This window comes from Momordica charantia, assembly GCF_013281855.1.
Source record: "Momordica charantia cultivar OHB3-1 chromosome 3 unlocalized genomic scaffold, Mcharantia_2.0 BLBB01000003.1, whole genome shotgun sequence".
Classification (NCBI taxonomy): domain Eukaryota; kingdom Viridiplantae; phylum Streptophyta; class Magnoliopsida; order Cucurbitales; family Cucurbitaceae; genus Momordica; species Momordica charantia.
This window is the reverse complement of record NW_028275161.1, coordinates 14,669,648-14,741,736: the sequence shown is the minus strand read 5'-3', so window position 1 is coordinate 14,741,736 and position 72,089 is coordinate 14,669,648. Positions and strand designations below refer to the sequence as shown.

General features: G+C 36.1%; 2 protein-coding genes across 6 annotated transcripts; both read right to left on the bottom strand.

The window, feature by feature from the left end:
- Positions 1–33,075: 33,075 nt before the first annotated feature.
- LOC111020455 (phosphatidate cytidylyltransferase family protein) lies at positions 33,076–42,620 on the bottom strand. 5 transcript variants are annotated; one of them, XR_015789792.1, is made up of 15 exons: positions 41,944–42,619; positions 40,898–41,010; positions 40,546–40,749; positions 40,270–40,374; positions 39,721–39,791; positions 39,562–39,642; positions 39,259–39,470; positions 38,914–39,103; positions 38,724–38,789; positions 36,732–36,820; positions 36,518–36,632; positions 35,679–35,730; positions 35,495–35,595; positions 34,599–34,772; positions 33,076–33,470 (listed from the first exon to the last, which is right to left on the bottom strand). XR_015789792.1 is itself a non-coding variant. In XM_088121819.1 (14 exons), exons 1-14 carry the CDS (start codon positions 42,132–42,134, stop codon positions 34,738–34,740), a joined length of 1,551 nt encoding a protein of 516 aa, XP_087977945.1. In that variant the 5' UTR covers positions 42,135–42,620; the 3' UTR covers positions 34,181–34,737. The 5 variants fall into 5 exon arrangements, 3 of the variants coding, with proteins under 3 accessions (XP_087977945.1, XP_022152833.1, XP_022152834.1); XR_002602669.2 differs by having other exon boundaries at positions 33,076–33,465; XM_088121819.1 differs by lacking the exon at positions 33,076–33,470 and having other exon boundaries at positions 34,181–34,772; positions 35,569–35,595; positions 41,944–42,620.
- Positions 42,621–49,093: 6,473 nt separating this feature from the next.
- ABCG3 (ABC-2 type transporter family protein) lies at positions 49,094–57,895 on the bottom strand. Its single transcript, XM_022297144.2, has 12 exons — positions 57,653–57,895; positions 56,171–56,823; positions 55,991–56,070; positions 55,423–55,709; positions 54,156–54,327; positions 53,741–53,854; positions 52,772–52,900; positions 51,709–51,900; positions 51,332–51,418; positions 50,328–50,600; positions 50,136–50,243; positions 49,094–49,482 (listed from the first exon to the last, which is right to left on the bottom strand). The coding sequence occupies exons 2-12, from the start codon at positions 56,640–56,642 to the stop codon at positions 49,231–49,233; spliced, it is 2,166 nt and encodes a 721-aa protein (XP_022152836.1). The 5' UTR covers positions 56,643–56,823; positions 57,653–57,895; the 3' UTR covers positions 49,094–49,230.
- Between the last annotated feature and the right edge of the window lie 14,194 nt (positions 57,896–72,089).

Genomic DNA, 72,089 nt, shown 5'->3' with positions numbered 1-72,089 from the left:
AAACTTATAATGCATATGCAATAATTTCAGATTTTTAGTCAAAGCGAGCGTAGCTCAGCGGTAATTCGAATTCCTCCCTTCCTCAACATGTTGTACTCATAAAAAAAAAAATTTCAGATTTCTATATATATATATATTTTTTTCACGGAGTCTTTGATCTTCGAATAATTGACCTTGACCATAATAATTCCCCTAGCTACGAACTAAAAAATGAGGTCAAAATGGGGATTAAACTTAGTTCCGAAATTAGACGGGCAATCTTCGACATCGCACACTTTGTCACTACCATCTCTAATTCATATTTATTTTGACGAGTAATATAATTAAAGATAGTGCTATTGAAATTTAAAAATGTGTAAACTATCGTATTAGTTTGCACTCATGAAATTAAATAAATTTCTTATACGTACTTTTTTTTCTTACTATGCAATCAAATTAAACAAACACAAAATCAAATAAAACTATTGATGCATAATGCATATCTACAACTAGAAAAAAAATGCACAAACTTCCAAATTCTTATTTATACTTATGTTCTCATATAAACTTACATACAAACTCCCTTAAAAAAAAGTCACAAAGTTGGGTCTTATACAATCAAATTTTTGCAACACTAACAAAGTAGACTGTAGTTGAAATCCACTTTTCTGCTCCACTTTGTAGTAGATTTTTTTTAGTACCGACAAACTCCACATCATTTTTAATACAATGTTAATGTGGTAAGAAGTGAATAGAAGGACTATAATAATCTGGTATTCATGTTTGTGCAACAGATTTGGTCAAGGTTGGTTTGTCAGATGCTCACCTTATAAATAGAGGGTCTCATTTCAATATCAGGTATTGCATTCTAACTCGGTCGTTTCTCTAAAGTTGAAATCTTGCTTCTTTTTGTGCAGGTCTTTCACATAAACGCGTATAGTACCAGAAACTTAAGTTTTCTCTCTTGTGTGTATATACATTAATATACCAAGTGATGTTGAAATAGGCACGAGCATGAATTGTTGAGTAGAAGGTGCATGAATATAAATTGTTGTTTGAAGAGTCTTCTTGCCTACGAGGTCATTGAGCAGTTAAAGGTGAAATTATCCTTAATTTCCTAATAGAATATTTTTCGAAAAATCTTATGCTATTATTATTTGTACTTGTGGTTGAGCTCTATCAAACAAATATACAGTGTACATAAAGAGGAAAAGGGATAAGAAAAGAAAAATGCAATTATTTTAAGAAGAATACATTTAATTTTAAGAGTAATTATCACACAAGTTTTAAAATTCAATGTTTTCCTTAATCTCCCTACATAAATAAAATTAAAAATTTTCACAATATTTTCAGGAAAAAGATAGAAAAATGTTGTTCTTCTACGTGCCAGATATTTTTTTTCCCTGAATTATGTCACTTTATTTTGTCCAACAGCTAACTTTTTTTTAATCATATGTTTATTAAATCATGCTAAATCAGCTAACGTATTAGTAGTGATTACTAGAGCACAAATCATGTTATTGAGGATATTGAAACGAACTACACACATAATCATACTCCAAAAAGAAAAAAAGTAAAAAAAAAAAAAACTACACATAATCACATTCCAAACTCTTTAAAAATTGGACGGATTAAACATAGACTTTATTAGAAAATAATATATAATTATTTATTCGCTCTCATAAATTTTTGTTAGCATCTTCCCAAGTACATTTGTTAGTATTTTTTTGAGATTCTTTTATTACAAAGTAAAGTAATTTGAACCTACGACTTTTCCGTTAAAATATGTTCAAATTGGTCTTAACAATTTCTTTCCTTAAAGAAGTTAACCACCAAAATAACTAACTACAATTTTTTATATCTTTTTTTAAGTGATTTAAATCTTATTGGGGCCTATATACTTCCACCCAAATAACTCATTTACAATGTCTTAAATCCTTTTTTTAAGTGATTTAAATCTTATTCCAGCCTATATACTACCCACTTATGTTTAATTTAGTCACTTCTCGTAAGTTTGTTTTATTTTTTCTACTTTCAATTTATGTTTAAAAAGTTGTCGTTTTTTTGTCACTATTTATAAAATTATAACACACAATACTATAACAAATAAAATAGACAAAAGATAACACCCGTCACTTAGAGTAGACATTTTAAAAGTATAGTAGACGTGAATGAGAGGTAAACTATTTATAATTTACCCTAACTTCATAATACTTTTTATCTCAATTTTCTACTAAATTTACAGTTACTCTCTTATTGAAATTATTTATTACGAATTTATAAGCTAATATAACATCTCTAAAACCTTGACCCAATGTGCCGTTGAAAAAGCAGGTCAGAACCTGTTTCCAGACCCGCTTTGGAAGACGCCAGTACTTTCCAGATTTTACGTTGAAAAAATTAGTGTGGCTCGGGATTTCTCTCGATTACCACGTGGCAATTCCTCCGCCGCCCATTACCTCTGGCCTCATTTTTTTTTTTTTTTAACTTTGCCCCACTTGAAAATACAACACTATATGCAATTGCATTAATATTACATGATGTACAAATATGCAGACAAAGGACAAGATATAACAGATGAGAACTATATATTATATTATTTATTATATTTATATTTATATATGTTGGTTGGAAGAGTAAGAAAACTTGATCATATATTGCCCGGTGCTGTTGCTGCTTTTCATTTTTTTCCCTCATTTAATATGCCCTTCCCATAGAGTCATTTATAACCCTACTTTCAACATTCCAGTCTGTCAATGTTCAGTCTTTTTAATTCAACAACGTATAGGAGTTAGAAATTTCGTTCTCTGATTGTTAGTTGATAATCTATGTCTTAATCAAAGACGACTCGAAATGATATGGGACCTTAGAGTACAAAATTTTGATACAAAGATTTATCAATATTACTATTTTCTTCTTACATTTTTCATATCTAGATTAATATTTCCTTGTGGACATTAATATTTTGATACTAAGATATTAATGTATCGAACAATAGGAAATGAATTTTGTATAAAAGTACAAGAAATGAAACGAAAAAAAACCAGCAACTTTTTTTACGCTGCTAGACTAATTTTAGCAAATAACAAACTTGAAACTTTGATGTCTACTCTAGCAATTGATAATGATAAGTTGGGAGACCCATAAAAATAAAATGTTGAAGGGGACGGAAGGATGAAGTTTTTTTTTTTTGATACAACATGTGGGAGTGGGGGTTTGAACTCATGACCTCTTAGTCAAAGATAGATGTCTTAACCAATTGAGTTATACTCGGTTTGACAAATTAAGTTAAAATTAGTCTAACTTACCGTTGTATTTATTGTAGAGTTTTCAAAGTGAATTTGAATGGTTTTATTATTATTATTATTATTATTTTTTTTTGCAAAAGGAATTTGAATGGTTTTAACTGTGAAAAAAGATAAATAAATAAAATAAAAATAATATATGGAAGGTCTACCCACGTAAAATTGAGATCGAGAGAGTTTCTATTAATGATGGAGTTTTTAAGGAAATTTGAAATGTTTTAATTGTGGAAGAAAAGATGAATGTAAACCATTTTCTTTTTAAATTGAGAAGAATTTATGTGGTAAATTAATTATGAGTTTCCTAAAAAGATTTATATTTAGCTGAAGGGTTTTTTTCCCCAAAGAATTATATATATATTATTAGTTTATATTTTCAATATTATAAGAAAAAAATGATGAAAAACATATTATTTTAAATTCTAAATTCTAAATTCTAAATAATAGTTATATTCAATAATTAACTAAATTAAATAGATATGAACACTATAATATATATTATATATTTTATGAAAACATATGAGACCTTCTAGAGTTGGGGGCTCCAGGTGTCACTGGCTTATACCTTAACTAAGGTAGCTGGTCCTAACCAATTGAACTAGGTTCAGATGGAATATTATTTAATCTTCTCCTAGTCCCTATCAAAATACTATAAAATAATAGTAAAGATCTAATCCTCAAGCCAGTTAGTGAACTCTATTTTGAGGTAATTTTTTAAAATGTGTGGTGTGGAGATTTGAACTTCCAACTTTAAGAGGAGGAAGAATATACGTCTTTATTTTTGAGTTATGTTCATATTGTCAAATGAATAATTTAGCTGTTAATACATGTGTATTAATGTATTATATGTGAGCATGTACTAAGAACAAGACAGATAATTGGTTGGCAAAAAGTAGCAATTAGTGACCAAAATATAGACATTGTGAAAGTGCGAGCTCAAAATCAAATCATTATAGATTTTGATACGAATAGAGACATGCATGCAAAAGTTTTGTTGACTAGTGATGTTATTGGATAAGTCCAAGACGTTGCATGAGTAGAAATCGAGCAAAAGCCAAGTGTATCGAGCTCTATTCCGAGTGCACTGTATGGGGGATAGTCTACGTAAGCATATGCTAACAACGACATAGATTGGTTGGCCAAAAGTAGCAATTAGTGATAAAAAAAATTTTGATTTTTAAACGTTTAGGTTAGTCATTTTGAAAGAGAGCAAAATCAAATTAAATCAGTATAGATTTAGATACGAATAAAGACACGTGAAAGTTTCGTTGACGAGAAAAAAGTGCGTCTTGAAACATTAGAAGTATTTCCTTCTTCCTAGAGAAAAACATACGTGCAAGGTTCTAAACATGAAGTTGCATACACCAATATAGATTCATTAACTGTATATTATTGACTAGGGTTTTCCTATTTAAGGTAAGTTGGGTTTGTTAAGTCTAAATCAATAGGGAAAAAGGACCACTTCTTTTTTTTCTTGCTGATTATTAGTGGCATTGGCTTAAGGCCTTTTGAAAAAATGAAAATCATTGACTCCTATCTTAATAATCTCCTTCACAAGACATCCAAGTGGGTTAACACCTCTTGTTGGACAAATATCTCATTGGACTACAACATGAGAGTGAGAGGGAAAAAAAAAAGTTATTAGCCATGCAACAAATGAAAGCCATAAAATAGTCTACTTAGGACAAGCGCTTAGATTATGATATTTTCAATTTATTCGATCATATATTAAAAGTAATGATGAATTTATCAATTCATACTAAATAATTAAAATTTTTGTAAGTGTTAAATTAAGGAATTTTAATCATATACATACCATGCTAAAACATAAATAGTAACGAAATTAATATAAAATTTATTCTTTTAAAGTAACTCCAAAAGATATATATATATGATGGATTCGTACGTGTGTTCGAAACTTTAGAAAAATGGACTTGATGGGAAAAAGAACACTAAAATTTTATAGAAAAAAGTAGAAGAGAGAGAGTCCTTACATGGGTGTAGAAGTTAAATGAATGTTCTAAAACTACCAAAATCTGAAAACTTTTAAAATTCTATTAGTGGTTATAATTAAAGTTGAAGTCATGTATTTTATAATAAATTATTAGAAATAATTTAACCAATCGAGTAGTTTGGCTGATTGGCCCAATTCGACTCTAGATTCAATTATTGTCTGAAGAATACTCCAAGCTCAACGACTCCAAAAGAAAAAGGTTACGTCGATTTCCTTTAGTGCGATTTTTGGTAATTCTTCTCAACATATAATATCAGAGAAAGTCACTACTATGACTTCTACCCAAATGCCTGATTAATCGAAAGATCAACCCCTGGGTGAACAGCTACAAAAAAATCAAATCAAATGGAATGACTCGTTAATTTCGAAAAACTAGACCCACTACGAGAGTCTTATTACTTCAAGATAGAGATTGACTTCCAACGTCACGACCTTCACTTCAATCAACATAGTGAGAGATACTGTTATGAGTAAAATAAAAAAAATTAAAAAGCTGCCAGAAGGCCAATCAAAATCAACAAGCCAGAAGGTCAATCAAGACCGATAAGGAATAATGACCAATAATGGCCCACAGAGAATGACCGATCCAAGAATAGTCGTAGTAAAAGATAATTTACCAATATATTAATTAACAACAATTATTTATTTATGTGTGTATTTTGATTTTGCTATTTTTTTAAATACACTTTTGGTCCCTCAAGTTTGGGGTAAGTGTCAATTTAGTCCTTAAAGTTTCAATCAACACTTTTGGTCCTTGAAGTTTAGAGTAGGCGTTTATTTGGTCCCTAAAGTTTCAAAATAAACATTTTTGGTCCCTAAAATTTGAAATTTTGTTCTAAATGGTCCTTAAGCATTCTTTGATCGTGAGTTGATTTAACAAGAAAAATTAGGTGGCAACTAACAGGTGACTAGATATTTCTAAATTGTTTTTTAAAGGATTTGTAAAAAGATATTAATTTTTAAGTAATTTTGTTATATGACGTGTCATTTTTTTGTTCATTTTCTTCTTTTGGTCTCTTCATCTTCTTGCTATCGTCACTACTATCCACCATCGTTGTCGTCCACTGCTCTACCGTTGTTTGTCGTTGCTGTTATTGTTGCCCACAAGAGAGAGAGAAAGCTCCTCCCTCTCTACCCCGTTCCAGATCTAGAAAGAAGAAGAGAGGGAGAGCTTTTCCCTCTCTACCATGTTCCAGATCTGGAACCAAGAAGAGAGGGAAGAGCTCTCCCTCTCTCCCCTATTCCAGGTCTGGAACGCAACCTCCCTCTCTGCTTCATTCTAGATCTAGTACAGGATAGAGGGAAAGCTCTTTCCTCTCTTAGTGGATAGTGACGGCGGGCGACGATGGTCGAGGATAATGACAGGCGATGGTCATTGACGGCAACGACAGTGGATGACAACAAGAAGATGAAGAGATCAAAAGAAGAAATAAGGAATAAAAAATGCCACGTCAAATAACAAAATTGTTAATTTTTTTTTCCACAACTCATTTAAAACAAGCAAATTAGAAAAGTTGTCACATGTTAATTGTCATGTCATTTTTTGGTAAGTGAACTCACGATCAAAGAAGGCTTGGTGACCATTTAGAACAAATTTTCAAACTATAAGGATCCAGGGTATTTATTTTGAAACTTATGGAGCAAATTGAACACCTACTATAAATCTCAAAAGACCAATAGTATTTATTTTGAAATTTTAAAGACCAAATTCACACCTACTTCAAACCTGATGGATAAAAAATGTATTTTTTTTTAAATAATGTATTAGGTACTATTTTGTAAGAATTTATTTAAATCATAGCCGCCTAGATTTGCAACTATCCAGTACATTTATTTAACTCGATGTTTTCAAATTTCGATTTGTACTCTTAAAAAGGAAAAAAAAATCTATTTTTTATGCTGAAAAGTAAGATCCTTTTAAGTGAAACAGTAACTGCTCATATATATGTCTCATAAAATAAAAATAGAAATAGAAATAATTGCTCATGTGCATTACACGTGCTTAATGATTTACTTAATTTATTATATTATTTAAACTTTTTTTTTCAAAGTTTTGTTAGTTCAAGAACAAGCGAGGATATGAATTCAAACAACCAACTTCTTGGATATATATTTTAACCAATATTTTAACCAATTAGATTGAGGTATTTTCAAATTGGGTTTTATCAAGGAAATTAATTTTAGAATTTTAAAATTATAATTCTAATACATTTAGATATTTTCCTTACAAAAGAGAAAAATTGTAAACTTCAATTATTATAGTAAGCTCTTTAATTTTTGATAAAATAAGTATAATATATACTGGTAGTTTAAAGACTAGTTAACACTCACATATTATTTTTCAAAGCTGAAAAATGAATTCAAACTCATCACTGGAGATAAATATCTTCACTAATTACGCTAAGGTAGGTTAGACAATTTAAATGAAACTATTGATGGTAAAACTTTAAAAAATTAAATGGGTAAGATAAATTTTAAATAAAGCATCCCGGGTAAAAAAAAAAAATCAAAAGGATAAAATATATTTTAAATAATAATTATGTACTATAAATAATAATAATTTATTTCTATGATAAAAACAAATATTCGTTATTAAAATAAAAACTAAATTTGTAATTAGCTAAAAGCTCATTTACTCAGTGCCTCAAAATATGCATGTCTTGTTGCCTGCACCTTAATCTCAAATCTCCATGTGTCTAATCGTTATCTATTTTTAGTTTCTAATTTCTCATGTTTGTCCAATTACCTATAAAAAACGACAATTTGTAGTTCATTAATTAATTTACACAATCTGTGAAGAAAAAAATCCAAGAGAAAAGAAAAGAGAAAAACTAATTGAAAATTTATTTTGTATTTTTATATTTTGTCCAATTTTATTTTTCTCTTGTTATGCCTCGCCTTGTTTTCTTCCTCAATTATAACACTACTGTATTTATTTTTTAAAAGACCTTTAAAGTTTGTAGTAAATAAGAAGATCAAAAGTTTTTCTTTTTTTTTTTATTAGGATATTTACTTCTAATTTATAATTAAGTATTATTTAAAATTAATGTTAAAATACAGTTGCAAGGGTTTGGAAGACTTTCCGTTCTGATACCATTAAGGATGAATAAACCACACTTCTCAACCCAAAACTTAAATTTTGGGTAAATTTAGTTCATTTATCAACACTAATATTTTTCTAAACAAATTTAAATAAGGGTATAAAAAACTACAACAATTTAAGATTTTAGTTGACTCAGCCGGCAAAATTCAGTGTTTTAATTGATCAAATTATTAGTTTAGAGTTTTAATTTACTCAACATATTAAGTTCAGGAGTATTAAATTTATTTGTTTTCCAAAATTTAACATAATTATAAGCAAGATGAATGTATTTTAAAAAGATAGGGTAAATTGTGTGGGTGAAATTTCTCCGATTATAGTCTCATTCATATATATTATTGATATAAGAGGAATTATGGTTGTACGAAATAGAGGGAAAAAAAAGTAAGAAGAGTTGGGGCCTTAGAGATGACCGAATGACAAAATCACTTTGGTCATTTTTTAACGTTACTTCATGTGTATTCATTATTAAACATTAGGAAATTGTAGAACTGACAGCTCATTCAAGTCTTCTATCGAACACCAGGGTGATATGATTGTTTTGGCATAGTCTTCACATCGTATTTGCCTATGGGGTACAAATCTGGAGTGGATCTGTTATATTAGTAGAGCCGTAGAGGTTGGTCACCTAGATGCAGATTATGGAAGCTTACTTAGCCTGTATATATCTATATCTCATATTTGGAGAGAATGTAATTCCAAAATCCATTGGGGTATCTATTGCTCGGCTTCTGTTAATTACATCTTGTCCAGGGTGAGGTTTTATATTCGTCCTTTCACTTGTCATGATAGTCTTCATTCTAGAGGTCAATCTTTACGTAGTCTGCTTGGGAGTGAAAAGGTTATATTTGTTGGCATTATTTTTGGATTTCTTTCATAATTTACTTAAGTATTAATTATTCATTTTTGGTAATTTTGTCTAATAGATTTATTTGAAATTTGTGATAAGGGATTGATTGTTTTCCTTATCTCATTGCCTTTAATTTGGCTAGTTTAATTTTGATTGATAAATTGAATATCTTCCATAATATAGTGAGTGGTTTTATTCTTTAAATATTGAAAGGTGATTTAATTTACACAAAGACATCGATACATCAGTATTTTTCTTATTGATTGATCCAATTGTGTCTTTCTTACTGCTTGATCATTTGTTGGTGAAAACCGAAAACAAATTATTTGTTCTCTTTTAGTTATATATATTGAGAACGTACTTCGATTGAAGACGACGAGCATCATAAACGGTTGTTGAACACACTGAATCTGATACAAGGGGAGCTTGTGAATGTAGATCATCAAAGAGATTAGAACAAGGGATTGCGGCATAAAAATAAAGAAGGGAGTTCTTTTAAATTTATGCATAAGACAATATGTATTGTATATACTAATCTTTTGATAATCTATTTTAAATCTCTGGACGTGCCCTAGTGGAGTAGGTTGTGAAACCGAACCACGTTAAAAACATCGTGTGTTCATCTACCTTTTTAGCTTTGCATATTTTTATCATTTTTACAAGTCAAATTAATTTTTATTTATACAATAGAAAAATAAATTTTACATTCATCATTATCATCCATCAAGTCATTAAATAACTTGGATAATTAGGTCGTTTCAATTGGTATCTGAGCAGTGTCGCTATTTTTTTTAGTGAGATTTTGAGACATTATTGACCTATAATTCTTGTGTTTAATATTTATGTCTATTTCATAGGGCTTTTCAATCGCTAGACCTCCATTGTTGAATGGGAGCAATTATCCATATTGGAAAATTCGGATGAGGGCGTTTATTAAAGCGATGGATGAAAAAGCTTGGAAATCCATTCTTGTTGGCTAGACATATCCCACTAAAGAAGATGGAAAAAATACTGTTATGAAATCTTAGATGGAATGGACTGCTGAGGAAGATAAGTTATCAAATTCAAATAGTAAAGCTCTTAACGCTATTTTTAGTGGTGCAGATACTGATAAAATCAAATTGATTTCAACGTGCGAATCAGCAAAGGAAGCTTGAGATATTCTTCAGAAAACCTATGAAGCTACTGGTGATGTAAAACGAACCAAACTTATTATGTTAACCTCTAAATTTGAAAATCTTACAATGTTGGAGGATGAATCTTTATTTGAATTTTATGCTAAGTTGTGTGACATAGCTAATGAAATCTTTTGCTTTAGGAGAAAAAATGTCTGGATCTAAATTGGTAAGAAAAATAGTTAGATCTTTACCTGACTGATTTTCTCCTAAGATAACTGCTATAGAAGAAAGTAAAGATTTAGACAACATGAAAGTTATGAGTTAATGAGTTCTCTTAGGACTTTTGAACTTAATCTAAAGCAGAGAAAACAAAAGTCTATTGCTTTGTAATCTTCTTTTTGTGACAATGACAGGTGTGAAAGAGAATGTGACGAAGATGCACTTACGCTACTTACAAAAAATTTTGGAAAGTTCATGAGAAAAGTAAGGGAATACAATGTCGTGAGTGTGGAGGTTTTGGGCACATACAAGCTGAATGTGCAAACACCTGAAGAAAAAGAAAGCTATGTCTATCACATGGAGTGACGAAGAATCAAAAAATGAAATAGAAGAGAATATAGTAAGTAATGTTGCTCTAAATGCTTCTATATCTAACAAAACTATACATGAAACAATTAAGCAAAAGGAAGAACTTGATAATGTAGAAGGTTATGCAAGCGATGAATCTCACCTTGATGAGGAAGTGCTTAAAGCATCATATCAGAATATGTATTCATAATGGCTAAAGGTTTGCGAAATTAACAAAACTCTAGCAAGTCAAAATAATGATCTGGTTAAGTTTAAAAAGGAGCTTCAAGATGAGATCGAAAAATTAAATAAATTACTTATTGAAAAAAATTTAGAAATTGAGAAAATTAAAGCTGACCTGGGTATCTCCAAATTAGACTATATTTTGAGTACAGGAAAGTCTCCAAGCAATAAGAAAGGTTTGGGTTATGGAGGAGAAAATGCGAAGAGACCTACTTATAAAAGCACAAAATACAGCTGCAACTCTAAAAGATCCATCAACTTCAAATTTCAGTGCTACAAAGGTAAAAAACATGTAAATGTACAAAGTGAACCAAGTAAGTTTATTCCGATATGCTATTTCTATGGTATGCATGGTCATATACGTCCAGAATGTTTTAAACTAAAAAATCTTACTAAGAAATTTTTTTTCAAGTTTATGCCCAGAAATAAACATCTCCATACTCATAAATGGGTTGCGAAAAAAAATAAAATTAATAGTCTTGTATCTAATTTGACTTGTATGTCATAGTGAGTACGACAGTTATTCTAAGACACCTATTGTTTGGTTATCATATGCATTTTTTTTACTGATAGTTTTTCTCAACCTCACTGCTTATATTTTATTCCTTTTGACATTTGACATCTAAAATTCTCTCTATTCATGTCCTCCGAGCCTCCAATTTTTTTCGTCTTTCTATGCTTAATAAATATTTTTTCTCTTTGGCCTTGTTTTTATCAAAATCAGGGGGAGATATGTGTTTAGCGGAAGATTTTTTAATTGTTTTGATGTTACTTGTTCATGGGGAGATTTTGTAGATTTTTTTAGTTAAGTGTTTTTGCCAAAAAAAAAAATGCCAAAGTGAGAGATTGATATATTTGGTTGAGAGATTTGAGGGATTGATTGTTTTCCTTATCTCATTCCTTTGATTTAGCTAGTCTCAATTTTGATTGATAAATTGAATATCTTCGGTAGAGTGGTTTTATTCTTTAACTATTGAAGGGTGGTTTACGCAAAGACATCGATACGGCTGCTTGATTCTTTGTTGGTGAAAACTCAAAACGGATTATTTGTTCTCTTTTAGTTATATATATTGAGAACGTACTTTGATTGAAGATGACGAGCGTCATAAACGGAACACACTGAATCTGACATAAGGGGAGCTTGTAAATATAGATCTTCAAAGAGATTAGAGCAAGGGATTGCGACATAAAAATAAAGAAAGGAGTTCTTTTAAATTTATGCATAAGACAATATGTATTAAGATAATCTATTTTAAATCTCTCGGCGTAGCCTCGTGGAGTAGGTTGTGAAACCGAACCACCTTTGTAGCTTTGCATATTTTTCGTCTTTTTACAAGTTAAATTAATTTCTATTTAATACTATAGAAAACTAAATTTTACATTCATGGAGTTATTTTTCTTATTTTCTAAGTTTGTAGTATGTTGCTTTTGTTTGTATTTTTGGTTTTGTTCTTGGTTTTTTTGTAGGTGGTTTTCTTCTTCGGTTTCCTGCTGTTTTTTAGCAGGTCCTTTTGTTCTTATTGTGGCTTAATCTATGGTCGTGAGATCTTTCTTTTTTTTCCTTGCAATATACATAACCTTTGTAAAAAGAAGGAAAAACTGTTGGAAAAATTAAATAAACCCTAACTCATGATTATGGGCAATACTCTCTGTTTGATGGGGAACAGGAGGCTCAAGAAGCATATGTATTGGAGACCATAACCATATATTTATAGGTTAATCCTAGGGTTTCCCATAATCCGGGGATTATTGGGTGGTTTCTACTCAACAAGCCACACCACTAAATGGGAAGTCATGGGCCATAATTAAGATCACTGGCCATTAAATAGCCTGCTCTTTGATTTGTTACCCACATATGAATTAATTATTAAATCAATTCCAACAAAAACGAGCCAATCATACCACGTAACCAAGATGATCAATCAGAGAACCTACCACACTGGAAAACATGGTCGGTGGCCCAACAGTACTTTCTATCAATTAATTTTCACATCTATAAATCTTGTAGTGTACTCTCGAATCATTAAGAAAAAGGAACCATTTTTGTATTACTGTATCATCTATTGAGTTACCTTCCAGTCCATTTAGTGCGGCCGTGCCAAACCCTTCAATTCCATTCATGAACTTGACCTTAATTATCATCCTTCAGTGCAACTCAGCCAAACCCTTCGTGTCCCGATTCCATCTTCCACTTCGATATATGGCAAACATATCTGGGGGCAAACTCTCTGTGTGGGGACATCTCCTAGACCGAATAAATCCTCATGAAGAAGGGACAACTTTCATAGAAACATAGATAGAGTTGACAACGAAACGAACAACGAATACGACAGTTTTTTCATACACGTTCACTTGCATCACATTCTTCATGTTCATGTGCAGCAAATCTCAAAATCAATTAGTAAACACCACACGGTCAAAAGTTTCTAATTTTTAGAAACATATAGGTGTTTGGTAATTGTGTTCTTTTTTATTATTTCTTATTTTTAAGAAATATTTTAAAGATTACGTAGAAGAAAACAATGAATCTTGTTTGTTGTTCATATGTTTTCAATTCTTTAAAAGACATAGATAAAAACATTATTTTATCATTTTTGACCTATTAAATGCAGGACAAATATCAGGAATAAATATAACATTAAAATTTTAAATATTTAATTTAAAAATTATTTTTCATATAAAACTTTTACTTTTTCAAAAAACAAGAAATGAAATAGTTATTAAAAAAAATTATACTACCTGATTCTAAACTTAGAAATGATTTTATTACTATATTTATATTTGATTGCAACAAAATCTTTCCTAATTTCGTTGAGTTATCCAACTCTTTTTTCTTTTCTTCATTTTAGATCGAAAACCAGTTTCCATTTTTTCTTCAATCATAGAGGACAAAAAGTTCAATACTATAAAAGTATCGTACTCCTTTCTATTTACACAATAAATAGAATGAAAAGTCCTCACATCATTTTTACACGACGATAACGTAACAAGCAGTAAATGGAAGAAAATATGATACTCGGATACGTAGTACAATAAATTTTTTCGTCGTGGAGGTCCCACGTAAGATGCCTTTTTCCAAGTAGGACTCTTCAGTCCCACCCACCAAAAAGGGCAAAGAAAAAGTGGAAAAAAGCAGTAACCAAAGGTCCACGTAATACCAAAAAAGAACCAAAAAGTTCATAATGTTACCCCTTCACGTAGGGTGGTGTACCCTCTAATTCAGATCCAGCTGTAATGTCACACTTTGTGTATATATATATTTGTAATCAAATCAAATTCAGCATTTTATTTGTCCACTTGGGAGTTGATATAACGTTATTATGAGGCCTACCTAGATATTGGACTACTGTTTTAAATATCTGCTGTCTTGTCTCACATTTATTTGGGAAGAAATTTCTCCCTCTATGAAAAACATGTGTATTTTATTGGTTATAGATATTTCAAGATATAAAAATCGTTATCTTGATCAATTTTTATCTTAAAGTCATCGGGGTCGGAAGTGGTTGGATTACTTTGATCTGGTGTTAACTCTTTCGAACTTTTAATCTTTTAGTCGAGATCATAGATTTTCCAATTAGTCATGTTCCAGTTGGTATAATAATTTGACCTCTTATCTTTGGGCTGGGACCTTTTAGTCTAATATATTATGAGATATTACCGCGATGTAATATAATAAATATGTAGTTTTAAATTAGCTAAACTTTTAAATTTTATAGATATTACATCATCAAGATCAAATTCAAACTCAGATGTAAAGTAATGGAAGAAGAAAAGTCAAGTTTATGTCATATTTAGAAAAAATACAAATTATACAAATTAAAATTATGCTATGGGGTGAAATTTTTCGACACACATCTTAAGTTATTTTGTTGCCTTCTATTTGATTGCTAAGTGCCCTTTAGTTGAGGCACCTCTTTTTCTTGGTTGGAGAAAATTCTGTACCTTCAATATTGTTTGTTTGTTAGCTCTTTGAGTTTTAATGAAATTTCATTTTCATCAAAAATAAAATAATAATAATAATAATTGAGGGAGTGAAAAGAAAACTTAATTATTATTTATAGTTCTATAGCTTTTTGCTAGATTTAAAATTTCATCTCCACGATTTTTTAAGTTTTAATTAATCTGGTATATGTTAAAGTTTCTTCTCCTCTCTCCCACTAAAATTTGTGGTTTCCTTCCTCCCTTCTCCGACGAGAGCAAGCATCGGTGCAACACCCACAAATCCATCCAAATCTGTGACTACCTCGACATACGAATAGTTTCGACGTATAATGTCACACGAAATACACAATGACCTCGAGAAACAAGTCAAAAATATAAAAATATTATCATCGGCAATCAAAATCTTATGAACTTTTTGGTCTCATCAAACTAGTCAAATTTATCGATCGTTACTACCGCTAAAGTTGGAACAACTACTACTAATATCACAATGGCTGCAATGTCTGAACCCCCATCACCGCTGGCCAAACTATCTGGAGATGGAGATAACGCTAGCTTAGAAGATGAGTTTGGGAGTCAATGTAGGTCGTGCATCGTGAGATATTCAAAGGCATGAGGCATTTGAACATACAAGGGCACAAAAACCATGACGCACAAACGATGTCACCCAAACAATGATGTCCAAACAATGACGTATATACAATGACGAGTCTGGCCCATCATTAGAGGCATCCGTCATTAAAAAGAAATAATGACACTCGAATCCATGTCTGACACCTGACTGACATTGTTTCTCTTTAATGATGGGCTTGTCCATCATTAAAAGGTAAATTTGTTGTAGTCAAATCATCAATCTTAGGATGTTAAGTGCCTTGTCTATTTAGCTAAATTGGGATGGATAAATAATCTTAGAATAGAATGGTTGATTATAATAAATGGGTTGTATTAGAGTTTGAGTCGGATAAAATATAGATGAAGTGATTGGTTGCATTAATTGAAACCTTAACACATTAAGCCTAATATTGCAATTAACCAGTTTAATAATATTCACAAATACCTTATGCTAGTAATTAGAACATTTTTTTTCTTTATTGCAAAAGTTTTGTATACTGCAAGAAAAAAAAATCTCACAACACCTAAGATTAAGGCATAAAGGAACCAAATAGACCAACAAAAAATGCTTGAATACAACCAACAATAAAGAAAATAAACAATACAAGAAACATACTGCTCACCTTCTGAGCAATAAGAAAAATAAAAAATTATTCTTGAAAAGTAAATCCCAAGCCAACCTTATCAACTCTCAGGCACTAAAAGAAAGCTATCTTTTTGAGAAGTAACATGAACATACACATCATTCTGAACAGGACGTAAAATAATTCTAATCGAATAATGAGCATTCTCAAGGATCTAGAATTATATTCTCTCCAAATATAAGAAATAGAGACAGTTCAAGCAATACTTCATACTCTACATCTAAGCAAACAATCTCTAATACGACAAATACATTGCATTTATGTATCATATAGGCTAATACGGTGCGAGGCACTCACCTACTCAATCATATCATCCCATACAGATATACTAAACATATACTCAAATAAAATGTGGTTCCTAGTCTTAATCACATCAGAGTAAAGAACTAAAGAGATGGGATTGAAAGGAATCCAGGATTATCGATTACGAGTCAACAGACGATCATGAATAGCCAACCAACTAAAAGAAAATGCTTACAGATATGCAACTAGAAAACCAAATCACATGATGCTACGACACTTCTCAAACATTCGAGATAGAGAACAACTCACATATGCAAAATTCTAGATGATACTATCCTTCCTTTCTCATACGAGGGCTAATAGCTATGAATGAAGTTTGCACCTTCACCTCTAAAATATCGATGGAAATATATGATCACTACCACAAACTAACTAGTGCTATTGCAAAAAGAGAGCTAATAGCATCATGAATAATCCTCTCCTCGTATCTCTATAAACTCGAGTTTGGAGCGGAAAGCAATAACACAATAGCAATTCTTTGTTGTTTTTGGATTCCCTCTTCTACTCAAAAAGAGAATTCCAACCGATGATTGCCTTCATACACAGTTGATTCATTATAAATTCGATGTCAAAAGGCAAAATCTCGAACAGTAGCAATTTGTGCAATAGATAAGGGTGACTTCCCTCCACTTTCTTCAAATTTGCTCTCTCTTTTACCTCTTTTAATAGAGGAGGGTCTATTATAAGTTCAAATTCTCACCTCCAAAATTTGTGATGGGATCTTGTAAGAAAATAGAGATATTATAAGATAATTAACCAAATTATAGAGACTAAATTGAACTTTTAATTAAGCAGAAACGGTTGGGATGTGGAGTGAAAACAAAATTGAAAAATAAGAAAAGAATTAAAAAATAAAATGTTGCAGTTTTTGGGCCAAATAAAAAAAAAGGCCCAAAACTAATTTTTGCCTTCACCAAGTTTGTTTTTTAGAAGGATATATAGCCGTAAGTGAAGGAAAAAAAAAAGAGAATTTAGTTGTGTTGTTGCACGGGGCGGCAGTGGTGCTTTTGGCAGAGAAAAAAAAGGAGAACAAAGGTTTTGTAAACCTTGAGGTTAGTGAGGTTTTTGATTATGTATTCTTAAGTAGTTATTATCGTAATGCAAAGAAGCTAGATGGTCATTATTGTAGCCCCTAGAGAGAACTTTGTGGAGGGTTTGTGAGACTCATTGTATTTATCTCAATATCATAGTAGAACATGTTGTGATGGAAGACTAGACGTAGCCCATAGTTAGGTGAACCAGTATAAATTTGCTTGTGTCGTTTCTGTGCTTTCCCTATTTTTCTTATTATTGTGTGTGACTTAGTTTTCACTGACGAACTGTGGAAGGGGAAAATATTATTGGTAAGTAAATTTTTCCAACAAGTGGTATCAGAGCGTAGGTTACAGAATCATGTGAGACAAATATCAAGTACACCATTACTATGATGGGGTCCTAAAGTTCAGTGGAGATCATTTTAATTTTTGGAAGATGCAATTAAAGGATCTTCTTACGCGCAAGAAGATACACAAGACTTTGGGGGAGAGACCAGCAGATATGACAAGACAAGGCTTGGAATGAGATGGATGAGCAGGTCGTTGCAAACATCAGAATGACACTATCAATAGGGGTATACAGTCTGGTGCCGAAAGAGACTACAGCGAAAGAATTGTTGCAGGCCTTGCAAGATAGGTATGAAAAACCTTCTGCCAATACAAAAATACTTCTGTGGACGAAGTATTTTAATATCCACATGGAGGAGGGAACCTCGGTGAATTCACACATTAATGAGCTCACCGATATCTTGAACAAATTAGAAGGGATGAGTGTCAAGATTGAGGAAGAGATGAAGGCTATGAGGCTGTTGACATCTTTGCCTGACAGTTAGGAGACGATGATGATCGCGGTGTCGAATTCGCTAGGAGAAAATAGCTTGAAATTTTCAACTATTTGTGATGCCGCCTTATCTGAAGAAGCCCGGAGAAAATTAGGGAAAATGTCTGCATCTACTTTAAGAGCAGAGCACAGAGTTGAATAAACTTTGGTAGCTTAGAACAAAGGGAAGGCAAAGATGAATTACAATGGGAAGCAGCAGCAAAGATATAGCAGGGTAGTGAGAGTTCCAGTGGAGAAGTTGAAAGTTGTTACTGCCATAAGAAGGGTCACTTCAAGAAACACGGCAGGAAGCTTAAGGAGGATCAGGAAAATGAGGACACTCTAAATTACATGTCAGCGAAGGTGTTAGCTTGTATTGAAGGTAACACAACACCTGTAGACCAGTCATCAGAGTGGGTAGTGGACAGTGCAGCTTCGGTGCATGTATCTTCAGACAGGAGTTGGTTCACGTCCTTTACTACAGGAAATCATGGTGCGGTGAGGATGGGAAATGAGAAACTCTCCAAGATCAGAGGACTTGGGGATGTTCATTTGAAGACTGACAGTGGGACCGAGTGAATATTGTATGATGTGAGGTATGTACCGAGTCTCAGGATGAATTTGATATCAGCGGGGAAGCTGGATGACGAATGCTACAGAAGTGAGTTTGGAGAGAAAAGATGGAAACTCATAAGGGGATCTGAGGTAGTGGTTGTTGGCCACAGAAAAAGCTTCAGTGTATGTGTTGAGGTTTGGTGTTGCCAGAGGATTAGAGAGACGGATTATGCACAAGGCTGCAGATAGTTTAGGGGGAGACTTTAAAAAACTAGCAGCATTGACAGCCGAGACAGATCAAGAGAATATGCCATCAATTCAAGTACAACAGCTAGGAAGTAGAGGAAAGGGAAAGGGGAACAGCTCAGTGAGGTGTTCAACAAACTGTCAGTTTTGAGCCCCAGTTGTCGGACGGATTAGCGAGCTGATGAAGTCGCATAGGCGAAAGAGTGCATCGAGAAATACTACAATTGGCGTTGTGGTCGAGGGTGAATTCTCTAAGGTGGCAACGGACTTTGGTGGGAGTGTCAAGTCATCAGTGAAAGGGCTTTCCTTCAAAAGTCGTTGGGTGCAAGTGAAGAAGGAAATGTCAGGAACCATTTAGTTCGAGTGGGAGTATGTGCCTGTGTCTCTTACGTCTAGTAGACAAGACCACGTAGGATTGCTCAGTCTCAGGGCAATCACAGATGAAGTCTTTGTTGGTGCCAAGAAGATGTTAGAAGCTGTTGGTGTAGTGGGAGTCGAGTCTTGGTTGGTGCCAAAAGGACGTTGATCAGTTGGAAGCTGTTGGTGCAATTAGAACTGAGTCATGACAGACACTATAGTGGGAGACGAGATTGTTGTTTTGTTTCCAAGTGGGCGATTGTTGGGAAAACAAAATTGAAAAATAAGACAAGAATGAAAAAATAAAAGGTTTCAATTTTTGGGCCAAATAAAAGAAAAGGCCCAAACCTAATTTTTACCTTCTTCACCAAATTTGTTTTTTAGAAGGATATATAGTGGTGAGTGAAAATTAAAAGAGAGAGAGAGAGAATTTAGTTGCGTTGTTGCACAACATTAAAGGGGGCGGCAGTGGTGCTTTTGGCAGAGAAGAAAAATGAGACTATGGATTTTGTAGTGTGTCATCGGCAGTCCGTTTTCTTGAGGTTAGTGAGGTTTTTCATTCTGTATTCTTAAGTAGTTATTGTCGTAGTGCTCAGAAACTAGTGACTATTGTTGTGGCATCTAAAGAGAACTTTGTAAAGCGTTAGTGAGACTCATTGTATTTATCCCAATATCATAGTAGAATTTGTTGTCACGGAAGACTGGAGTCCATAGTTGGGTGAACCAATATAAATTTGCTTGTTTCTGTGCTTTCCCTATTTTTATTATTATTGTGTGTGACTTAGTTTTTATTGACGAACTGTGGAAGGAGAAAATATTATTGGTAAGTAAATTTTCCAAACACAGACATAAACTAAAATGTTAATAAAATTTATTTTGTATAGATATATTATAATTTAGAGGCATTTATATAAATAACCTAGTATAAATATATTTCTCAAGAGAGAAAGCCAACCGCGCGCGACCTCTGGCACATTCAACACAGTGTTCTAACTCATGAGTTTATAGAAAAATGTTTTTTTAGTCTAAAAAGTGGAGTTGGGAGATTCAAACTCCCGACTTCTTAGTCAAAAATATGTGTCAATTACTGTTGAGTTAAGTTCATATTCGTAACAAAATGTTTGAAATTTTACAAATATATATATATATAAAAAGTCATTTTACACTGTAGTAAAATTTCTCAACAATTTGCATCTTAAGATGCATGATTTCAATTAGGATAAGAGACGGACAATTTTATTTGAGCTAATCATGATGTCGTGGCTAACATTCGCCTAATTGTTAGATATATGTCACTATTTTTATTATTTTCAATTGAAGATCATATAATAATTGTGGTTAAATCAAAGTTTAGTCAACCATTAACGTGGCCTAATAATTAATCAAAGAAATGGTCACAAATTTAATCAAGACTAGAGTTCTAATCATAACTAATAAATCAAAGTACTTTTGGACCATTTAAATTCAAAAGTGCTACATACATTTTATGAAGGAAAATGTTGGGGAAGTTGAAAGCTCTGTTAGAGTAGTCGTTGAACCAAATTTTCTACTCCTTTATTAAATGATGTGCCATAAACGCAGTTTAAGATTTCGTTCACAATTTTAAAGTCTTACGTTTATGGTGTTAGAGTTTAGAAGTCTGAATTTGTATAATTTATATTGTTTATGCAAGGATATGCACAACAATGTATTTCAGATTGCAGCTCGAACTCGGCCTCCGGACCGATCTGAATACTTGGGCGGACCTGCACAGAAAGGTGAGCACTCCGACGATCAAGTCAGTATAGGTCGGATTCCCAGTTTAGTTCGAGGTCAGAAATCATCGTACTTGATCGTGGAGTGAGGTCCTCTACTTATGGGTGGTAGTCCCGCTAATCTCGCAACGGTTATACCCGGTAATCTCGGGACCATCGGTTATATCCGGTAATCTCGGGACCCACGGTTACACCCGATAATCACGCCGCTGACAGTAGCTCACATCGGCCCTTACCGAGCTTCCCGGTAGGTCGGACCTCGGCCAGGTTCACCTCGGCCCTCATACTTAGCATCTGTCAACACTAGTGGTGGTGATCCCGGCGGCCCGAGCTGGACATGACTCATGAGTCATCTTGGAGCACCAATAGGGGTCCTCCACGTGTCCAGGGTATTCTCTTCCCCAAACATTGGCCCCCTCTCTGTCTGGTCCGATCTCGACCTGGCTGAGAAGTTCATTCGACTTGCTTTGGACGCGTGGCGACTTCCTATTCGTGGGAAAATATAACCGTTGTGGTAGATTTATCGTCGGAATATTCAAATATTCCGACGCTTCGGATCTTAGGGAGGATCCTAACCGCTCGTTGATTACACGTGTACGGTGGGTAAATCTTTCCGACGAGCTATAAATACCTCCAATCCTTCAGGTCATACCTTACGTTCCCTGAATTCTTGGAGTTCGATCTGAAGGTAGCTCGAACCCTTGGTAGGTCGGTCTCTTCCCTCACTTTCTCTTTCGAACGTAGTTGCCATGTCGTCCTCTTTTAGCAGCAACTTAGGATCCGATGAGGATTTAGCTCGTAGGTTAGAGTCCGAGCTCGAGGAGATAGAAAACTTTAGGTTCTCCGATGACGGGGAGGATAGTGATGCCTCCACCTCGGGTCAGGGTTTGGAATACCCTTCTAGGATACCTGAGCACTACCTCGGATCCCTTCGTAGGGGGTTCGCTATCCCTGACAACATCCTCCTTAGGATTCCGGAGGAGGGGGAGAGAGCTGGCAATCCTCCAGAGGAATGGGTCACCCTCTACTTCAAAATGTTTGAGTACAGCCTCAGACTTCCCCTTCACCCTTTCGTCCAAGAGTTTCTTTTCCGAACTGGGCTGGCTCCGGCTCAAGTGGCCCCCAATGGGTGGGGTGTCATTTTCGCTTTGGCCATCCTTTTTTGGCTACGAGCTCGGGATAGTGAAGAGGCCGAGCTGTTAGACGTAGACCAGCTTCTCGCGTGCTTCGAAGCGAAAAGGATAGCTAAGAAGCCTGGTCGGTTCTATATATGCGCAAGGAAAGGCGCAGGCGGTATAGTTAAGGGCCCGACCTCTATCAAGGGATGGGTGAGGAAGTGGTTCTACGCTTCTGGGGAATGGCTTGCAAAGGACGAGTCAGGTCGTTCCTTCTTTGACGTTCCCACTAGGTTTGGAAACCTAGGTACGGAGTAGTTCTTACTTCTTGTGATAAGTTTCTTTCTTGTTATTCAGGTCTGACTCAAATTTTTGTCTTTGTGCAGTTTCAATCCGACCAGTCCCCGAGCTTACGCAAGCCTCCTTCGACACGCTGAAATATTACAAGGAGTGTTTTCCGAGGGGTAGGAAGGTCGGAACCTTGGTGACTGACCAGCTGCTGCTCGAGTCCGGGCTGCTAGATTACAACCCCGCAGTTCGTCCCATTGAATCCTCAAGACCGAACTCCGAACTTGGTATGCCGAGCTTGTTCCCCCCTTTTTTCCTCTAACTTTGTGTTGACTCCTGTTTTTGTTTTGCAGCCATGGTTTGTGGATTTGCGAGCAACGTGAAGCGCAAGTATCGACTACGCTGCTGTGGTAGGGCCAGCCTCGGAAGATCCAGCCCCAGTGATCGAGCTGGAGTCTTCTGGGGGTCCTTCGAGGGAGAAGCGCCCCAGGGATCAGACCGAGGCGGTGGACGTCTCGCCCTTGGGCGAGGGGGTGAGGGAGGAAGTCCCTCTGAAGTGAAGGAGGAAGAAGAAGAAGACCACCTCCCCCTTGGAGGTCGGAGCTCGTGGGGTCTTGCCTGCGAGCTTCACAGATCGGGTGGACGATCCTAAGGCCAGGATGAGCGGGACGTCCGATGTGACGGCACGGTTCAGAGTTGAGCCGTCAAGCTCTGGGGTGAGGGACCAGGTGTCCCGCATCTCGGCCGCAAGTTTGGACCGCTGCCTAAGGAGGGCGTCCAAATTTGTGAGCGACCCAGGGTCCGTTCTGCAGAGGACCATCGACTACGCTGCCGAGGTAAGACTAGTGTCTCCATTTTTGCTTAATTTACCTAACAGGTAGCTCGGTCTAACTTCTTATTTGTATCTTTTCTCAGGCGTTCGTTGCTTCCATTCAATCGGCTCTGGCCGTGAAGGCCGAGCTGGATGGGAGGGAAGTTCTGGCAGCGAGGGAGAAAGAGGAGTTCTCTGCTGCCTTGGAGGCTGCTTCCTCCGCCATGAAGGATGAGCTACTGAAGGCTCACTCTGAGGTGGAAACTTTGAAGGCCGAGGTGGAGACCAAGGCCGAGCTGCTGAAGAAGGAAGAAGACAGACGCAAGGCCCAGCTCCGAGCTGCCCATGCTATTACCAAGGGCTTGGAGAAGGAGAAGTTCCAACTCCTCAAGGAGAAGGACGACATGCTCCAGGCGCTTGAAGCGAAGGAGGAGGAGCTGAAGCATGCGACTGCCGAGCTGGAGACGGTGAAGGAGCGTCTCAGCAATGGAGCCCTATTGGAGGAATCATTTAGGCAACATCCTGACTTCGATGGATTTGCCAAAGACTTCTCTGACGCGGGCTTCAAGTTTCTCATGAAGGGCATTGCTTCCGACATGCCTGACGTTCAGATCGATCTCGGTGGTCTGAAGAAGAGGTATGCTGAGCAGTGGGCGTCTGGGCCTAGCGGCACCCGTGGCTCCCAAGCGTTGGTGGATAAGTACGTCGGAGATCTGGACTCTGACTACTCCGACCTCGAAGAGGATCAGGTCGACACCACTCAAGAGGGCGTTTCTCAAGCAGGTTCTTAGGCGACCTCCCTTCAAGAGGCTTTTTGCTATCTTTCTTCTCTTCTCTTTTGTTTTTTGTTTGTAAGTGTCAGGGCAGAGCTGCAAGGTCTATAAGCCTAGGCTCTGCTCTCCATTCAATAAAGAAGCTCCCATTTGTTTTTACTTTGTTGTTGGCAACATCTTCCCTTTCTTTGCTTTCTCTTTGAACTGCAGCCAATGTCACCTCGCACCTCTTACTTTTGAGGTCGCGCCTTTAATTAAAATAATTTGAAAGTTTGAATTTGAATCTCTGTCTCGCATTCAATGCATTGCACCAACTCTGGATTTTTAACATCGTACCCTTAACTTAAAAACGTTAAAAGGCTAAAATCCTAAGTCCGTAGCTGTTCTTCATATCGTACATCGTACCCTCAGGTTCAGAGGCTTGATCATTTTGAACTTTTCACATCGTCCCTTTACCTTAAAGGTTTGATTTTTAAGTTCATCAGTGGTTTTGGCATCGCACCTCGTACCCTTAGGTTTTGGAGGACTGAATTTTAACCGACTGCTGGAATGTGATCGCGTGGGAGTCCGTGGCCCCCATTTAATTTCTGGTCGAACTCAGAATCATGAAATTAAATCATCACATTTATTCCGATCATAATTCCTTTGAAACAGTTCTTACAGATCCATTGAAAACCCTTTTGGCATTTCAAGGATAATAACGCTTCAGGTGCTCCGCGTTCCACGGGTGCGCGAGGACGTCTCCTTTCAGATCGGTCAATACGTACGTCCCAGGTCGGACTATGCCCTTGACCTCAAATGGGCCCTCCCAGGTCGGATCAAGGGCACCCACATGGGTTTGGATCCTCCTTAAGACCAGATGTCCGACCTGAAAGGTCCGAGGTCGAACGCGGGCGTTGTAATGTCTGGCCATTCTGCCCTAATATTCCGCCAGGCGTAGCTGGGCCATTGCTCTTCTTTCTTCCAACAAGTCGAGGTTGAGGAGCAGCTCTTCCTCATTTGCCGTAGGCTCGTAATGCTCTACTCTGTCAGATGGCATGCCGATCTCAACCGGGACTACAGCTTCGGAGCCGAAGGCCAAGGAGAACGGGGTCTCACTCGTCGATTCTCTTTGGGTGGTCCGGTACGACCATAGAACCTCTGGCAGCTCCTCGGCCCACCTGTCTTTCTTGGAGTCTAGTCTAAGTTTGATGCCTCGCTTGATGATCTTGTTGACTGCCTCCACCTGACCATTTGCTTGCGGATGTGCGGGGGACGAGCTAAGGTGACTTATGCCAAGCTTGCTGCAAAAGTCTTTGAACTTGGCGTTGTCAAACTGCTTCCCATTGTCTGTCACAATGGCCTGCGGTATACCAAAGCGACATATGATATTTGTCCATACGAATGATGTGACTCTGGATTCCGTTATGTGGGAGAGCGCCTCGGCCTCGGCCCACTTAGTGAAGTAATCCACAGCAACCACAGCGAACTTGGTCTGGCCCTTGCCCAAAGGGAAAGGACCAATGATATCTACCCCCCACTGCGCGAATGGCCACGGGGCCAAGACGGGGTGAGCAGCTCGGGAGGTTGGTGGATTATAGTTCCGTAGCGTTGGCAATTGTCGCAAGTTCTAACGAACTCCTTGGCGTCCTGGCTGAGGGTCGGCCAATAGTATCCTTGTCGGATCACTTTGGCTGACATCGACCGGGCGCCTGAGTGATTGCCGCACACTCCTTCGTGGATTTCTCTGAGGACGTACAGGCCCTCTTCAGGGGTTAGGCATCTCAATAGAGGCAGGGAAAAGCCGCGTCGGTACAATGCTCCATCTCGGACCACGAACCGAGCTGCTCGCCTTGCCAACTTTCTGCGCTCCTTGGGGTCTTGTGGTGAGTTGCCCCTAATGAAGTCTGCAATCGGGTCCATCCATGAAGACTCTGGAGCGCCGATCTCCATCAGATCTGGCTCTGAGATCGAGGGATTATCTAAGATCTCGACGGGGACCGACCTGGCCAGGTCGGTCTCGTACGCCGATGCTAACTTGGCCAAGGCGTCAGCATTAGAATTTTCTGCTCGGGGAACCCGGCTTACTTCGTAAGTTCGAAACTGGGCGAGGTACGATCTGACCTTGCCCAAATACTTCTCCATTCGGGAGTCTTTGGCTTGGTACTCTTCCTTGATCTGGGCCACAACCAGCTGGGAGTCGCTGAAGACCTTAACACAAGAGGCCCTCAATGCTCTAGCGATTCGCAGGCCGGCAATAAATGCTTCATACTCAGCCTCGTTGTTAGAAGTCCGGAAGCTGAACCGCAAGGCATACTCAAATCGCTCGCCTCCTAGTCCGAGCAAGAGGACCCCGGCCCCGCACCCCTTCTCGTTGGAGGATCCGTCGACATAGATTGTCCACGGTAGGTCGGACTCGCTCAGCTCGGAAGGTGGTGTGAGCTCGACTATGAAACTTGCCGCTGCTTGTCCTTTCAACGCAGTTCTGGGTTCGAATTGGATGTCGTACTCACTTAGCTCAATTGCCCACTTCATCAGGCATCTAGAAGCTTCTGGCTTATGGAAGATGTTTTTTAGGGGCAAGTTAGTGAGCACCACCACAGTATGGGCTTGGAAGTATGGTCTAAGCCGTCGGGCCGAGGTGACTAAAGCAAGAGCCAACTTTTCCATTTGAGGGTATCTGGTCTCGGCTTCGGTCATAGCCTTGCTTGTGTAGTAGACCGGGTTTTGCCGCGCTTCCTCTTGCCTGATTAGGGCCGAGCTGACGGCGCTGTCGGACACTGCTAAGTACAATTGGAGCTTGTCCCCCGGCATGAGCTTGGCGAGCAAAGGTGCCGAACAGAGGTAGCTTTTCAACTGCTGAAATGCTTGCTCGCACTCCGCTGTCCATTCATACGGCCCTTTCCTCCATAGGACTTTGAATAAAGGAAGGCACTTATCTGTCGATCTTGAAACAAACCGGTTCAGGGCCGCAATCCAGCCATTGAGGCACTGAAGTTGCTTCAGCGTCTTAGGTGCCTCCATCTCGAGCACGACTTTAATCTTTTCGGGGTTGGCCTCGATTCCCCGGTTGTTCACCATGAAGCCAAGGAATTTTCCCGAAGAGACTCCAAAGGCACATTTAGCTGGGTTGAGCTTCATTTGATATGTCCTCAGAACCTCGAAGGCTTCGGTCAGATCGGAGAGATGCGACTTAGACTGCTTGCTCTTGACAAGCATGTCGTCCACATACACTTCCATATTCAGGCCGATCTGCTTGGCGAACATTTTGTTCACCATTCTCTGGTAGGTTGCTCATGCGTTCTTTAACCCGAAAAGGCATGACCTTGTAACAGTACAGACCTTGGTCTGTTATGAATGCGGTATGACCTTGATCTGGGCATGCATCTTGATTTGGTTGTACCCAGAGTAGGCGTCCATGAAGGTGAGCAGTTCGTGCCCGGCTGTGGCGTCCACGAGCTGATCAATCCTCGGCAGTGGGAAGCAATCTTTCGGGCATGCCTTATTTAAGTTCGTAAAATCTACGCACATTCTCCACTTTCCGTTAGATTTTTTAACTAATACAACATTGGAGAGCCACTCGAGATACGAAATTTCTCTTATGTATTCAGCTTTCAAAAGTTTGCTAACTTCCTCAACAATTACATCACTCTGCTCCTTGTTTATAGGTCTTCTTTTTTGCTTTACAGGTCGAAATGACGGATCTATGCTGATGCGATGCGTCATAATTTTCGGGTCAATGCCGGGCATGTCCTCATGGGACAACGCAAAGACATCCGAGTTGGATCTGAGGAAGTGGATTAGCTCCTCTCTGTCGGTGGCCCCCAGCTTGGTTCCTATGCTTACTTGCTTCTCGGGACTAAGCAGAGGAACAAGCTCGAGCTCCTCAGTGGGTGCGGCAAACTCCCTCCTCGGCAGGTCGGCCTTGAACTCGAGCGTCCCATCCCTACTGGCGAGAGTTTCAAGGGCGCAGACCGATGAGCCTTTGAGTGCGGAGGCATAGCACTCCCTTGACGCGGTCTGTTCTCCTCGGACCGTGCCCACGTCATTGGGGGTGGAATACTTCAAAACTTGATGAAGTGTCGAGGGAATGGCCCGAAATGAGTGGATGATGGGTCTCCCAAAGATGGCTTTATAGGTCGATCTGCCGTCAATCACCACGAACTCGGCCATTTGGGTGACCCGAGTTTGGTCCTGCCCAAGCGTGACCGGCAAGTCGATGCAACCCTCTGGGATGACCGATTCTCCAGAGAACCCAACCAGCGGTATCGGGCTTTTCTTCAATTGCGACCTCGTCCATCCCAGGGCGAGGTAGGTCGGTAAGGACAGGATGTTAGCAGATGCGCCTCCGTCTACCAGCACCCTCCTGACCACCACATGATCAATCAAGGGAGCGATCACAAGTGCATCATTGTGGGGCAGGTGGACCTCCTCGAAGTCTGCACCGTCGAAGGTGATTGAGCAGGTCGGCCTCTGCTCCCTGATGATGCACACCTCGCGCCTGGCTGCACGAGCTAACTCCTTTCTTTTATGTCCAGACTGAGCCCCGCTTGGCCCTCCGCAAATGGTATTGATGACCGCAGGTCGGTCAGTGCGCCGGGGCGGCGTCCTCGAACGCTTCCGCTCTTCCTTTTTCTCTGCCGAGCTGGTCCTGGGCTTTCCCACAAATTTCTTGAAGTAACCATCTTGAATCAGATCTTCAATTTGACACTTCAACTCCCAACAGTCCGACGTGTTATGGCCGTGCTCCCGATGGAAGCGGCAATACTTGTCCTTGCTGCGCCGCTACGGGGCTCCCCAAAGTTTCTCAGGACGTTTGAGTAGTTTTTCCATTCCAGACTCCTCTATGTTTGTTAGGATCTCGAAAATTGGAATTGTGGTCGGGGTGAAGCGTTCGTAAGGTCGGCTCCTGGTAGGTCCGTTCTCCACCCTCCGATACTCAGCTCGGCCGCTGGAAAAGGATCCCTTGTCCTTGGACTTGGGATCTGCCTTTTCTATATCTTTTGCACTTCTGCCCCGGCCGATCTTTCGTTCTGGTCGGCCGGTTTTGGTTCGGAGGAGCTCCTGTCCATCGATGACTTTCTTCGCCTTCTGAAGCACCTCGGTGAAGGTGGCCGGGGCCTCCTCTCCAAGTTTCACCGTGAGGGCCTCGTCGGCTAGACCGGTGAGAAAATAGCACATGGTCGAGTCATCAGAGCAGTGTGCGACCTTCAACTGCTCCTCCTGGAATCTAGTGACATATTCTCGCAGCGTCTCACCCTCCTTCTGTCTGATGGTGGCGAGATGGGTCGCTGTCTTTTTGTCATAATGCCGAGAAGAGAACTGGGCGAGGAACTCCCTTCTCAGCTGAGAGTAGGTCGAGATCGACCTGGCTGGCAGTCTCCGATAAGACAATCGCGCGCTGCCAGTAAGCGCGATCTGAAAGGCGCGGCATTTGATTGCGTCTGATGCCGCTTGGAAATCCATGAGGCCTTCAAAGACCTCAACATAATTCTTAGGGTCTTTCGACCCATCATAAGGTTTCACGGTAGGAGCTTTGAACTTCGGAGGGATCGGTGCTTCCAAAACGTCCGAGGTGAAGGGCGATTCTCCCAAGTCGCCATCGTTCAGTGGACCTTCTTTCTGCTCACATTTGGCCTTTAAGGCCTCCACCTGAGCGTCGAGCTGGCCCCTCAGCTGGTCGAACTCCTCCCTTGTAATCACTCCTACAGGAGTTACTAGGTTGCGAGAGGATTCAGCCTGCTGGTTGGAGCTCCTGTGTGAGCGGGATGGTGACTGTCCTTTTCGGAGAGATGAGCCTCTCTTTCTGTTGAGGTGTTCACGGAGGTCTTCTCTCTGGCGAGTGTGTCCCTCGCTCTCGTTGTCTTCGGGATGTTCCTCCTCGACTGGGCCGAGGTGGGAACCCCTTTGCTCGCGTATGCCAACGCGCGTCACTCGGTTCTCAGATCGGGACCCTGCGCCTGCAGCTAATATCATTTCGTTATACATTTCCTCCATGGACCGCATTTGCGTGCGCATTGCCTCCATTTCTCTCTGGAGTGCGTCCAAGTTCTCACTTGTCGGGGCCGGGGCTGGACCTCGGGCGCCCTTCTTAGAGGTTCCCCCTCGGCCACGGGTGGCCTTGGATGTCCTTGTGGGGTGCGCAGGTGGTAGGATAGGCGCGGTGATTCGTGCCGAACTGCGGAGGGGTTCTGTTGCTAGGCCGTCGTGACCTTGCCCCTCTACCACTGCTGCTCCGACCTCCCTCTGGTGGGCATCGCTGGCAGCTAGAGTCCTTCGATCTGTCGTATTGGTCGAGTTTGTTGGTTGAACCATTTTCGCTCGCGTATTGGTTTAAAAGGATTGGGATGACTTAGATTGTCGTCCCCACAGACGGCGCCAAATGTTTATGCAAGGATATGCACAACAATGTATTTCAGATTGCAGCTCGAACTCGGCTTCCGGACCGATCTGAATACTTGGGCGGACCTGCACAGAAAGGTGAGCACTCCGACGATATAGGTCGGATTCCCAGTTTAGTTCGAGGTCAGAAATCATCGTACCTGATCGTGGAGTGAGGTCCTCTACTTATAGGTGGTAGTCCCGCTAATCTTGCGACGGTTATACCCGGTAATCTCGGGACCATCTGTTATATCCGGTAATCTCGGGACCGACGGTTACACCCGATAATCACGCCGCTGACAGTAGCTCACATCGGCCCTTACCGAGCTTCCCGGTAGGTCAGACCTCGGCCAGGTTCACCTCGGCCCTCATACTTAGAATCTGTCAACGCTAGTGGTGGTGATCTCGGCGACCCGAGCTGGGCATGACTCATGAGTCATCTTGGAGCACCAATAGGGGTCCTCCACGTGTCCAGGGTATTCTCTTCCCCAAACATATATCATATGATTGTGCAAATGAATGGGTTATATGAATCGTTCCTGTTTAATTGGTTCGTGAGCATAGGGTTGGTAAAAATTAAGTAAAAATAAAAAAACGAGTTTTGTCCTAGTTTATTTTATTTTTCTTTGGTGCACCCCTATATGATGATATGCCAATGACCCTTCGACGCGTGCCTACTCAACATATCCACGTTAGAGTAACTTTAACCTTGGCATACAATAATCAAGGATTAAAATATCATAGAAATGTCAAGATCTCAATTTTATAAATATGTTAATAGAAACATTGATAAAATGTTGATGTTAATGGATATTTTCCTTAAAAAATTATAAAAAGATAAAATTCATAATAATAAACATTTCACTTTTTTTGAAATTAAATTAAAAAATTATTAATATTAATCATTTATATTTTGTCGATTTTTTTGTGATACTATAGAATTATTGTTGATTCATCCTTTCATGTTGATATCGAAGTCATTAACATATTACACAAATGACTATGGAAATATATGGGGAAATTTGACGGAATAGACGTTCTCCACAGCCTTTTTTGTTTTCTAATCACCCTTTTCAAAACATAAGTTTTCTAGGCATTTGCTGACATCACTTCGATAATAAATGACTTCACTGCCCCTCCACTGAGAAGAGATGAGAGAGAGCGAGAGCGAGAGAGAGCGAGAAAGATCGAGAGCTCAGAGAGGGGAGAGAGGAGAGAGAGAGATAGAGGGAGAGGGAGAGAGCGAGAGAGACAGAGCGAGAAGAGAGGGAAAACCAAAGAGCAGAGAGTAGAGGGGTAGGGAAAGTCATTTAGTATCCATGGTGATGTCAACGACCATTAGAAAATATAGGTTTTGAAAAGAGTTACTAAAAAACAATACTCTCTTGGGAAAATGTCTATTTATTGTAATTTCCCGAAATATATGTATGTTGATAAAAAATTTATCTGATAATAACATGTCTCTACTCGCTAAAGTGAGTATAGTTCAACGGTAATTGGCATATAACTCCCAACCAAGAGGTTTTGAGTCTGATCCTCCAACCTTACATGTTGTACTAAAAATAAATGAAATAAAATAAAAAATAATGTCTCTGCCCGACTCTATTAAATACATGATCCTCATTATTGCACAATGGAATCCAGCCACATGATATAAAGCAAGATCATCTTTGTCACCTCCCTTGATATAACACTCCCACCAATCTCTTCATCTATAACCGTATGCTTTTTTGTGCATTTACGTGTAATTTACTCATCTCTTTTAAACAAATAATTTTCTAAAAATAGCTTTAATTAAAATATTTTTGTGTATTGATTACATTTTCTTAAAAGTAGTTTTAATCCCTAGTTTGTTTGATGGCACTATATCTAAAAATTATATAATAAGTTATCATAAAGTAATTTCAGAGTGATTCTCGATCAATGACTTTAAAATTACTTTTTGGATAATTGACTTTAAAAGATTTTTTTAATTATTATATATTAATTAGATTACTTAAAAGTGATTTTTGTTTGTCACTGAAACACTTTTAAGTTTAAAAAAAATATATGGTGTCACCCCTACACCATTTGGTCCCTAGAGCCATTTAAGTCTATCCTTCATGTTTTAAGAGTTCCAATCTTACCTTTTATCAGAATGTTGCAATAAAATCACTACTCAATGTAATACCTTTTTTTTTCTCCTTTTTATCTTATTGAGAAAATAATCAACAAACTTACACTACCAAAACATCACTTTCAACTAGAGTTACAAGCCAGTTATAACATCCAAGTAGAGAGGAGAGATATATGAATGAATCGATACCACGCATCCAAATAAGAGGGATCTTAAGATCATGAAAGTATGGTTACGAAAGTCTTAAAAGAATTTATAATCACTACCTATATCAACAAGATGCACCTTCCTTTTTAGTGGTTCAATCATAAGAACTCCAAAATTAACAGAGATAGTTTTGCTTTTCTAAATAGCTCAGATAAAGATGGTTGCATAGCCAAATCGCAAGGGAATGGCAGGACAAATAGGTACCGAATCCTTGTCCAAATCCTAGGCTTGGAGCGTTACACCAATTAGGACTGGTATCACTCAAAACCTTCATGATTTGGTCTTCTCATGCCTTCCAGATTTGTGAGCAGCGCGCTATTAGCTTCTCTGCTTATATGCTTCATGAAAATCACACCTGTACTACAACCAATAAATCATAATAATTTAAAATATTTGTTTTAACTTGCTAGCGTTTATTTCTTTAATGTTAAATGTCATCACAATTAGGTAACACGATGTGATATGAAGTTAAAGCGAGCATAACTCAACGATAATTGATATATATTTCCAACTTAGAGATTGTGAGTTCGATCTCTCACTCCACAATAATAATAATGTGATACGAATATTTACGTTTACAGCACTAACTAATATAAATAATATTCTAAAATATATGGCCATCTTATTTTTTCAATTATAATAGAGTTATTAAAAAATACAAGATTGAATATTTCTGATATCTTAAGATTAAAATTAGAACTCTCACATATTAAGAATCAAAGTAAAAAGTGATTAGTAGTTCACGAACCCAGTCACATATTTAGCCAAATATCTTATCATAAAAATTAAACTGAAATCTTACTCAAAATTCAAGAATTATAACAAAATTTAGAATCATAAACATAATATTTTTTAAAGAAGTTTGAAGATTGAAATATCAAAGACACAGTTGTCTCTTACAACCAAGATCATGAAATACCATTTGGACTATCTTAAAACATTCGGCCAAAACAAAAGAATCCCTAGTTCCAACTGATGTTTAGACCATAAAATATAAGATAAAGGAAAAATAAGGGTCTCAAAGAACCGCTACAAAGTGATCTGTCCATCGTACAGAGTTATAAGAAAAATTTCTCAAAGCATATGTATTATATTATCAATCCGAGCATAGTTCAATCGATACTGCACCAATTATCATCCAAAAGTCGATGATTCGATTCCCCATCATTACAATGGTTGAGCCCAAAAAAGTAAGTATATGTACTATATTGTAATACATGTATTTCTAAAAAATAAAACGATAGCTTCCAACAGTATTTTACTACAAAATAAAACACCATCTTCCAAGGATCCTCACCCCATTATTACAAATTACACAAAATCTGTCCCCATCCCTCCCCTCTCTACAGCTAACAGTATACCATCTAAATTGCAAAGAGCTAAGAAACCAAAATACTAATCCAGAAATCAGATACAGAAAAGGAAAACTATGTATTGAAGATTCCAGCAGAGGGTATGAATTCTATGTACAAGAAAAGTGCAACGAACCTGATGAACGCAAGGCTTGAAATTGAGGGGATAAATGAGAGGCTAAGTTGGTCGACGATGCTACAAGCAAAGAAGGCTATAGAACACTAGTGGTATAAATGCGTTGTCAAGTTGTGCTGTGTAAGCCTCCAACAAACCACTAACTGTGACGGCTAGGAGGAGAGACAACCACCGCTGAAAAGGTTGTGATCTAAATCAGGAATATATTGATATAAAAATTACAAAATATAATAATAAATAAGTAATTATTGAGCAAGTAGTCTGAAATCAGTTTCTTATGGGGGTCTGTGAGGTTTCCTTCAAGCTTCACTATTGCAGGCACCCACATTTCGAGGATAAGGTGGTTTAGAGGCAAAGCAACCGTAGATTTGGTGTTTAATTAGTAAATAGGTTGTTTAGTATAGAGTAGTTATATGGGATGGTTAGAGTTTGCTGGAGTGAGTTTTTTTTTTTTTCTTTAATGAAAAACTCAGCTTAAAAATATACAACGGACGTAAACAAAAACAAGCCCCACAAAAGGAGCCGAAACCCTAACTAAGCAGAACCATATATCAATCCAAAAGAATAAGTCCTAACAGATAATTGCAAAAAAGTTGAGAACAGACACCCACAAAGAAGTATTAAACGTAACAACTTTCTAGAATCTTTCTATCCCTCTAAAAATTCTACCATTCCTACAGTCAGTTTGTTACTGGAGGTGCTTATGAGTACAAGGAGTGAAAGGTGTCCAAGCAAGTAATTTTGTAGTTTTTTGTTCTCGATGTTGCTCAAGATAGAAACATCAGGTTCCACAAATCACTTGAGATACTATTTTGCTTCATTTCTTTCTTTTTAACACCATTTTACAGGAGTTACTTGAGCTGGTTCTTATTAGAGGGAAAGGGAGATCGACCAACCTCTGTCAAAATATATCCAGTGGATGCTATAAGAGGAAGTAGAATGGAGCAAGCAGCAAGGACAGATGTAATACCAGCTGCTGTACCTTCAATGGTTTTCTCTACAAAGTACAAGATTACAATATTAGAAACTTAAATCGTAAAAGCCTATATCATGGGGCGTATGAACAAAAGGAATACTTACTGCCAGTTTTGCTCCACCGAAGGACACCATACTTGTGGCCAACAACAGATGCCTGGAAAGGAAGCAAGAAATCATTTTCGTTACGAATGGCAGTTTGAAGCATAATAGTCTACAGCATCTAAGAATTATATTCATACTGGACTTAGAAATTCCGGTAATAGTTAAGTATTTGCCATTTTCCCACCAAATGGAAGCTGGAATACAATTCATTTTCACCTTTCTTCAAAAAGTAGATCCTTAAATTCTAACTTGCTAACTTAGTGCATGTTTGGTTCACTAATAGCACTAACTACCATAAAATCAATAAAACAAGAAATTTATTACCAAAAATAAAAAATATCAATTTAATATTAGGCATTTTTAAGCTAAACTTATCTAGAAGTGGCATATACAAAGAATGGTCCAGAGCTTAGGATTCACAGTAATGAAATAAATAACGACAAGATGGTAGATCCCAAAGTGTCAAAGGTTGATTTTTAAGGGCCAAAAACATTCAGAATCAAAGATTTTGAAATGGTAGAACTGACGAACATGCTTCATTTACTTAAGGAAATAATTATTTATCTGCTAAGAGCATAAACAGGCATGGTTGAGAATTTTCAATCCTTCAGTCCCATTGATTCAGTTAATGCCACAAAAGACTAGTCTAACTAAGAGTAGATACTATTTCTTGAAAAAGAAAAAAAAACACTAAGTGAAGATACTATTGAACAAATACATCAGAATAATGGCAATTATTTCAGGATAAACTTGACAAAAGAGAAGAACTTCAGCATTTAAGTTCAATCAGGAATTTCATAGAGGAAATCACACCAGAGTTGAGGGTATAACCCACTCACCATTGTATCTCCAATTCCAAGACTCAGAATTCCAGCAAAAGGTGCTAGTGGACGATCATTATAACCAGACGACATCCAAATAGGAAGTGCGCATCCCAATAAAAGCGAGAAGTGGCTTAAAATGAACATATTAACAGATAAAAGGGTTAGGTGGAACTTATTCTCTAAAGTTAACAATATAATTACAGTGTATATGAAAAATACTACAACATACCTGATAATAAGAAGTTCAGAGTCACGGTGATCTGTGAAAGCATTCATAAATTGATGCACAGGTTGTCCCAAAGGCCAAATCCTCCATACCTAGAGCAATGATTTATGTATTAAAATAATAAGGATTTCGGCCTCGTCTCACTTTTTGGATACTCTTAATTGCACAAATATTTGCACATATAATCATTGTTTAGCCTTTAATTTCTTTTGATTCGTAGACTTATTCAAATTATTGAAGCAGGTCACCTTTCAGCAATTGTGTTTTCATTAAATTGAAGCAACTTGATAGATGGACTTACGTTTCTAGATGTACCTGCCATAATATAATTTATTCATATCCTTCCAACCAATTACACAAAGCCAATAGTTGAATCTTTGATGGATTATGTTCGAGATATTTTACAGCATATAATGCTTATGGTCAAAGTATTAAGTTTTCCTTTTTTTTCTAACTGAAACGCTGCTCTCATTTAGAAGAAATGATAGAATACAGCATACAAAAAAAAATAGCCCAATAAAAGGCCCCAAACCCCCCAACTACCTCTACAAAAAGGGGTCCATTCCAAAGGACATAACCTAAAGGGTAATTACAAAAGGCCTTCATAACAGTGGCCCAAATGGACGCATTAAACCTAGCAAGGGACCACTTCTCCCTCAAGCCCATCAAAGACTCATGTCTCATGTTGCTCTCTAACCATAACCCCTACATAACAGCAAAGAAAGCACATTGCCACAATAAGAATTTTAGAGGATATTGAAGGGTCTGCAGAGGCAAAAGTTGGCTCATTTCAACATCTTCCTTTGAGTCTCTAAGTCTAAGCATTTTTTTTTAATTCCAAGCTTTTTTTTTTATTGGTAACTATCTTTTATTTATTATTCTTAAATCTTAACAATGGGAGCCTAACTGTGTTTTGTTTCTGTTGGTTCCCTTTGGTTTTTATGGGGAAAAAAAAAAAAAAAAACTTTTATTGAGAAACATGAAAGAATACAAGGCGACATACAAAAATACAGCCAACTGAAAGGATCCAAACCAAGTTAACTCTACAAAAACATAAATAAATAATAAAATAAAAATAAAAATGGAGCATTAAACGTAGCCAGGTGCTCCCTCCTTTTGTTTTGGGCTTTCTCTTTATTTAGCCAGTCAATTGTACTTCATCTCTGAAAGTTCTGTTCCTCTCCCAAAAAGGAATAAAAAAACCACGATGATTATTAAGTTTATTCAAAAATCTCATTGACCTAGTAGAATGCCCCTCAGAGAATTTCTCAAAGGCAAACCTCACAATGTTAAAATCCCCTATAACTAAAAGGCACCAACACAAACTACAAATACCAAACTAAACAATCTTCCCAAAATTGATCTCTCTACATATATCTAGAAGGATCATACACCTCACCCAGTAAGCCACCACTCATGATTATCATGATTAAAAATTTTAGTAGAAATAGAATGGGATACTTGAATGACCGAAAAAGAATCCAATGAAACAATAATACAACATTGAACGCTGAGCTTCTAAGTCAATCCACTCACCAAACCATTTCCTTTAAATGCCCATAACTAATGCAAGAGAGCACATAAAACACTTAGTTCTTGCAGGACGACAGCATCTAGAGATTCCTAGGACAACTCCTTAACAAGCCTTCCCTAACATTGCCCCCAAACTCCAAGCATTTCAAGAAATAAGCTTCATTTTCTATACAAGCTAACTGTTTCCGCTCTATTTACTATAATATATACAAGTCATGGAGTACAATAGTTTACTTGAAACACTTCAGAGGCGAATATTGTGTCTAGCAGTAATTATATCAACTAACATCTCAATTCCTACCTCCCAAAAAGGAAAAAGAAAATATCTTCCTCTTTCACATAACAAACAAATTCTGAATAACCACCAAGGATATCAAATAAATGATCTTAGACTATAACACCATTGCAAATCCAATAAAAGTGTAAAATTGTACATCCATACGTTTTACTAAATTAACTTACTCGAATTATTTCTAATGCCAAGAAAACTGCCAAAGCTGCTCCAAAGGCTAGATTGAGAAACCTTGGCTGAAAATAACAAAAATGAAATACTTTCAGAATCTAGTCACAACCAATCCAGAATACTAGCACTGTTTTCACTAGAACAAAAATTATCCTACCAACAAAACATCAGTCATTAGTCCCAGTTTACCTGAAAGATAAGTGCAGGAAGAAACATCAAAACAGCCATGAGATGATAGTATTTGCGAAGAAGAATTCTCTCAATCTTGCTACTTCTTGAGATATTGTAGAACCGCAGAATAGATGCACAGATAACAGACAACCAGTAGACGCACAAAGATAGCCTTTTAAATGGTTCTGAAAATATAAAGGATATGACCCTGACAGAAGACAAATATGATGTATAAACATAAAGAATTGACATGACAAAAGATGCTCTGGTGAAGTCAATGAATCAAATTCGTGAGTTAGGAGAGTGTATATAAAATCTCAAATTATCAATGAACTGAGTTCCGAATTCCAACAGATTCCATACCATAAGAAAGGATGCGTGTTAAATTCATGAACAAACATCATCCATGATGGAGCGACCACAATCAAAATAAATCCAAGGAGAGCAAAAAATATCATAGATCTTCGGATCTCAAAGTATTTCTTAACTTCATGATTTTCCGTGTTCAAAGTGCATTCCCACATGTGGAGATGTTTAAAGACCACTGGACACAGAAGAATACCAAGCAGCAGACCCTACATGTTGGAACAACTATGTCATTCAGCAAAAGACAAAAACATGAGACCAGAACAATGTGAACCAGCTTCTATCAAATAAGATGCAAACCTGAATTATGGGACTAATCTCACTTCTGTTCATCATATACTGAACAGAAACCAAATCTGACGAACTAAAAGCCCCAAGAATCTGCTCCAAACAATCTCTTATAATCATTAAAAAAATAAGCAATAATTTTGGTTCAAGGAAAATATATATCATACCAACCTTAGCAATAGTACATCCCAGCATGTCACCAAAGTAGAGAACAAATCCAGCTGTAACCAATAGTGCTTCCCCTATAACAAGATGCCCACTAACGATGAAGAAGTAAGCACATGAAAAAAATTTGAACTAAACATGACAAAATCATAACTTAAGCTTGTGAGCATCACTACTAGAGGAATCTGGGCTAAAAAGTTTAAGCAAATTATAGGGCTTCTGGAGTTCCAAGTCCTTGCACTGTGAATTAGAACACATAGCATATTTGGGAAGGAAATAATAATACCCACTAATGGATCAAAACATTTACATTTGTTCTCATTGGGGCTAAACAAGATGCATAATTTTGCTGCCATACCATGGTTGAATATTTTAATTAATGAAAACTATATACTATTCAACATGTATATTTTAAATCGAGCTTTCATTATACAAATGAAGTTTCATTCCTTCATACTATTCAACATGTTACAATATTTTGATTTTTGTTTTCCCCAAATAATAAAGAAATTAAACGGATTAACTAAGAAAAGGAAAGAGGCATAACATACATACCGATGGAAGCACAAGCTGGAAAAGTACTAAGAAGATGCCGAATTAATTTAGAGGCAACGAACCCATGACAGAGTATCCATGATAACAGAAGAGCCATGCGGACACCTGATTAAAAAATCAGAAGAAAGAACAAAAATAAGTACCAAACATTTAAAAATTCAACAAAAACTTCAGCAGATTTCTCCATTCTATTTTCTGACCTAAATGAGGACAAAAATGATTTTGTTTTATGAGAACAAGGACGAGAATGAATTCACAAGAAGCAAATTTAGTTACCGTTAAGATATATGGTTGCTAGAGAACTATAGCACACAGCCACATATAAGATCTTACAACCTAGACCAAACTTCGACCTCCAAAGACGATGTGAACGATTTTGTGAACCAACATCAGGCTCATTCATAGCATTCCAGAGGAGCATAAGCACACTCAAGCAGCAGGTTGAAGTGGACCAGAATTGTATAGTCCAAGTTTCGATCTCTAAACAAAAAAAAAAAGTCAGAAAGTTCTGGTTGTCAATCAGCCACAATAATAACAAATGGCCCTAGTTCCAGTACCAACAACTAAACTAAGAGAACTTTTAAAAATAATGCCAACAATAGTCAGCACTTATTTAGAAACCCATTACCCTCAAGTCCAATGTCATTAGATGTGAAAGCTCTGGTAAGTTGAATCATCTTAGCGAGCATTGTGGCAGGCAGTGTAACTGCTCCTAATAGTATTCCCGATGAAGCACCTCGTCTACAGAAAGTCGGATTGAAATCATTGATATAGCAAAAACGGACAATGTAGAAAAAGGTCTTTGAGTAAAGTCAAAGCAGTTGACCATAAAAACCTCTCTTCCGTTTTAAAAACCAAAAGAAGTTCAATCATATTAGGAATTCAAATCTACCAGAACAACAGAAGATTAAGAGAAGATCTCCCAGAATTTTTATCTAAATTTGATGACAAAATATCAATTTTATTGTGTTGGGCCTCCAATAGTGAAAGTTTACAAGAGGGGAGAAAGAGAAATGTAACCTCTAAAAGCTTGTATGGGTTGTGCGCATATAAAGTACCAACTGTGAGAGTGTGGAATTTTGAGGCGTTTGCGTAAGGGAGAGTAATGGCCCTCTCAAACACCTTTCCTTTTCTTCTACCCCTGCATTCTTCTTCTGAATTGACTCCCCCAATCCCATGTCCCATGGTACCTTTTGTTTTCCCAGAGAGTGTTAAGAGAGGACAGCCGCCATGGTCTTATGCATGTCATCCAAGGAAGTAAAAATTATTGCTACAATCTGCACAAGGTGTTCTATTGTTCGCTCTTGTCCTAGAAGTCTTTGCAGTTTCTCCTCCATTTTTCTCATTTATATACTATTCAACGATCAAAGGTGACAAACACACCATGCAAGAGTCAGCTAATCCAATTTGAGATGGCCAGCTACTCTCCCTCCACAAACACACAATATTCATTACCCTTTTACCACTGCTCTCGCAAACTCTCATAAGTTTTCACACCATTCGAGGCCTAACACGTTCATCTTCCCATATTTACAAGCAACATCCAGAGACCACAAAACATTAACCGGAAAACTAACCAGAGACATAATTAATCACCCTAAATTAGTAGGACAAGCAGCATGTACTTTAAGGCAGGAATTTCGATGAATTAGAAAGGAAAGAAAAAGAAGGTACCTGGTCTTAAATTGAAGGAGAGAATTATAAGTCTCAGCTTGGATCTCAATGAAAAGAGCGGACAGGGTCAGAAGAGAGAGAGCAAGACCATGATAGAGGAGGGATAACGGGAGAGAAACCAATACGCTGGTGACGAAGAACAGGACCACGGCTCTCTCTCCATTCAGCAATGGGGTCATCGAGAAAGCCATAGTGGCCGCTCCCAGTAGCTTCTTTAGAACAGAAAAAGTAACCAAAACCTTAATCTCCTCTGTAATCTCTCCTCAAACTTCAATTGTCGCCTTCCCCAGTGAGGAACAGCCAAATTCCCCAAGATCTCTGCGGGAAAGCTGCAATCAGTGCCGCCGGCCCGACACCAATTCAACGGTTTCGATCCCAATTCAAAACGGCTGGTCTTCCTCAAGCGCCTTCTGTTATGGTATCGAAACCCTTGGATCTCCTGGTTGCGCAGATTCGTGGACCGGTTCAGATGCAGCCGGCCGGATCCCAACAACAGAAATCGCAGCAATTCTTCTGAAATTCCATGGATTGATACGGCACCTAGATTTTCTACCCCGTTTCGCGCGATGGGGAAGCCCGCAATATCAGACATTCCAGGAATTTTCCCTCTTCCATTGTCGTTTGAAGGCGGGTAATTGGCTGTAACCTCTAACGCCGTTGAACTCAAAATTCCATTTCTTTATATATAGTAATTTAGTCTCCGTTGCGTTTACTTTTTTCAAAAGTCTAATAAAGTTGTTGGTAAGAATTTAGTTTTTGTACAAGTAATCTTAATTAACTCAACTATTATAGGTTAAAAGAGACTAAATTATTATAAATTTTAAACTGTTGTAATTATTGATGTCAACATTTAACTGATCCACATGTTTAACATGCAATAATAGATCTCGACACCAGTGCAGTGTCCTACTAAAGGTCTACAGATAGTCAAGTTAGTAAATCGAATGATAGGAGGAAATGGAGAGTACTTATTTAGTGACAAATTTCTCACTTACACTTGTGAGGTGGGACTCTATCTCCTTTTATAGATGACAGAGCCAACCATAGAGGACGCAGAAGTGGGATGTGACAGGCCCCGTTCGCATACGGGCTTTGACAGGTTGTTAGGGGATATTCTCGACACATGGTGTCGTCCTCGTCATCTGCCACTACAATCTTGATGCAGGCTCTATCGCAGCAAGGCGAGTTGCTGGACTACTGTCCTTATGTTGCTCCTTTCGTTGGTCGTCGTATGTCTGTAGTGGGGTTTGTCCTCACCGTCAATTGTATGCCTGCACGCTCCTCACATCTGCAACTCTATTCTCACCTCGAACATATATATTAAAATTTAGAGATTAAATCTATTTTCTATGAAAGTAGAGAAGCAAGTGTGTATTATTATTATTTCTTTTGTTGTAAAACAAATTTCACTTCTTTATTTTCAAATATTTTTAAACAAATACCTGGTTAAACCACTAAATTCTTTTCTTATGTTTCAAAATTTTAAATAAGGAGTGATTTCTTAACTAGTTGAATAGTATTCAGATTGAAGATTTGGTTTCAATTTAATTTTTATGGTTCTATAAATTTAATTATAGCCCTATAGTTTAGTTAAATCTCTTTTTTTTTATCATAGTAATCAAATGTGTCTATTGACAATTTTGTCTTTTATTTTGTCGTCCAAACAAACAAAAACAAGCAAATTTTGCCTCTTGTTTGATTGGAAACACAAGTTTGGGTCATGTAACTTGCGTGACAAGTATCATTTCTTTCCAATAAAGCATTTTTATATCGAAAAATAATTGAATACATAACACATTTGTTATTCATGTTGTAATAAGCTAACATTTTCAATTTATCTAGTTATTACATAAGGACGAACAAGGGCTACGAGAGAGGTTTCCTATTATCCGTCTCTAGAATCAATTGAGAGACCTTTTTAAGTATGGTAAAAGAAAAGATATGCTGATCGATGTCAATTATCGCTGAACTATGCTGCTTTGACTGAAATTAAGTTAAAAACAAACAAACGAAAATGATTTTCTAAGTGGCCAAAAATGGGGGGCGGGTAAAAAAAAAGTAACTAACCATTTAATTAATGAGTAGGGTTTTATTATGATTTGATAAAATAGAAGAAAAATTCTGGAGAGAGTACAAATTTCAAGGAGAGACTACGGAGAGTTGTGATTCCCAACAGAAAAATAGGGTTTGGAATGATAAAAACTAAAAAGTAAGAGGAATTATTTTCCTGATTCAGTAAATTACAAAGACTAAAGTGTTACCTATTAAAATTCAAAATCTAAATTTAACAACTAAACTATCATCTTACCAATAGTATTTTTTTAAAACCATTTTTCAATGAGAATAAACTCATTAATTTGTTAGGAGTGATGAATATTACTAAATCTCATGAACCAACTTTTTTCTTTTAATTGAAAATTAGGTTAGGAGTGATGAATATTACTAAATCTCATGAACCAACTTTTTTCTTTTAATTGAAAATTAGGAACTAACTGCACAAAGTACTAAACATATTTTTATAGATTATTGTTAGGGAAATTTAGGTGAGTGGTTAAATTTGGCCACCTACTTAACAAAATGTTCATTAGTTTATAATTTTGCAAAAATGGCTAAAGGGTATATTTGAATTTTTACATTTTAAAACTTTTTCCCGCCCTTCCTATATTTTACATGGAATTTATATATATTTAACGACCCTAACAAACTTGGTGTTCAATTCAAAGTTTGGTTTCCTACCTTCAAGCGATTTTTTCTTAACTATTTTAATTATTTTATTAGTAATTTCATTTAATTTAAACGTTATCAGTGTTCCACTGTCCCCATCATATTCTTCTGTCATTCTACTGTATCTTCTTCTTTTAGCTCATTCTTTCCTTCCAACAATGGTGAATGTAGTAATCACAATTCTATAGGGTGGCACATGGAATGAAACAAATGGGTACAACAATTTCAACATCTCTCATATGTTAATTCAGAAGGATTGTACGTTGTCGCAACTTATCGAAGGCATTAGGAAGAATATTCATTTAACAGACGGACAAAAAATTTCATATATATCGTTGGTCAAGAATAATAGTTACAAGTCTCTTATTATAAGACTAGCTGAGAATAGGGATGTCACATGGTTTTTAACTGTGTTGTCGAATGAGCTGGGAACAGAGTACTGCATTGTTGTTGATACTGTGGATACCCGTATTGACTCCATGGATGGAAGTGAGAAGCTATTTCAGACGAATTTAAATGTCAACATCTACCCTAGCTATGAGAGTTCTACACAAGTGCAGTCTACACTAGATAACATTGTTGTAAATACTCCCATTGACCCCATGAATGGAGGTGTGACATCAGTACAGACATCCCACCATAAATGCAAGGAACTCATACTAATGAATCCGAGTCAAATTCATGGTTTCCCGTCCAACTTTGTTCCGAAAAAAGATTGTGCTTTTCTAAGCAAGGAAGAATTGAATAAGGTAGTTTACTCTATAGCCTTAAAGAGTAGTTTTCAGTTCAAAACAGTAAAATCCAACAAAAAACAGTTGGTATTAAAGTGCCTAGAGGAATCATGCAATTAGTATTAAATTTTTATGTTCTCCATTTCGTCTTAAATTTGTATCTTTCTTTGGGTGCGCATCCTCATCAGATTCTGTCTCTGAAATTTCTTTAGAAGTTGAGTTATTTACCTTATCTTCATCACTAGATTCATTATTCAGCCTTTCATTTTCTTCATCAGATTTCATATCATCCTTATATTAGAAGAATTATTTAAATTAGAATGTCAGTAAATACATATACCAGTACATATAATCATGCAACTCCATCATCAAAATATGTATGAGTTAATAGATGATTGAGTAAATATATGTATGTACTAATAATTTAACAATTAACAAAACGTGAAAGTTAATAGATGTATATATCAATTCAAGAAACAACCAGATACGTAAGTGAATACATCTATTTACAGTCTTACAACTAAATTATCATAATTTTATAAACTAGTACATATATATCCAAATAATTCAACAATTAACAAAACATGAAGTAAACAAATGTATATATCAATTTATAAACCAAATTCAAAAGTCAATACATCTATTGATTACTGTACTACAAAAGCTAGTACATGTATATCTCAATAATTACCTCACTAACAACGCACTGTTTCTCAACTATCTTGAGATATTTTCCTTTTCCCTGGAACATAAGAGTATAATTAGAATCTAATTTTTAAATATACACCAACATCCACTGAGTTCTTACCTTCTTGGTGGATTCCTTATAACCCAAATTCCTTTTAGGTTCAATTTTAATCTGTTTTGTTTTACCTCCGACCAAGTCTCCTCCACCCCTTTTTTTGTTGGTATCCTTCAATTTCTTGCTTTTCTTTCCTTGGACAACATCACATTCTACAGTATTCATTGGAGTCTTTCTTTGGGGACTTGATGATTCAATCTGTATATATAAAAATACAACAAAACAGATTAAACTTGAGGATTTTTAACAAAAGAAACAACCCATATGTAAACAGATTTATATATACCTCTTCTTCACTTGCTAAGTTGATTGTGCACGTTTCTCTTCGACCCCCTGTTATTCCAACAGCCTTCAATCGTTCACTCGATCATCGAGTTATTCCTCCTCTAACTCTAACCATATCTATAGATATTATTTAGATTTTAATTTACTTAAATATAGTAAGTTTGTTGGAGTTAAACACATATACTCCTCAAATATGGTTATTAACAATACGGTAGGTCCCATATTTATATATTTTTAAAAATACACCTGAAATTTAAGAAGACAAAAAATTTCTTTCTAAATTAAGCTGCAAAAACCTTCATCAAACAATCAACCTTAATTAGAACAAAGACCTACCTCAAACAGTCGGGGTATTGACGAACGAATCTTGTTCAAACGGCAGGGAGGTATTGACGGTGCGGCGGCGATATGGATGGCATGGCAGCAGTATTAGTTTGTAATGCGGTTTCGAGCGACGGCTAACGAAGCTCCATGGAGGACAAGAGCGCCTGAGCAGGGGTTCGACGACTAATGGATGGGATAGTGGTTCGTGCGTCGGCGTGGATGGGGCGGCTGCGTGAGCGTCCAGTTGGGCGAGTTGGGCAGCTGTTGCGAGTTGGGTGAACCACCGATGACTCGACGGCGGCGTCTGGCGAAGCTCTGGCCGATGGGAAACGAACTCGCCTGTGCAGTCGTTCAGCGACTGATGGATGAGAGCGAGGAAGGATGCTGCGGTGCGTTTTGCGTGGATGGGAGCGACGGAGACGATTGAAGCAGTGACGGATGGCACCGGCTGAAACAGTGGCAGTGTCTTCTTCTGCAGGCTGGAGGAGGCGGCGGCTGAAGCTGTCAAAAGGTTTTTTTTATTTAAGAAACCCTAATTTCTTAAGAAAAATCAAAAAAGGTATTACTTATATTTACCATCTTATTTTTAAATCTTATATTAGGAAGGGTAAATTAAAAAATCTACACCAATACAGTTTTACCAATTTTATATTTACTCTCCTATTTTTAAATCTTATATTAGACATGGAGAAATTTTAAAATCTACACCAACACACTTTTATCAATTTCTTTTAAAATCTACTTTCAGATTCTAATGAGTCATTTAAAATAATAATTAGTAATTAGATTTGATTTTGAATCTAATTTAAAATTACTAATTAGATCGAAATCAACTTCTTAAAAAAAAATCAATAAAGGTATTACTTATATTTACCATCTTATTTTTAAATCTTATATTAGGTAGGGGTAAATTAAATTTACACCAAAATTTTATCAATTCTATATTTACTCTCTTATTTTTAAATCTTATATTAGACATGGGTAAATTTTAAAATCTACGCCAGAACACTTTTATCAATTTCTTTTAAAATCTACTTTCATATTCTAATGAGTCATTTAAAATTAGATTTAAAATAATAATTAGTAATTTTAAATTAGATTTGATTTCGAATCTAATTTAAAATTTCGAAATCAACTTCTTAAAAAAAAATCAATAAAGGTATTACTTATATTTACCTATCTTATTTATTTTTAAATCTTATATTAGGTAGGGGTGAATTAAAAAATCTACACCAACACAATTTTATCAATTTTAAATTTACTCTCTTATTTTTAAATCTTACATTAGAGATGGGTAAATTTTAAAATCTATACCAACACACTTTTATCAATTTCTTTTAAAATTTACTTTCAGATTCTAATGAGTAATTTAAAATTAGATTTAAAATAATAATTAGTAATTTTAAATTAGATTTAAAATAAATATTTTAATTTCATTTACATTTTATTACATACGGTTGATTCCCTAAAATTAAGGTTGATTGTTTTTTCGATTCACAAAAATCTTAGATCGCTATCATATATATCTAATTGGTTACAAGAGTATATTTGTCTAAACATTTTATCAGTATTTTAAAAAAAAAAATCATTTAGCCATTATTGCAATATCCCATAGGTTTGGTCATTTTTTAAAACGTGTTATTAAATTTGGCCATTGCTGCAGTTGCCCTTTATTGTTACAACCTTCGAATCAATAAAATAGTTCATATAACCAACATGAACATAACTTAAAGACATATGATTCCTTCCTTTTAGATTGGAGGTCCAAATTCTCATATTTTCTAAAAAAAAAAAAAGTTCATATTGAACTAACAAAAAAAAGTTAATTCATATAATGACAAATTTTTTTGAAGGGAATGAAAAATTTGAAACTCCATTTTTTGATCAATAATATATATTTCAACTAATTTAACTATTTAAACTTAAAAAAATAATAATAATTCTCTGACAAGTTTGACAAGTTGCCATTAGGTTCAAAACTTTCAACTTGGTAACCTAGGGTGAAAATCTTCATTATGGCTACACTACATAATCTTTTCATTGTAGAGAAAGGTATAGAAAAAATATAAACTTTTAAATATTTTCTATATACCTTTTAAATTACAACAAAGTTCATTCCACCATGCTGATCTGAACATTAATGTCTCTCCTTATAATCTCCTCCCCTCCTTTATAATGTAAAATTAAATAAATAAAAAATTCCAAGTCCAACTAAAAAAATATAGCTTTTCCTAGAGGTGAAGAAGGAGATGGAAGAGACTTGCAATTTGCAAACAAAACAAAATGAACAGAAGTGACTACCTTGCAATTGCATCATTCCTTGAATGTGCACAAAAAAATAAAATAAAATAAAAAATAGAAACCTATGTTGTAAACTGCTGAACAGAAGGCTCTACTAGTAGCATTTCTATATCACATTTCTCAATCTGTCATATCCCGATTACAACGGTAAACTTTACGCAAACTCGTAAATTTCCCAACTCGAAAATGTAAAAGAACGAAAACTACGACGCGGTAGGCCACTACCATGAGAAACAACACCAACAAATTCTTCCATTTGGAGTGAGTATTAGAAGAGATTTCATATGCACTATGGAGAGCCTGGTAACCAGTTATGTTTCTTACCTCACCAACTGCAAAAGAACTCCCAAGGTACTCATTCTCCAATAGCCCCTGTGACAAAAGAACATGAATGATGGTATTAAATCATCTTGAGTTCCGACCTAAAAACCTAAGTGGTAATAATATTTATGGGATTCATCTCAAAACCATTGGCAATAAGTAACTCACTTATATCATAAACCCTTGTTAGGACCCTTATCTTTTTTAATGTGGGATCTTTAACATGTCCCTTCAAGATGGTGCCTCGTTTGGATTCACCAATCTTGGTCGGATTCTATTTTTTTGGACCGAATGCTCGTTTGAGTTTTTGGACTCTGATACCATATTAATATCCATGGAATTTCATCTCAAAATCAATTGTCAATGAGAGGAGCAGCCTACTTATATTATAAACCCTCGTTAAATCTCTTATCTTTTTCAATGTGAGATCCTTAACAAGTAGGAATGTTACAACGTTGTTAGTTTAGATTTACAAGGTCTAACAGGTAGAATAGCCAGAGGCAAAACTGTAAAAAGTGTGGACCAGTTTGAATATGTCGATTTTCAATGTGGGATCCTTAACAAGTAGGAATGTTACAACATTGTTAGTTTAGATTTATAAGGCCTAACAGGTAGAATAGCCAGAGGCAAAACTGTAAAAAGTGTGGACCAGTTTGAATATGTCGAAGTAATGAGAGAATAATGAGTCTCGTGAGTGAACTTGCCTGGATAGAGTAGGTGTGGAATGCAATATAAGATAATGGATATGTCCAAACTGGACCTGGCAAAGCATTTCGAATTCGGAAATAACCTGCTGAGAGCATCATTAGCACCTGAAACAACATATGTACTGTCTATTAGAGACGAGGATCGTACATTGTTAACAAGCATAGATATGTCTGAATAAGCGGACATACATGTGCAGATACGAGTGTCAAAACGATCCAGAAAATGTTTCTCCATAACGAGGCCAACACCAGAATCAGTCCTTCGTTTACCAAGAGGCACATGAAGAAATTCAGCACAAAGTACATCAACAATCTGAATTCGTCTCGCAGTCCTATAAGGAAATAGAAGACGAGACTTGACGAGATGGAAACGAGGAAGAGGAAAGGAATGCTGGAGAGAAGTTGCCCGAGTAGGAAGACGAATGCACCAGAATGATAGTTTGATTCTTCACTAGTATATATCTGAAACAAGTAGAAACATTTTTAACTAGATGGATTAGACTAAGATGAAAACATATTCAAATGCCAAGGATTTCATGGACCACATCAATGAAAAATATATCAACACCTCAATGGTTTTATAAAAGTGGCCGTTTTTTTAATCTTCATCATCTATTGAGCATCAATATTTTTCATTCCATGGCCAAAATTGCCACACTGATACCAACTTGATAGAAATTAAAAATTGAAAGAAAATTTTATGAAAATATGCTACTGATATTAGAAGGGAAACTACAAAAGGTTTCTAAGCATCCTCCTAAAGGCTTTGTTCACTCCCAAGACTATTCCCAAATATCCATATTTCTAAACCCTCCAACCCACCTTATTTCTAACCACACCTCTAATAAACTCCCTTGCTAAGGATTAACATGTCCTTAAATATCTTAATAACATCCCTAACATTTAAGTATATCTAACACAGTATAAATGACACTATTTTAGATCAGTTGTTGAGTGAAACTAGAACAACTGTGCACAGAAGATGGTACCAACATCGAGACCAAACATTTATTACAATAGTCAGAGTTTCTTCCATGAACTCTGAGATGGATTAGATAAAAAAATCATGCCTTGATATGCTAAATTACAAGAATTGTGTGAATGAACTGCATTTTAAATTTTAATGGGTGTCCATCTTTGCAATCAGAGTCCTTGGAAAGTAATATTCAACCAACTACAGTTGGGAGGATTACCTTAACTTCCCTCATGAGAGCCGGTACTCCCGCAACGCTTAGAAGAGAAGTGAATGAAACAAATACAAAAATTGCTGCAACTCTTGTCTGCATTTAGGACAATAAAGGGAAAAAGGGAATGAAACATCTAAAAGTGAAAAGGGGTGAAAGGAATAACACATAATGACCATTGACATACATGATCGATACGACTTAAATAGACGACATGGTATTGTAAGTGGAAGAGCGTCTTTACTGACAAAATGCACTAAGATCTAGTCCTTAGTTGTCTGGATTTGTCTATAATTTTAAATATACGTAATTAATGTATTAACTGGAGGTGCAAATAATCAGACCAAATTCCTAGTCTGAATGAAGAAAATAGAAAGGGAACTTACCACAACTGAAGACAAAGAATGTCCTAAGCCAGAGAATACTGTACCGATGCAAACTGCAAGTAGCATATAAAGAATAAGCCTAAGCCAATAGTATTTCCATTCCCTTGACATAACCAATAAAGACCTCCAAGTCAAAACTGCAACCCTCGTAACATTACTCGCCTTTCCCTTGCTTTTAAGAGATGGACCTTCCTGTCAAAGAAGCAGCATGTGGCATATTAATTACTTCACCTTCAAACGAGGCTGAATTGAATAAGATCGACAATGTACCAGGAAAAACGTAAGAGCTTTTGGAAGATAATCCACCGTACACTCAAATCAAGAAAGTAACTTGGAGCAAAGCATGAACTTGTACAGCAAACAGGTGCAAGATGAAAATGATTTATTAATATAAACAAATGCAGCTGCACTAACTTTTGTTCGCTTCATCATGTTTTAATTGTCTGGTCAAAGAAATTATAACAAAGGTGCAAACAATACCCTTTCATGGACATTGTTCAAGAAGCTTTCATGTTTATTTTATATAATCAAAGAACATTTATCGGTATAAATCTAGTTCTGGTTTTTGAACTTGAATACTTATTCTATTCTGATTTCTAAACTTTCAAATATTTTGCTTTAGTTCTTTTAACTTTCCATAAAACACACTTTAATTCTTATCATATGTGACAAAAGTCTGACATGGGCATATTTTTGTCGATCAATAGACACAAGTATTTTGTAGTAGATTGGATGTCAGAGTTTCCAAATGAATTTAGATTCTTAAGTTCCTTTAAGTTCAAGCACTGATGGATTAAAATGGAACTTTTTCCTTTCCTATTGAAAAAAAAATGGAACATTTAAAATTTGACCAAAGTGAAATAAGTATGAAAGTTTAGGGATCATAATAGGATCTAAACCCACATGTATTTCATCATACAAATGACTAAAATCCAAAATTATCCTTTAGGGAACATAGTTCTCTGCATGCCAAGAAACCAAGTAATAGAAGACAAAGTAATAATATAAGACAGGACATGTGTATCAGACTTCTCATTTTTTAAAAAAAAGAAAAATGTTATACCTTATCTGTGAGCCTCAATATCATATTCTCAACTGCAGCAGCATCTGCTGACGATTTATATGTCGCTTCAAGTGTGCGGATTGCAACAGCGGTATCCATATTCACAGATGAAAACTCCCCTTGGTCATCCTGTTACCGGGGAAGCAGATGCATTTACAATTAAGAAGAAATGTATGAAAGTACATCAGACAAATAGTTTATGAGCCTCAAATATAACAGCCGTTCAGCAAAACTGGTCATTACTCACAAGCGTTGCATGTGTTCGGTGAATGTTATTAGGCATCAGATGCTCACTAACAAATTTTAAAACAAAATTATAAGTCATTTATTTACTTATTTTTACTTTTTAGTCATCGTAGTCACAACAGTTAAAAAGATAACTATTACAAATAAAACTAAATATCTCTCCTTGGAGACTTTATTAACGAGTGACTTAAATGCGATGAATCATATTACCTCTACATAATATTTGTTTTGATTCCTCGTACACATTACTAATGATTAAAAGGACATTAAATTTGATGGTGCAAAGATGAATTCATGAGCCTTTTTTATTATGAAAATAATTAATGAAGACTACTCTGTTCCCTGTCATGGCTCCACTCCAAGTAAAACATCATAACCAAAACAAAGCATGTGCGTCTACAGGTTGTTGTCAATACAATTGATTTATTTAAAACCATAAAATTTTCAAATAAAGCTAATTACCTAAATTTAAATGTGAACTATTAAAGTTAATTGTATTTATCTTCCATTTAAAATTTATTATTAGACAGCTACAATTAGAATGAAATATTAGAGGCAAAAAGGAAAATGAAAAAAAAAGACTTAAGTAACACTTAATTTGAAAAACAATAGGTAAAATCCAACAATAATTATAAGTAAACACACAACATGTTAGTTCTCAAACAATTCAAACCAATTCAAAAAAACAGTTGAGCTAATAAAAATAAGACTGTAACAGGTTACCTGCCAATTCTTGCACATTGCGATAATTCGATCAAAATCTGTATTTATTGCTCGTAAAAAGTGATCAGAAGGACTTTGCATGATTGGACAAGGGAACCCGGCATTTGCAAAGTGCTTCATCAGAAAAAGGGAACCATTAGTCGTCAAAACCAAAATGCTTGTGAATTATTAAAAAAAAAAAAGAAAAGCAAAATGCTTGTTTGGAATCCATGATTCCCTACAAAATGGTTCAGCAGATCCAAATACAAGAAAGGTAAAAAATATATTTTAACATTTACATGATACACACTGATATTGTATATATATATATATATATACATATTAAAAGAAACATAATTTTTCATTGATGAAATGAAAAATTACATCAATGAAAAATTACATAAGAGTACTAACAAATTACAAATGCTAATATTACCTGCAAGCAAGCTAATGTTTCTCCGAAAAACAGGGTATTTCCGTTTGAAAGAAGACAAATCCGATCAAAAAGGCCGAATACTTCAGTGCTGCTCTGGTTGATGGTAAAAACAAGAGTACATCCTGTGCTTGCAAGTTTCTTCAATGTCACCATCATTAAAAGTGCAGAGACACTGAAACAAGCAAATCAATGAACTCAGCAACTTCAAGCGGGCGTTAGCACAGAACTCACCTATGGTGACCAGTGAGGTTGGTGCACCGATCATGGCAAGACCGTTCAGTTAAGCCCTTGCCATGGCCACTATTTTGTCAGCATAACCATTCATCGCGGTCTAGGCAATTTCCATAATGAAGAAAAAATTCCCATTAAACTAGCCCAATTTACCCTTTCTCCATGAGTTTGTCATCAAATAGCAAGGTCTAGGCAACTAGCTCTCTACTCACTTCCAACTCGACGTATCATATTCACATGAAGATGCATTTATTCATCTTTATTTATTTTGACAATGATACCCAACTTTCCATTGATATTTGAAAAGTTAGGAAGCTAGAATTCCTTCAAGGATACAAACTAGACTTCCCAGATAAAATACATACACACACACAGATACATATATGTACAGTTATAAAACACCCCAATCTGAAACCAATCCCTAAAAAAGAACTCCCCAACAAGGACTGGTATCAAAAGAGAAATAATTACAAAATTCCTTCGACATAGCACAATGGGAAGTCGTAGTTAGCTTAATAATATTAAATGTACCCTTCCATGAAGCTTGTTTGTTCTCACTAAAGGAACCTAACAAAAGAATATGATCCATGGCAACAAAAGTATTTAGGTTGAGATTTCTAGAAGGAAATCTACAGGACTTTGCTTGCACATAAGAAGCCACTTGCCTAAGTTTAGTAGAGTACCCAGGTTCAATACTTCGAGATGAGATGCCATTTACATCAAAATTCTTAACCTTTATACTCCATGTCCCCGTGAAGTCCTTTCTTTTGTGCTCTCATTCCTACTGTTCTTGACCATCATTTCTCAAAACAAAAGGCTTAAAATCCTGATAAATAAATAAGAGTTTTCTCTTTAAACACCATCACACCAACAGAATCTAGACATCTCTTTATGAATTGATTATCGCCTACTGAATGTAAAGCAAATCGTACAGTCTAGGATTGCCACAGATTTTTACATTTCATTGGAGAGCAGAGAGTAGAAATACTAAGAAGTAAGAACAATCCATAAAAATTAAAAACAATATCAAAAGTACCTGTCAAGATGATAAAGAGGCTCGTCGATAAATAATATTTGTGGTCTCATGACAAGTTCTCTAGCAATGCTAACACGCCTTCTCTCACCATTAGGAAGGCCCTTCATATAGCAGTGGCCTCCTATTAGCTTATTCGCATAATCTCTTAACGACATCGCATGGATGGCATCCTCTACCACATTCTTTTTCTGAAAAAAGAAACCAGGTAGTTGAAGCAATGCCGAGTAAAAAAGAAACTCCCGAACCGTGAGGGAACCAATCAAAGACGTCTCTTTCTCAACAAAACCCTGGAAAATATAGGCAAACAGCACTTATTTAACTAAATATTAATATCACCAAATCAAGAAACACGAAATCATGATCATTATTAATTGGCAACACCGAAAAACACCTGCATGTTATCATGATACCAAGCAAATAATACTGAACTAGAGTGATAATAAATAATTAACTTCTGAATTTGAAGTTGAGATGGATAGAAAATAGAAGAGACAGATTACAGAATATAAAATCACAGATAAATTGAAAGATATGAACGAAAAATGCAGTGGTAGGCGATGTCACTTACATAAGACCCATAGGGCATGTGTGATTTTGCTCCATTAACAAATACTTCGCCGTACATTTTCGCTGAATGATGTAATCTACCTACAATAAACCGTAAAAATAAAATCCTAAATTTAACATGATAAGGAAAGAAGAAGCTAAAAATTTTAAGATTAGTTATTATGCATGGCATGCTGGAAACCTGAAATTGCCCTCAGTAGTGTAGACTTCCCCGATTTCGCAGGACCCATGATTACTGTCATAGTTCCAGGCAATGCATAGCCATTGGAACTTTTCACAACCTTGTCAGAATATTTCCTTTTCCCCTTTATTGTTACAGTCAAATCTTTCCATGCTATATATGCCCCAGAAATTTTTCTTCCAACGGCTGTGCCCTCTGGTAATGGAGGGGATGGCAACGAACCACTGTTAAGTTTTGAGAGAGAGGGTGAAGCAGGGGTGGTTGCAACATTGATGGAGTCACCTCCTTCATCAATCCTCAGATCAATATCATTATCCTCCCAGTCTGGAGAATCCTCAAAAGAGATAGGCTGTCTAAGTGAACCGGGTTTTCGCAGGTAAAAGAAGTTACTTGACGGCACTCTACTCACTGGACTACTTGCTGAAGATGATGAGGACCTATAATTATCTGATTGAGACTGAATTTCCTCCATAACGTTTTCCTCGTAAGAAATTGCTTCCAGTTTCTAAAACTTCAAATTGGAGTAAACATTTCAATTATTCCACGCTGCTGAAATGGTAGCAGTCTATGGTCTCATGAAACAAAATAGCCCTGCTTCATTATGCTGAAAACCTTGCATCAGGAAACCCGAGGTACACCGTTCTTTCCAAAAACTGTAAAGTGGTAAAGGTTCTATTAGTGTTTTCATGACCAGAAGTAGAATACAGAAGTTGATATTGGCAATGTCAGTTCTGAAAGGCTCTTGAAGAACTAGTGACAAAGTGAATTAAGAAATTTCTTCACCTGAATAGAGTCCCAAACAGTTTAAGTTGGGGAAAAAAGAGAAAACAAATAAAATAAAATAAACTCCTGAAGAATTGAAGTGGTTGCAAAATGAAGATAATATATTTATTACAATGGATTCACAAATATTTCATTAAACAATTGAAAAGCAACAAAAACTGAAACTACAATCCGGCTCAAGCTTCTCGATGCAGTAGAATAAGACAAGCAGATATTCATTTTCAAAAAATACATGCAAAAAAAAAAACTCAGCTAATGACATATAGACCAAATATACATTTACTCCTCCCTAAACTTCAACACGAATATTCCCAGCTATAATCCTGCATAGAAATACAAACACTTCACATTCTATTTCCAGACTATCACAAAAGAAAACAGAGAAGACAAAAAGAAAAGGGGAAAGACACTCTGTGACTATTCATAACGGAGAACCAGAAGAGAAGCGAAAAACCCCACTAAATAAAAACCCCATTAGACTTTAAACAGAGCTCAAAAACGCTCATTCCTCAGTCCCCTTTTCATCACTTTGCTTCCATTTATCAGCTTTCAAACAAGGGGCAAAAACCCATAAACAAAAACAAAAGGGAAATTAATGAACGGGTTAAGGAACTCATGAATCATAATCAAACACCACATAAACAAACAGAAATGGGAAAATTAATGAACGCCTTGAAGAGGGTAAAGAAAGAGAGAAACCTGGATCTGGGCCAAAGCAGAGAGAAGGGGAAATGCTGGGTGGCTTTGTTGTTTCACAAAAGAAGCAGAGAAAGAAAGAAAGAAAGAGAGAGAGAGAGAGAGAGTATGTGGGAATACAGAGTGTAGGTAAGGTTAAGAAGTGGATCCTTTGACCCGCTTTTGCCGGGGCATAGTCCAGTTCTCGCTGTGCTTTGCTTTGCTCTGCTTTGCATCCTTTTTCTTTATCTTTTTTCCTCCTTGATTTTGGATTTTTGTCGTCTTCTTTTCCCTGTTTTTCTTAATCTATTACAGATATTTCCAGTTTTCTATACGGACATAATGATTTGGGGGTTCCCCAGCACAGCGGTTTGAAAATTTAATAAAAGCTAGGTGGAAAAGCGCATATATGGGATGGATTCTATTTTTATTTTGTTGTTTCTTTCGCATTAAATTCTTGTGCTTTTTTCATGTTTCTTTAAACTATGAGTACCACTTTTTAATTTATCCCTCCACTTTGATAACAAATTTATTTATATGTTCATATATATAGGAGTGCAGCATAGGAAGAAGAATTTTAAAAAGTAAAGAAGATAACTAACAATATGTTTATTGTAACTCATTTTGAAAAGTAAAAGAAGAGGAATCAGAGGGAAATTTTTGTAATTTTTTAAACTTTTAAAATGAAGGGTTCTATATAGTTCAATTGTCTTTTGACAAAACACAACTATTTATGATCAACAAATCTTACCTAAATATAGAGTCACTTCTATTCATACATGTCCAAGAGAAAAACTTTGACTAAACAGAGCAAGAACGTTGGATCAAAACTTTTTTTAGTACAACATGTGGAAGTGAGAGATCGAACTCAACCTCTTTATTAAGAATTAGTGTAAACATTGTGTTAGTATATTTGTTAGAATTTACACTTTTTAAGAGTTATGCTAGATAGTTAATTTGTAGTTGTTGCAAGTTAATTAAGTAGTTGAAGAGTGAATAGAAGTTCTTCCTTCGTACGATTTCTCTCTTGCTTCCGCTTTGTTGTTCATCTTTGTTTTCGTTACATGGTATTAGAGCGTTCAGGTTCTTTTTCCTGTGTTTGAGTTTAGTACTCGTTGTTTGAGTCTAGTGTTTGTTGTTTGAGTTTAGTACTTAGTATTTGAGTTTAATACTAGGTGAAGATGAACGGTGGAAGCAATGTTTGTGTAGACAAGCTTACCGGTGATAATTATAGCTACTAGAGACTATGTATGGAAGCTTATCTACAAGGGCAAGATTTGTTGGATCTTATATCTGGTGAAGATAGTGTAATTCCAGATAATACTCCACAAAATGTTAAGGTACGAAGGAAGTTGAAGATCAAATGTGGCAAAGTTTTATTTGCTTTGCAAACTTCTATTGGCAAGAAGTATATCGAGCATGTTCGTGACGATAAGTCTCCAAAACAAGTGTGGGATACACTTGAAAAGTTGTTCACTCAAGAGAACACGACGATGTTGCAGTATTTGGATAACGAACTTGCTGGAACAACTCAAGGTAATTTGTCAGTTTCAGAGTGCTTTCTGAAAATTAAAACTTTGTGTTATGAAGTTTCAGAACTGGACGAGGAAGAGCCCATTAGTGATGCTCGTTTGCGACGTTATCTTATTCGTCAACTGCGAAAGAAATTTATGTCATTTATTCCCTCGATACAAGGTTGGGTAAATCAATATTCTATCATTGAGTTGGAAAACTTACTCTCAAATCAGGAAGCCTTGGTGAAACAAGTGCTTGGCGACAACAAACGGTCTTCTCTCGAGGTAGAAGGTATTCTTTATACAAGAGACAAAGTAGAAAGAAGTTATGTTTCTGTTCTTTAGATGATAGCAAGAATTCTGGAAATGAAAGGCAGTCCAAGGGTAATTAAAAAAGATGTTTTAGGTGCGGAAAGTTGGGACATATCAAACGTGATTGTCGAGTGAAGGTGGTATGTAGTCGATGTGGGAAACCATGCCATATTAAACAAAATTGTCGAGTGAAACTTAAAGAAGCATAAGCATATGTTGTACAGGAAATTAATAAGTTCGAACAACTCAATTGGGAATATTGTTTATCAATTGAAGCTACTGATCAACCCATTAATTGTTATGCTAATGCTTCTTTCGCTTACAGTGAGGATTGGTCTTTTGATTTTGGTTGTTCTCATCACAGTGCTATTGGAAATGTTTCTCTTATATATGACGTTTGTATTCATCATGGAAGAAGAGTCAATGTGGTGGTTGGTAATTCCTTACATCCTGATATGGAAGGACATGTCAATGTTAAAAATTGTGTATTGGACAATGTTCTTCGTAAAGGTGGTTGCTACGGTCCAAATTTGAAGGAGAATTTTGTTTTAGTCTATCAGGTTACTGATGTTGGGAGTGTTTCTAAAAACAAGTTCAATTGTGGCAGAAATTCTGCTCATTCTTGTACTAAAGATGGTACAAGCTTAAGTTGTTTAAATAATTCAGAGGATAGCCTTATAGCTGGACTTATTGCTGGGTTAATATTTGGTTTTTTTGGTCGGATTATTGTTTTTCTGCAAGGGTAATTATAAAGGCTACACATGCGGGGTTTTTGTAGATGTTACAGGTAAAGTTAATCAAAGAGTTTCTTTCCGTTAGTTGAAAGGATTTGCATGGAGCGAAAGCTTTGAAGGAGATGCTTTCCAACATGAGAATTTGAGTATCGTTGTCTACCGTTCTCGAGAACTTAAGCTTGAGGACCTTGCTTTGGATTGACCTACTCAAATGTGTATATCGTTGGACACAACTCGAGGTTTAGAGTATTGTTTTGAAATTTGCAATCCAATGATTACTCGTCAAGGTGTTGTGGTTGCTAAATATGTTGCTTGATGAAGATTTTGGAGCCATTGTTGGCGATTTTGGCCTAGCAAAGTTGGTTGGTGTTAGCATGACTTATGTCACTCAAGTTTGTGAGATATTGGGTCATATTGAATCGAAGTATTTATCTACTAGAGAATGTTCAGAAATTATGTGTATTTTTTGTTATGACATAATATGTTTGGACCTTGTTACATTTCAAATTGACTTCTTGTGCTTGGAGAAAGAAAATGATGTTATACTTCTCAACCATGTCAAGAAATTGAAAAATGGGAAGCAACTCAGTGTTATCGTATATCGTTTTCATATGAAGGAGATAAAAGCAATGACTACTCCTATGAAGGAAGATTGAAGTAATCATTAAGTGTACAGTTTTGTTGCATGTATCTATATGTTTGCACTAAAGGGAGTGTTAAGAATTAGTGCAACATTGTGTTAGTTTATTTGTTAGAATTTCCACTTTTTAAGAGTTATGCTTGATAGTTAATTTGTAGTTGTTGTAAGTTAATTAAGTAGTTGAATAGTGAATAGAAGTTCTTCCTCGACGAATCTTGTTTTCGTCGTCGAAGGTGGACCTGGTGACGAAAACGAGTTTCGTTGCCAATTCGTCGTCGTAGAAGCTTTCGGTGATGAAAGCAAAATTTCATCGCCGAAACCTTTTGGTGACGGCCCAACAGCGAGGACTTTTCGTCGCTCAAGGCTTTTGACGTCATCGCCAAAACCTGAAATTCTTGTAGTGTACGTATGGTTTCTCTCTTGATTCCGCTTTATTATTCATCTTTGTTTTCGTTACACTCTTGGTTGAAGATATATGCCAATTACCGCTGAGTTATGCTCGCTTTGGCAATGTTGGATCAAAACTCATCTATGCTCGTACACGAGCAAATGAGCAAACTTTGACTAAATATGTGCATGTAACTTGTACCTTTCTCAACCCAAATCAGGAGTCCTATCAACTAAGTTTGTCAATGAACAAGACTCCTCGTCAACTCTCGTGACTTTATCTTTACTTCCCATGAGTATTAATTGTCACAGACTCTTCTATAAGATCTCCATTTCTACTAAGACTTGTCTATTAGATAGTCATCTATTAGTTAATAGAGAAGATCTACTATAAGATCATACATTAGAATAGTTAACCTCTTCGATCGATCACTTTGTAAAATAAAATTTTTCATAATTATGAGATGTGTTTTTAAGCGATTATAGCAGCTTTGTTGGAAGCTAACATGTTGCATTGCATATAATATACATATATATAGTCAATATATAATAGGTTGTCTATATAAAATATGTAAATTCAATAGTAGTTGAGCTTTTCGTTGGTATAGGTTATATGCATGCACTACTGTTTCTCGACTTTGTCAACGAACTTTACTAATATATAAAATAATCTCATTTACTTTATAACGGTTTACTCAAGCACTCATAAAGAACGAGATTTTCACTATCAAATTATATGTTCTTCAATGTTAACTCTCTAACTATAATGTTAACTCTCTAACTATAAAGTTCATCCTTCAAAAGGGATAAGGATCTTACATTCTTAGAGTGACTCTATTGAAAACTCTCTCCTTAATTCACTAATTTGATCGCATCCTGTTGGGAAATTGATGGCTCTAAATAATTTCCCCTTCCACAGTTATATCCAGTTACCTAAGCAAATCACACACCGCAAGAGAAAAATAGGAAAAACAATAAATGACACAAGATTTATACTGATTCACCCAAACAGTTTATGGGCTACGTCTAGTCTTCTGCTCAGATGTAGGTTCCACTATAATTGAAATTGGATACAAAACAATCAAAATATCTCACCCCAATATTTGTTCCCTCTAGAGGTCCTAACAAAAGCCATATAGCTTTTAAGTAGAATAAACATTATACTTAGGTACAGGAATGAAAACTCTCAAGATATAATACCTATAACATGATGATCTTGATCTCCCTAATCTGTGCTGTCAATACTCGAGCCCGCCACCAGAAGCTAGTTGCCAAACACCTCAAAGTCGGCTGCTGCAAAAAACCCTACGCTGCTACATTGTGACGGCTCAAGAAAACCTAAAATGGAACTGCTACGTATTTATAATCGTCGTTACAACGCTATGGTGCTACGTACGGAAACAAGCTCCACCCGCACCCATCAAGCGCTGTCCCTTAGCGCCGCGGTGCTGCTTCCTCGACCCTCCTGGCCTGCAATGCCCCGCTTCACCTATTTTCATCCCTGCTTCATCCCGACGTGTCTCGGCTTGATCCCGACTCTTCCTTAACCCGTTCCGACGTCGTTTTGGCTACACCAATCCCAACAATCTCCCACTTGGAGACAAAGCGACAATCCTACCTCCCACTACATCAACGGTGTCCCTTCAACTTCTTGACACGCTCTATCAAGGCACAGTTCTGACTCATCTATTAATGAACTGATCCATATTGCTCGGCCCTACCCAAGCTCTGTTTGTGATTGTCCCGAGACTGAGCAATCATACGTGGTCTTGTCTCCCAGACGCTAGAGACATAGTCACGTGCTCCCACTCGATCTAAGTGGTTCCTGTCACTTCCTTTCTCGATCGAACCCAACAACCTCTAAAGAAAGATTTCCCTGATGACTTGGCACTCCCACCCAAGTCTGTTGCCACACTAGAAACAGAACTCATACCCTCCAATGCACTAATTCGCCTATATGACTTCATCAGCTCGCTCATCCTTCTGACAACTGGGGTATTATTCCGACAATCAACTGAACACCTCACTAAGTTGTTCCCTTTCCCTTTCTTCTACTTCCAGTTGTTGTACTTGAACTAATGCAGATTCATCTGATCTGTCCTGACTGTCAATGCTGCTGATTCTTTCAAGTCTCACCCTGAACCATCTGCAGCTACACTGTGCATCATCTATCTCTCAGATCCCTTGGCAACCTAAAAACAGACACATAAACAGAAGCTTTCTTGTGGCCCACCACCATTAACTCAGATCCCCTCACAAATTTCTAGTTTCCCCCAGCGAACTCACTATCGTAGCCATCATTGTCTAGCTTCTCTACGGATAATAAAACTCAATCTGAAACTAACGAAAAATTACCTAACGACTTGTCACACCAATTCGGCCCCTACGTCTGTCTTCAAACAAACATCTCCAATTCCTCTCACCTTGGAGACACTCACATTCCCCATCCTTACTGAGAAATAATTTCCTGCAACAAAGGATGAGAACCAACGTTGTCTAAAGTAACGAGCGCTGATGTGTAGTGTCCACCACTGGTTGATCAGCTGAGTCGCTTTCAACATATGCTAGAAACTCTTTTACTCTTTCTTCTGCAACGTCAGAAGAATTCCCTTTTATAGATCCTCCTAAAGCTTCTTGCAAAAAGTTTAATGTGTCCCTTCTTATTGGCAGAAAACGTTCCATATCCCCTGCTTCTTCATCCATCTCATCCCAGTGCCCTATCGTTCTTCCAGGATTTTATGAAGATCTGTCTGCATCTTCCAAAATCCAAACCCAAAATCTTTCCCCATCAAATCTCAGCAACCTCACAAAGTAGTGATGTGACTTTTTACTGGATCCCCACGATGCTGCAACCTTACAGCTCTGATACCACTTGTTAGGAAATTGATGGCTCTAAATAATTTCCCCTTCCACAGTTATATCCAGTTACCTAAGCAAATCACACACTGCAAGAGAAAAATAGGAAAAACAATAAACGACACAAGATTTATACTGGTTCATTCCAACAGTTTATGGGCTAGTCTAGTCTTCCACTCAGATGCGGGTTCCATTATAATTGAGATTAGATACAAAGCACTCAAAATATCTCACCTCAATATTTGTCCCCTCTAGAGGTCCTAACACAAGCCTTTTAACTTCTAAGTATTATAAACACTATACTTAAGTACAGGAATGAAAACTCTCACAGAATAATCAAGATACAATACCCATAACATGATGATCTTGATCTCTCCAATCTGTGTTGTCAATACTCGAGCCCGCCACCAGAAGCTAGCTGCCAAACACCCCAAAGTCGGCTGCTGCAAAAAACCCTACGCTGCTACATTGTGACGACTCAAGAAAACCTAAAACGGAACTGCTAAGTATTTATAATCGTCGTTACAGCGCCATGGTGCTACGGACGGAAACAAGCTCCGCCCGCGCCCATCAGACAACGAGTCCTTTAGCGCCGTGGTGCCCTGCAGCAGCGGTCGCGGCGCTGCTTCCTCGGCCCTCCTGGCCTACAACGCCCCGCTTCACTTATTTTCATCCCTGCTTCGTCCCGACGTGTCCCGGCTTGATCCCGACTCTTCCTTAGCTCGTTTCGACGTCATTTTGGCTCCACCAATCCCAACACATCCTATTGTCCGGTCAAAAAGAAGAAGGGTACGATCGTGCTGAGTTCCAAATAGTTCTTCCATTCTACTTTTCGGGAATCAGATAATGAGAGGACCAAGACTAGATGATCGAAGCATCAGACTGTGAGTTTAGCGGACTTCCACGATTCTTAATTATTACTTGTACAAATTGCTAAAACTTGATATTTAATTCATCTACATTTTTGCACCGTTATGGGAAATTTTTTTTTTGATAATTTATTATGTCACTCCAATTTACTTATATATAACTAGCAAAGATTACTATATAGTAAAGGTAATAATCTTGGTTTGATCAAAAGACAGAGGACTCTTTTTTCTTTTAATGAATCTCTTAAATTTTGACACTAGATGTTATATGTTAATTTTAATAAATATGATAAACTGCTATTTTAAGTTAAAATTTATGGTTCTTAATCAAGTATAAAATTGTTTCTAAAAAAAAAAATCAAGTATGTAATTTAAACTTTAGCATCCAGAAGTAGGAAAATTATTTTTTAATTCTAAAATTTAAGGAAATAAGAAATAGTTAACTTCATCAGCCATTTTATAGTCTTAAAGAATTTTTGATATATTGTCAAACTCTTAAGAAGTGACATTTTAGTGCAAGATAAAAACATTGAAAATAATTACCCTAAGGCACTTGCTAATGTACTGTATACGTTTTTTTTTTGGGGGTAATATAATCAACAAAATTAACCTTTAAAACACATAATTGTCATTATTTGGTCAATGAAATTTTATTTCCACTGCTTTCATGAGCATGGAACACTTATCTACTAATATTAATTGTATACCGAGCACATACTTCAATGGATAAGACATATATTCATTCGTTCTAGTTACGTCCTTGATCATTGATCGAATCGGTTTGAAATTTATTTTCATTAATGAATTTTGTTTTTTTCATTTGTCCATTTTATTTCTGTTCTTGACTTTCTTGTTGAAGTTCCTACAACATTATTGATAGGTCTCTTTGTTCCACTAGTACCTTGATGTCATTTTGAAATCTATATTTTTTTTCTGATTATATATTAAATCTTTTGAAAAAAAATTATTAATATATATATATATATATAATTATCTTTGAGATCTATTATTTATTTCAATTCGAACTTTGAATATTTCTATTTTCTAGGGTTTGAAACTTGTAATGGAATAACCTTTTGTTTCCTGTTTTGATCCTTTTGGTGAAAATTTTAAGGAAACTTTGAGATATAAAGTTAACTTCAAATTATACTGATAGTACTTTTGATAGTTGGAAATCTAGTGTTCTAAATAAAAATAAAAACTTGGAGAAATTATTTGGTTGAGATGATTTTCCACGGAATCATGTTTTCAACATACAACTTTATAAAAATGACGGTCATATTAAACATAATACCTAAAAAATTTGGTTGGTTTGCATTAAAGGAAAATAATAATAATAATAATAATAGTCAAAACGAACCTAACTCAATGGTAATTAATATATTCTTCTAATTAAGAAGTTGTGACTTCGAATCCTCCCAACGTGTTGTATTAAAAAAATAAATGATAATATTGAATTTTTTTACTTTTTTTTCCCTTTGAAATGCCCAAGCTATAATAACAGCTATGACCATAAGATTTCTATCATACTTCTTGGCACACTCCTCGAAAAGGAGCCCTAGCTTAAATAAGGGCATTTTGGACCCTGCATAATCATTATATTTCTAGGAGATTTCCCCCCATAAAAAATATTAGAAAAAAAAAAGAAAAGTTATATAAGCATTATTGTATTTAAGTTATACAAGCTTCATTGTAACACCGAAATAAACTAACAGTCAGGTATTTAGTCGATATATCGACATTTTTATATGTCCATAAATTCGATATCAATATAAAAAATAAATCGACATTTCTATAGTATTGCAAAAAGGTCGACAAAACATAAAAAATATCACCAAAATATTACTAATATTGACGTAATATTAATAAGATGAAATCTCATTCCATGATTTAAATAATTTTTATAAATTTTTTATTTTTATAATATTTTCAGAAATATCTATCGATATCTATATTTCTATCGACATTTATGTGAAATTGAGATATTTACATTTTTATTGATATCGATATTTAAAACCTTAATTTTTACACGTCGATGGGAGAGATTATTCCACTAAGTAGAAACTTTGCTATCTAAATATATTTTTGTTTTTAAGAAAAATGTCTTAGTCATAGACATGAAGTGTTGAATATGTGATGTCTTTATACTGTTTTCCTTGTTGTACATGTTACGAATATATATTAATATATATTCTTATATATGTATATATATTCTTATATATCTATTATGTATATGTATATACATATCTATATGTATATGTATATATATATTATTCAACAATCTTAAATGGAAAAAGCATGCCTGGTCAACTAAAAAAGTTTTAATTATCCCCTAAAATCATATTTTGATTCTAATAAATCTCTTCCTTTACCAATGTTACTTAAATATTGAATTTTGATTCTAATAAATCTCTTTCCTTTACCAATGTTACTTAAATATTGGCATAAATGTAACATACCGAATTAAGGAGCAATAATTTGATACAATGGAGCACAAAGAGAGTACTAAACTAGTGTAATAAATCCAAACCAGAGACGATGGAACAACACAAAGAAGAAAAATAAAAGAAAGAATGCAGAGAAGAATTATAGTGGTTCGACCTTAATTTGGTCTACATCCACTTACAAGGGTTTTAGAGATTTTATTACGTTGAAGAAAAAAACTGCTCAACCTCAAATTGATTACAAGAGTAGGGGTAACTTTCTGAATTCAACACCCTCTAGAATTCTTAACTCTTTTATTTTCTGCATCCCCTATTCACTCATTACTGGTAAATATATATACGAAAAAGAAAGAAACATGAGCTGAGGAGTTAAAAAGGCTAACAACTTACAAAACAAACTTCAGTCTAAACATATGGTTAAATTTAGGAGTTAAAAAATAACAACTAGTTGGATAAGATAAAGGCAAATAGGCTAAAAAGTATGATGGAGTGGGTTAGGAAAAAAAAAAACATTTTAAACTAAAATTTTTGGCTCGTGCACTTTTATTTTGTCTAGTTAACTTATTCTCATGTCATTTTATGATAAATTATCATTCATTAGTTTAACCAGATGTCACATATTTAATAAATTTAAATAATAGCATCATCACCATATATTTGTTGGAATTAAAATCAGAATTAAAACATTTTAAACTTAAAGAACAAAATGCTCATAGTTTAGTGACTAACTTCAAATACATGAATTTGTTAAATTTCAAACAAAGAACATTATCTTTACCTTATCTTTAAACAGAGACTTTTTTTTTTTGTTTAAATCACTTTGAACACAAAAACGTTCGTACAATAATCTCTTTAATCTGAGATTATAATAGGCTCATGACTTTCACTTTGATTTTCTTTTTGAAGCACATTTTTTAGCCCCACACAAAGTTGAGGGAAACGGCTCATAATTTAATTAAAAAAAAATCTTGGTATTAGTGATTCAAGTTATTTTTTGGTTTTTGTTTTTTAAAAAATCACTGTAAGGCTCCTAAGCATATGATTTTTGGAATCCAGCTACTTTTCTTTTTCCATCTTTTCTATTCATTCTCTTCTTTCTTTTGCTTATTCTTTTCAAGTTGACATTAAAGCCCCTATTCTTTAAGTTAATCAAATAATCATAATGTAATAATGTTTATTGTCTATAGTATATGTCATACATATAGTAACATAAATTATCACTTGTATTACAAAGAATAAATTACAAAAATTTGAAGTGCAATCGAATATCAAAATGTAGTAAAATTTAAATTTAGGAGATGAAAATGAAAAAGTAACAAAAGTACAAACAACAAAATTATATTTTTAACAAAGTCTCCGAGGGATAGCTTGAAGCAGGGTCTTGAGTTCAAGTCACATGGAACGCAATTCCACCAAACATAGAAAATGTTTATTACGGAAAAATATACTTTTGATCTCTTAAGGTTTGGGATAAATCAAGTTCAAAAGGAGTATGATATTGTCCGCTTTGGGCATAGCCCTCACGGCTTTGCTTTTGGTTTCACCCAAAAGGCCTCACACCAATGGAGATAATTGTCCTACCGTATACCTATGATCATTCCCTTCCCTAGTCAATGTGAGACTTTGTTTGCAATCACCTTACAAACCCAACACGATGAACGATGATGACGATGACAGGCGAGCGACAATGATGATTGCAAGGTTGCCAAAGAAGGAGGGAGAAGGTATAAAGGGATCAGGGGAAGATAGTAACATGGTCCAATCAACTACAAGTGTTTGTGCAATAAAAAGTGATTGGTCTCGGTTGACCAGGTCGAGGTTGTACGCCCGAGTAGAGAGAAGAGGTACATGAATGAACTGATACCACATTCGAATGAGAAGAATCCTGAGATCATGGAAGAATGGTCAAGAAAATGCTTTAAAAAAATTAATAATCATTACCTATATTATAAGGTGTACTTTCTTTTTCGATAACTCAATTGTAAAAACTCCAAAGTTTAAGTGTTCGCTCAAGTTAGTAAGGGAGTTCGACCTCGAGCATCTCAAACTCTTTGAAGGTTTCACCGTGGCCTTGTCCTCCACATGGCAATATTATTTTGCCCTCAACAACAAGTTAATATACTTTTGTTATTTAATTTAAAACTACAGCATCATCAAAGACTTCCACTGATTATTAAATGATTTAAATGATTCCATGTACCATTTAGAACCATTTTCTAAATCTAAATGATTAAAAGACTTTAGAGACGGAAAAATGTATTTGCGCTGAATATTATTATCATGCCACAATTTACTTATAGTTTACGTAAGTATTATTAATTGGTTTTTTTTTTATATATATTCTTTAACACACTTTACGAAATATATATATAAACTATTTACAATACATGATTAATGGAATCCAAACTCCTCAATCTTTGTTGTGTTGTAGGGTCGATTTGGGAGACATTTTGAATACCTTACAAAACAATCTTGCTTTTCAAGCAACACAACATAACTACTACAACCAACCTAATGGGGCTGTTCCTCATTATTATTATTATTATTATGATCTTCAAGCTTTATGTAATGATGTCTGTATTTTATATATATATATATATATATATATATCATTTTTTCATTATTTATTATAATAGTCAAATTTCAACTACACTTAATAAACATATCTCAATAGATAAAATATATATGACCGTTCTAAAAGTGAATGGTTCGACCCCACTCCACAACTATTGAATTAGAAAAGTAAAAAATAAAATAAATTTCAACTACATTCATAAATAAATAATAATGTTATAGTGTGTGTATATATGTGTGACAAACGATAATGTTATTTTCTTAGAGAAAGGCCCAATTGACTTTGAGAAATCCCAAATCCAATTAGCCATTGGTGGCCCAAGAACTTGGACCATACATGCCAAGTTTGCTAATTGAGTATATATGGTAAGGAGGGTTCATTGGACTCTTCAACTTCGATCATGTGGGGTGTTCACGAGTTGGGTTGAATCCATCGGGTTAGGAGGAGTTTTGAAACAAATTCGAATTTTCGGATTGGTCATATATAGGAACCGTCATGTTTAAATTGGATGGTCAACCCAACCCAACCCAACTCAAGATTTTCAGGTTGGGTTGGGTTGGATTGCCGGTTTGTGTGTCTTTTTTTTTAATTTTTAATTATCACGACGGCGACGGGGAGTTAAAATTAAAATTTAATGGAGGTTGAGATTAAGTTACAAAATGGAAAAAGATAATATGACGACATTAAATGAAGGGCTAGGATTAACACTGGGAATTTGACTAAAATGACCCCCCAAGTTTTCGATTTGCTCAAGTAACCCACCCCTAAAAAAATGTTTTCAATAACCTTTCTGATTATTTTAATTAGTTTTAAAAAAAATAGAAGTTACATTTATGCCCCTCAAAATGAAAAAATAACCGTTGCACTCATTCCCTGTTCCCTCTTCCTCTTCCTCTTCGTCTTCGTCTTCCGTTTTTTCCCCTTTATCTTCCTCCTTTACTACTGTTTATTATTGATTCTTTGGATTTCGTCTTCGTCTCCCGCTTAATCTCTCACACCTGAAGCATTGAGGTAAGAAGGTTCCTAATTTTTGTTTTATTTCTTCATTTCCGGCAATTTCGTCTTCGGTTTTGTGGTTTCTTTGTTTCGATTTCTGTAAAATCGGTGGTTTAAAGTTAGGGATTTGAAACTTCAGAGTGGGTTTTTAGGAAACGTACAAATTATCGGGGCGATTTCGTTCGAAGTGGGTTAGGGCTTCTATTTTTGGAGTGGGTTTTCATCTGAACCAGTAGTTCTCAATGGATTTCGGGCGAAGTGTTTGGGAATTTCATCGTTTTGGGGTGGGTTTTGTAGAATCTGAACAATTCTCGGTGGATTTCGGGCGAAGTGGGTTGGGGGTTGGATTTTTTTTCAGTGGGGTATTCATCTGAACAAGTTATCGATGATTCTCGGGGGCTTTCGGGTGAAAAGATTGTGAGAATTCTCGGGGCTCTTCGGGCGAAGTGATTCGAAACTTGTGGAATTGTTTGTCTCTGGATAAATTCTCGGGGCACGATCTCGCCCGTAAAACGCACGAGAATTCATACAGTGTTAAAAATTTTCGAGCGAAAATTTAATACTGTATGAATTCTCGTGCACGTCTTCGCCCGAGAATGACCTGAGAATTTTGGCAGGACAAGCTTTTACATTATCTTTTTGTTTAGGTTGGTTAGTAGAGTGGTTGGTTATTATATATGTATGGTTGGTCATTATTTATATGTATTGTGCATTTTTAACATATTATTCTTATAGGAAACAACATATTATTCATCTTTGGATCCTTTATTTACTCATGTCCAGGTTAATTCAAAATGGAAATGGTACCTAAAATCCCTTCCTCATCCTATGCCTCCGCCAACTTGACATGTCTGTCGCACTTAGCGAAGACTACCGCAGCCATTAAAAGTAAATTGACCCCACCACAACTTAGGATGTTTAGGAAAACTGTATTCGGTCATCTCCTTGACTTGGATCTCGTATTTAACGGGCCATTGATACACAACATCCTACTTAGGGAGATCGAGGATAGTACACCTGACACCATTAGCTTCAACCTATTTGGTAATAAGGTGTCATTTGGGCGGAGGGAGTTTGACATTATTTCTGAGCTTAAGTATGATAGGAGTCCAGTTAGAAAAGACACATCTCCCC

Coding starts and splice junctions, on each gene's coding strand:
- LOC111020455 (XM_022297141.2), bottom strand. CDS start 42,134: ATGGCTTTCTCGATGACCCCATTGCTGAATGGAGAGAGAGCCGTGGTC. Junction 40,375..40,545: donor AGCAACCATATATCTTAACG/GTAACTAAATTT, acceptor TTTTTTAATCAG/GTGTCCGCATGGCTCTTCTG. Junction 35,596..35,678: donor TCGGTGGAGCAAAACTGGCA/GTAAGTATTCCT, acceptor TGTACTTTGTAG/AGAAAACCATTGAAGGTACA.
- ABCG3 (XM_022297144.2), bottom strand. CDS start 56,642: ATGGAGGAAATTCAGTCTCAATCAGATAATTATAGGTCCTCATCATCT. Junction 53,855..54,155: donor AAACATTAGCTTGCTTGCAG/GTAATATTAGCA, acceptor TTTCTGATGAAG/CACTTTGCAAATGCCGGGTT. Junction 50,601..51,331: donor CTCTCATGAGGGAAGTTAAG/GTAATCCTCCCA, acceptor TACTTGTTTCAG/ATATATACTAGTGAAGAATC.